The sequence below is a fragment of the Spinacia oleracea genome, chromosome 6 (assembly GCF_020520425.1).
Source record: "Spinacia oleracea cultivar Varoflay chromosome 6, BTI_SOV_V1, whole genome shotgun sequence".
NCBI lineage: Eukaryota > Viridiplantae > Streptophyta > Magnoliopsida > Caryophyllales > Amaranthaceae > Spinacia > Spinacia oleracea.
In genome coordinates this window covers 114,702,530-114,774,618 of record NC_079492.1, presented here as the reverse complement: position 1 = coordinate 114,774,618, position 72,089 = coordinate 114,702,530, and the positions used below count along the sequence as shown (strand labels likewise).

General features: G+C 37.5%; 1 protein-coding gene and 1 long non-coding RNA gene across 2 annotated transcripts; one reads left to right on the top strand and one right to left on the bottom strand.

Annotated features, from left to right (window-relative positions):
* The first annotated feature begins 19,704 nt into the window (after window positions 1–19,704).
* LOC110791069 (protein LIGHT-DEPENDENT SHORT HYPOCOTYLS 5-like) lies at window positions 19,705–21,083 on the top strand. The gene has a single exon (XM_021995830.2). The coding sequence runs from the start codon at window positions 20,036–20,038 to the stop codon at window positions 20,849–20,851; it is 816 nt and encodes a 271-aa protein (XP_021851522.1). The 5' UTR covers window positions 19,705–20,035; the 3' UTR covers window positions 20,852–21,083.
* A 3,894-nt stretch (window positions 21,084–24,977) lies between these two features.
* On the bottom strand, window positions 24,978–29,412 carry LOC130463031 (uncharacterized). Its single transcript, XR_008923741.1, has 2 exons — window positions 26,666–29,412; window positions 24,978–26,176 (listed from the first exon to the last, which is right to left on the bottom strand). It is a non-coding gene; the product is annotated as an uncharacterized lncRNA (long non-coding RNA).
* Between the last annotated feature and the right edge of the window lie 42,677 nt (window positions 29,413–72,089).

The following is a 72,089-nucleotide window of genomic DNA, read 5'->3' as shown; positions in this document are numbered from 1 at the left end:
TACGAATTATGTGATTGTGTGTGAAGAATAATACTAGAAAACCAACGACCCTAAAAATTGTCCAAACATTCATAAACACCAATTGGCCAAAGAGTTATACCAAAATACGTGTTCCGTAGCCCCAGGCGATCGCCACAAAAATAAGCGACGCCCAGGACAGCCTGTAACGGATCCCACAACACTGCACAACGCGTAAAGGACGTTATTAGGCGAGCACGCAAAATTAAGTCGTACATACGAAAAAAGGATACGCGAACAGAATACGAGTACCAGTCAGGGACGCATTTTCAGCGCCCCTGGCTGGGCGCCAATCATTTTCCACGCCCCTGATGGGCGCTGAAGTTGCTGCCTGGCCTTTTGGTCAGGCACAGCAGCCTCGGTACCCGCGCATAAAGTATACGTAGCAATAAAAAAAAATTCGTAACAAATTTGCTACGAGGACGTATGAAAAAAGGCACTCGATTCTAAGAACGACTTATAAAATAAACAACTCCTCGTGTCTTCATTAGGCCTCCTATGACGACAATGTTTGGCACCAAAACCGAGAACGCTGATTAAATGACCTTGAATGTCACATGGGCAAAATATTCAAAAAATGATGTTCAAATAAAGTTTTCAAGGAAAAAATAATGTTCGAATAAAAAATAAATAAATCCGAGTCTAGACTAGGCTATGCCAAAGTACAATCTAAATCCTAAGTCTTAGTTGTCTTATACATAGAATCGGTCCTAATGCTTGGTGTCGTTCTGCAAGTTAAAAGGTTAAACCATATTGAGTCTCCCTTCCTAACATTTAAATCAATAAGCACCCATATGTAATTGTCATCCCTTGCTAAGAATCTACGGCCTCAATACTCTCTCTCACCAATAAAAAGAATATATTATGTAATTCAAGTATTTGCAAAATGGAAACAGTCACATTCTGAAAATCATTCCTCCATAGTCGCACAACCCCCAAAGTGAGCCTAAGGTGTCAATACCATTGGCAAAAAAAAAAAATTAATGGCCTCAAGGCTTATGATCACATCGGGTCACGACTATCATAGTCCTCTCGAGCCACTCGCTCCTTGAAGTACTCCTAAGTACGGACTAAAAGATTTTCCATGAATGCAACATGACGAACCATGAAAATACCCAAATCGGCATGCCATAAGGCTACCATTGGGGTAAAGCAATACACACTAAGAGGGAAGCCGCACTAGTGATTCTAGTCTTGCAAAAATGAAAATTCGATCTCCCCAACTAACTACCTTGCCAACATTAAGCAAAATGGCGCATGACAAATGAACACCCAAGGGTTAAAATCTAAAGTGTCAACCAACGAAAGTTATGGTCCAATTAGCCTAAGTCTGAAAGTCGCTTGGTCAAGTATTATAGCCTTACGCCACGTCATTATTTTGAGTCTAGGCCACCTCCTTGTATTCATACACGGGTTATAATCAGAAAAATTAATGAAAGTTCGAGTCTAAATCACAACTTCCAATTAAATCCCGGAAACTGGAATCTGAAAAGAAGCAAAAAATTATTTTCGATGTAATTCTTTCGTTAAATTTCAATAAAGTAAAAACAACATTTTGAATCTACGCTATTTGCACATTTTAAGAAACGACTAAATACGCTTGCTAAGTAAATTTAAAGGTCCACCCTAGGCCTACTAAAATTAAAGGTCCACTATAGGCCTACCAAACGAGGCTCACTCAGTCTCGCCTCGTGACTCAAAGACCACAACCATCTACCTTTTAGCCCAAATAAAAAGCGGGAGAAATCCCAAGCAAAAAAGAAAAAAGAGAAAGAGAAAAGAGAGAGCGAAAAGAGCGAGCCATGAAATACTTAGCTCGTACCTCCCAAAGTGCGAAATTTACCCAAGTAAACGAAGGAAAAGAATTGAGTCAACCAATCCAAATCATACCACAAAAACTACATAAAGTTCTACGATCTTCTACCCTTTCCAATACTCATGCTTGACTAATACCTATACAAATTATCCTATCTCATTCAACCCATCTTTCAAGCCGTCTTGAGTCACGAATAAAAAAAAAAGAAAAGTGAAAAGTACATTCTACGCTTAACGTAAAAAAAATAATAAAAAAAAAGAAACTTTGCAAAGCGCCTTTAAAGTTCGTCTAAAAAAACAAAAAAGAAGCATTTAGCGCACAAAAAAAGATTCGCAAATATTTGGCACAAAACGAAAAGGAGCAGCGCAAAAAGGCAGCCCAGAACATGTTTTCAACGCCCAGACCTGGGCGCCAAAAATAATAACGCCCAGCCCTGGGCGCCGTTCTTGCTTATCACTTTTCAACTCCCAATTCCTAAAAGTGTTCGTATATTTTCCTATATACATGGGGAAGAATAACGAACACTTGGGGGTAGAAGATCATATAAAATACGCAAAATACGCGCTCTCCAAAATTTTCGTACACTTATTTCACCCTATTTCAAACATTACGATTCCACTCGAACGTACTTGTTTAAAATCGGCATTCTAAGAAACCATTTTCTGGCTAAGAACTACGCAAGACCTGATTCCAAATTAAATCTATTTAAGGAGGATACGTAGGCAATCCATGATTCGGTCCAACCAATTTGTAAAAATGTTAAAGCCTATAGAATAACAAGAATAAAAAATAGAGTCCCTTATTGAAATTTAATTACAAGAATAAAAAATGGAGTCCCTTATTGAAATTTAATTACTTGCAATCCAAATCGAAAGAAAAATTTAAGTCAAAGGAAGAATCCAAGTCATCAAGATGCCAAAATGAGCACACATCGAAAAATAATAAGGGCACGTACCCTTGCCAGAAGGAGCACTGACACTCCTAGGCACTTAGCCGATACTCAAAAGATCGCTTTGCCTCAATTGAATGGGGGCTAGCGCAAGCGTCCATGACCTCTAAAGTACTCGACTTGACCCTCCCTAAAGCAAAGTAACTCGCTTAAAGACCTTCTTTCACCACTAGACACAGTCATAATCGCCAACAAGTAGTAAAGACAGTAAGCTTGCAATAAAGAGGATTGTTCTACGGCATCGCCCCATCGTTCCTTCAAACTCAGGGCACCCGTTCATGGTAATTCAAATGCTTGCGAATCCCCTTTGAAAAAATCAGACATTGTCAATAGGACTTGGCACTTAACCAAGGCTCACCCTACTCAGACATATGACACGGGCATCTATAATCGAAATCTGAAAGCATCATTAATGAGAAGACATAATAGCAACTGGGGGCTAAAAATTGAAATGAAAGAGCTAGGGAAAGAACTAAGTATACCTTGACCTTTTGTGCAGACATACACCAAGTAAATCTAAGTCAATTTTAAAGCGGTTTATATTCCCCCAATTCCGGAAAAGATGGCCCTAAAAGCCTAAAGCATGTGCCACACGGGCACAAGTAATATCTTGACGCCTCCACCCTGGCTTCCAGCAAATCCTTAGACAGCATTCCAAAAATCGTAACAGTATTTTGATTCACTCATGTAATCCTGTACGAACCCTTCTATAAGTCAACTTACTTAGGACACCTCGGATTGTACACAGTGGGACTCGGATTTCAAATAATTTTCAAAGACTTCTTCGAACATAATAAAGTGTCGTTGGTTTAAGCTAAGTATGCGTTTATCTCGATGTTGCAAGTGAGTCAAAAATATTTCTAAATATGATTATGGGTAAAGAAAGGCACATAGCTTTTGGTCAAGGCACACTTCAACATGTGACTACCTTGACCATGGCAATGTCGCACAATATGACATTTACAAGAGAAGTAGCAAATCACTACTCGAACGTACCTCGCACTAAACGAGTCTGGTTCAAACTATTCATGATCCATGTCACCATGAATGCATAAAAACGTATGCCAAGCATTATAGCACCAAGCCAATCCCGTAGCTACAATTGGGGCTTGAGAAAAACACTCTAAAAATGCTCGAAATGACGATTTTATCGCAAATTCTCGACGCTAATGCTATACACACGTCATAGGGGCACAATCCTAAGGTTTGATCGTGTAAAACGAACCTTAGAATGGCTACAACCCCTCCCAAATTCTAAGCGCTACTTAGAATATATAAAGTCACCCCACTAACAAGGGTAACTGAAAATCGCGAGTCACCAAAACTCCGATCAAACTACTGCACATAACGCTCGCCCTACAAGCGCCCGTTACACAGTCTACGTCGTTCCAAAGCAAAAGCGAAAGAAAAATCAAGGATAAAAACAAGAAAGAAACATCTATGAATCCTCGCATCGAACGAAGTAATAAGCCGTGCACACCCACGCAGAAGGTGCTACACTTGTTCGAGCACCTGAACGAGGCGTGATGAAGTACTCCAATGCAAAAAATAATAATGATTCCCAACACCTGGAGGAATGTTCTAAGACACGCTATTAGGCCACACAAGCCTACGTCGCACCATAAGTTCAACCATCCCATGGTACAAGTCTAAAAAAAAGAGTAAGGCATATTGCACTAATACGGGCACGACCAAGAGTACGAGGCAAAGACTACTTATCGCCCAAATTCAAAATGCAAGCTACATGACTTCTACATTAAGGATTAAAGGTAGCAAAATATTACCTACCACGGAAGGGATAGCTCGCACCTACACGAGCGGGACCCCAAGGCATCTTTCTTGAAAGAACCTACAAAAATCGTACGCCAAAAGGAAGCATCCCAACATGCATACTTGGGGGCTCCAAGCTACGAAACGACCGTAGCAAAATAAAAAAAAATATACGCGATCAAAGTCTTACGCCTCAAGGTATGTTCCTCGGGCCATATAGACTCGCCCAACTATTGCAATAACTATACGCCTTAAGAGCGACGGTTCCTTTAAATAATCGCCCCAAAGCGACAAACACCATAGTCCACCAATCGGCTACGACTTCTCGAGAAATCATCACGATCACTCAACTCATTGTGATCTCTAATAAAATTCTACGTTCCAAAAATAAAGAAAAACAAAAGAGAAGAGAATACGTAGAATTTCCAAGTGAAATAAACGAATGAACAAGAGGCCAACTATGTCATCAAAAGACCAGCCCAAACAATATTTTCAACGCCCCACTTGGGCGTGAATTATTTCTAACGCCCAAGCCTGGGCGCCGAAAATGAGCCCAGTCCCAAAAGAACACCTGACTTCTATAGGGCCCTGCCGTATCCATTCGACTCGAAAATTGCCGATTTCTTTACTGAAAGTCGCACCTCACGGCTTTGTTAAGAGTAGCACACCACTACAAAGATCTCTCGCACTTACGAGCACGATCCCAAACACGATCAAGGACATTACAAAATGCGTATCCCCAAGGAACCTCTTTGACAAGAAATGACCGTCAAGCACGAGTGCTTGAGGGCTCGAAAGAAAATATATATTTCAAAAGAGAGTATGCAAAGTTAAAATAATATTCCCAGATTACATTGTACGAAGTCCCATGTTTGGATAATCTCAAAAGATAAAACCGGATTACGAACTCAAGACAAAGGTCGTCGTTGATACTTATACATAGTCTCCTAATCAAGGACCCAGGTAGTGGCAAAATTGAGCCGTAAAGACTAGCTCAAAACCATGAAAGATGATGACCGCGAGACAATGGTCCGTCTAAGCACGTTGTCAACCCACATTCAGGTTGCAACTAAATCCGAGCATCCCTCGAAAGAATTCGCTCATACAAGAATGAATAAAAAGAAATTCTCAAAAGAAATCACAAGAAAAAATGAAATAGGGACTCGCCCACCTCAATCGGGCAAGATCGCGGCACGTACCGCGCGAGTCCCAAATCGAAAAGACGAATTCAGGTTCGCTCACCTCCAGCGGGCGGGGCGTCCACCCTTAGCGGACAGGGCTCGCCCACCTTCAGCGGGCGGGGTATGCGTCACTAACCGCGCAGGTCCTCGGTTTTGGAAAATGAAAAGAAAATAAAATCTTCAAAACAAAAACAGGCTCGCCCACCTTCAGCGAGCGGGGTCTACGTCACAAACCGCGTAGGTCCTTATTTTCAAAATATCAAAATAGATTCGTCCACTTCTATCGGACGAGGTGTCCACCCTCAGCAGACAGGCTCACCCACCTTCAGTGGGCGGGGTCTGCGCCACTAACCGCGCAGGTCCTTAGTCGCTGCAGCGATAACTTTTTCCTAGTTTCCCTTTTCCAAAAATCAAAGGATTTGTTTTCCGTTTTTCCAAAAAAGAGCGATGTGCTCGATTTTCCTTCGTTTTACGTCCTATAAAAACAAGGGGGTTTTCTCGTTTAGCTAACCCTGAAAATGAGAATCTTTTAAAACGTTTTACCTCGTGATTGGGCTTGGCCAGGCCTAGTTACACTTTATAGCTTTGATTTCGAAAACATCTTTAGATACTTCCAATGACAAAGTGAGGGAGTTTCTATACTATCAGTTAACAAATTCTAATGATGCGTGAGGAATGTGTTAACACTTCAAGTGATGACCCTTAATTCAAATGTTATCACTCGGGGGCTCGTGAGACCCTCGCAAAACCGGTCACATACACCATGGCTTGTATGACGCACTCCGTCTAGTACTTTGACCATCGTCTCATCTCGAGACTCAGTCAAAGTGGGGGCTAACTGTAGACACCTACTTTTGTCCCCATTCCCGAAAAGGAAGGTTCGATGATGAGAACATAAATCTCCACTTGGCAACGCATCTCCTATAAGATAACGAATCTCAATCACCCTTTCATTTCAGCCAAAGCTACTATTTATAGAAACCTGCTAAGAATAGTAACTGCCGTAAAAGGTAGTTGTTAAAAGTGGCAAAGTCATAAAAGATAGAAACCTGTCAGAATTAGGTGTTGCACTCCAACATAAATCCTAAAAGAGATAGAATTTGCATTCCTGGTATAATTCGAAAATAAAAGTTACGTATTAATTAAATTCCTAACGAACCTAGAGTTCGTAATGGGCCCAGACGCATTCCGTCATAAGTTAATACGCACTAAAAGACTCGGATAAATCTCAAAAGCTCCGTATTCTAAGAGTCCAAATTTGACAAAGAACTCGGCCCAGATCCCATTTTCAACGCCTGGATCTGGGCGCCGAAATCTTCGGCGCCCAGCCCTGGGCGCTGAAAATGCCTGGGGCCGTTTTATTTCCGGATTCTTTTTGGATTCGTATCTTAAAATCTATCTTTCCACACACCCTTTTCCTATATATACAGCCTAAAACCGACGTGAAAACAACACACGATTCCATAACCTGAGTATTGACTCTAGCCTTAAGCCTAAGCCTCACGCTGCGAAATTGATCCGGCGTTCTGTCGCAATCGACCCAAAAGTCGAACAGAACGCGTCCTGCCCCTTGTAGCTTGATGAATTAAGCCTAAATACTGGAACATTGCTTAGAAATCCGATATTCGTTAAATAAAAGGAGAAATAGCAAAGCCAAGTGGTTAGTTTTCTGAGAACCACAACGCACCTCTCAAGGGTGCGTTGTAATGTGTCCCTCATATGATTTAATCGCTTTCATCACCCTTTTATAAAATTGTCAAACTATTAATTTGATTGATCTATCACGCCTAATAAGATAATACCTTGGACAATTGAATTATCATGCTAGGTACCTTAAATCAATCTAAATAAGATAATCATGATCGATTTAGTATTATGTGTTGCATATTGCTAAAATCAATTCAGAATAGTTTAATAGTTTAACGCATGTCCCTTCAATTATTTATGCTGAGATAGTAAGGATAACCTGCCTCTGGAGTATTATCGATGAGCACTCCTCTCGGTAGCTACGGTCCCCCGAACTCTCAATCTCTGCCATGCGGGTGTACGTTGAGCGATCCTCACACCAGGGATCAAAAGGGAACCTATGGCCGTCGTGGTCGAACATAATTGCACTCCCTTTATGTCACGATAACCGGGTTTTGTCAGTTTTTCTCATTGTGGTTAAAAACTGAATGGTGACTCCTATATTACTAGTCTATTGGGTGTAAACTCACAGGAAATTCAATTACACTTGATCTGACAACGTCACGCCCACGAGGGACGAGGTCACGCATTAGCCTCGTGCTTTTTCGACCCCCTCACAGATGGGTGGTCTACTTTTGGAATTAGGCAGATGGTGGTGTCATTAGTAGAGTTAGGAAAGGATCTAGTAAGGAACACAATATTGACAAACTTGAAAATGTCTCCCCAAACAGTACCCCAATGGGTTTGGTAGAAGTAAGCATGGATTCCATCAATACCAGGAGCTTTGAAAGGACCCTGGTCAAACACTGCCTTATTCACTTCAGCTAGGGATGGGGAATGGTGGATAGAAAGACCATTAATGTAGCTGTTGTGAAGGTATATTGGGCCAAGGAGTTCTGAAGTGAACAAGTCAGAGAAGTATTTGACAATGTGGGGCACTAGGTCTTGGCTATCTATGGTCTGGCCTACATCTGGCTCTAGAGAACTAATTTTGTTCCTTCTTCTCCTAATGACTACTGATCTTTGGAAGAAATTGGTGTTTTGATCCCCGTATTTAATCCAATTCACTCTAGACCTAGCCATCCAGAAAGCCTCTTCCTATTCATAAATGATGCTCATCTCAGAAGAGAGAGTTTCATTTAGATCGAGAAGATGCTTACACATATGCCTTGTTTCCAGGGCTCTTTGGATACCATTAAGTCTAGCAGACATAATCTTCTTCTTAACAAAAATATTACATATATTGTCTTTAGCCTAAGAAGACATTAATTTGGAAATATCATTCAGTTTAAACAAAAAATCCAGATCATACATATTCCAATTTTCATCAATCAATTTCTGAAACTCAGGTTGTTGATACCACAATGGCTCCATTTTGAATACTTTTTGAAGAGAGTTGTTAAGAGAGGAATTGGGTGGTTTGGAAACAAGTTTAATTGGTCTGAAGTATCTATAGGCAGGGTACTCACAGAGGAGTTAGGGAATATGTTCATCCAATGCATATTGACCCAAGCTCTATCTAGCCTTTGGAATATAGTTTTAGTCTTTCTGTTATTAGTCCAAGTAAATTTATTACCAACACAACCAACATCCAATAGACTACACTGATTCATAGTGTGCAGATATCTATCAACCCTTTTCTTCTTAACTAGCCTCCCTCCCAAATTTTCAGATTGATAAGTTACCTCATTAAAATCTCCCATTACTACCCAAGGAAGAGAAATATGACTCGACATATCTATAAGATCACTCCAAGTTTCTATTCCACTTTTAAATTTAGTACTAGCATAAATAGTAGATAAAACAAACTGAAATTTAATAGGGGAAGTTACCTCAATGATGCCATGAATAGCGTGTCGATCCAACCCTATTGTGAAGAAATTCAAAAACAGGGGGTTTAACATGACTACTATCCCGCCAAAAAGCCCATGTGGTTCATGTAAAGTTATGAACAATATAATTCATGTGGAAAAACCATAAAAGCCAGGAATCCAAATTAATTGCCACATAGTCAATTAACATACTTTAGTATACATACTATGTGATGCGTGTCTTCTCTAGCTGCTCCCGAACCGAACAAGAACAAGTAAAGGACTCTAAGTGTCGCCCCTCCATATAAACTCCACAGTACGCCCAGATCTGCCTTAGATTCAACCAACTAGAATATTCTCTAAGGTTTTATGAACCCGGGAAACTCAGAAAGGTGATAGGCAAATATTAAACTCTCACTTGAATTTAATGTATTGTATGTCTTATTAATTGTGATCATGAACCACATATTTATAGGGTGGAAATAGAGAAGTATAATCCTACTAGGAATCAAATAACTAAACCCATTAGGATTCTAGTTAATTATATTTATTAGAACTCTAGGAATAATCAAACACCTAGAAGTCTAATTATTGTAGGATTAGGAAAACGAACAACTTATAGCCCAAGAAACTTGCCGCCTAAGTTATGAGATGCGTGTGGGCTTGGGCCTTGGCGCGCAAGGCTTGCTTTCCACCCACGCTACCTCGCAGGCCCACGGTTGTGGTTGTGTGCATGTGCTCGCCGCCCATGCTGCCTTGCAGGCCACGTTGTGGCTGTTGGCCCATGGCTGCTGCTCCGCGCGCGCAGGCCTGCTAGGCTTGGGCCTGACGCTTACGCTAGGCCTTGTGTCTCGCAGGCTTGCTTGTCGAGCAGTCGCTCATCATGCTTCCGATTCGTTTTCCGATTCCGGAATTTATTTCCAATTCGAACAATATTTACGTTTCCGATAATATATCCGATTCCGACAATATTTCTGATTCCGACAATATTTCTATTTCCGGTAATATTTTCCGATGCGAACCATATTTCCGTTTTCGGCAATATCTTCGCCTTGGATAATATTTATATTTCCGTTATGAACCATATTTCCATTTCCGGTAATATCTTCATTTCCGGCAAATATTCTTTCTTTGCCTAATGATGATTTTAGCTCCCACTGAAATCAAGATCCATCATTTACGAATGACCATAAATAGAGTACGTAATGAATATTATATTCACTTTTACTTGATCCGTTTACGCACTATTTGTGTGACCCTACGGGTTAAGTCAAGAGTAAGCTGTGGATTAATATTATAAATTCCACTTGAACTGAAGCGGCCTCTAGCCAGGCATTCAGATCACTTGATCTCACTGAATTATTAACTTGTTAATTAATACTGAACTGTAATTATTAGACTTAGCATTAAATGCAAATTTGGACCAATGGAATAATTTCCTTCAGTCTCCCACTTTTCCTTAGGGACAAGTGTGCATTTCCTGATTCCTTTGTCGCTTGATGCCTGCTCATGAACATAAGGTAAGAGTAGTCATCCTAATTATGTCCAGAGGTATTTCTCGATGTCAGAGTTCAACTGATCAAATAAACAGATAATCATAGCCTATGATTCATCTGAGCACGACTATGCATTTTACAGTTTCTAGCTCACCGAGTGGCCTTGTACAACTTTCGGCATCTCATCCCAATTTATGGGAGGAAAATCCCAATCTTGTGATCTTGAGGTTATATTTTGTTCGATAGGTGATTACCTGAGCGTTGCTGTTATAGTCTCCTTTTACGGTGCGACGCTTGACAACGTCAAAGTAACCAGTACTCAGACAAGTAATCTCAAATCACTCAGGTATTGAGGATTAGTGTCTAATAATATAATAAAATGTACTTATGACAGATTTTCATCTCCTACGGTAAAGTTTCATAGGTATGTCCGATACTAATCTTATCAAGTAAGAATATATGCAAATGATTGCGACATTTCCATGTCCACGTAGTTCAAGAAACAGAACTACTAGTCATCTTGCATTCTAGTCGTACCGTTTTCTATGCGTCCACCTTTACAGAAAACTTCCGACCAGGGACCATTTTCCACTTTTGACTTCAAGTTCACTTGATAGACATTTCTTAGTCACAAGACTGGTCCTAACAGTCTATCTTAAATATTTGTCAAATTGAAAGGACTCATCATTTAATAAACCACAAAATTAAATGGAAAAATGAATTTATTCATTTCTATGAATGGTTAACCAAAATGTTTTACAAAGTATTAAACTCTAAAACTTTAAAACATTAAATAAGGACATCAAAGCCATTCTCCAACATGCTTGATTCCCATAGCTACAGTGTGCAAGTTGTGCTTTGCTTGCGGCAGAGGTTTAGTTAATGGATCTGAGATGTTGTCATCAGTTCCAATCTTGCTTATCTCCACTTCTTTTCTCTCCATGAATTCTCGTAGAAGGTGAAATCTACGAAGTTAATGTTTGACTCTCTAGTGGTGTCTAGGCTACTTTGCCTGTGCAATAGCTCCGTTATTGTCACTGTATAGATCTATTGGTCCTTTAATGGAGGGGACTACACCAAGTTCACCAATGAACTTCCTTAGCCAAATAGCTTCCTTTGCTACTTCATGTGCAGCAATGTACTCCGCTTCATATGTAGAATCCGCAATAGTGCTTTCCTTAGCACTTTTCCAGCTTACTGCACCTCCGTTGAGGGAAAAGACAAACCCAGACTGTGATCTGAAATTATCTTTTTCGATTTGGAAACTTGCGTCCGTATAACCTTTAACAATTAAATCATCATTTCCACCATAGAACAGGAAATCATCTTTGTGCCTTTCAGGTACTTCATAATGTTCTTGGCAGCATTCCAATGTGCATCTCCTGGGTCTGACTCGTATCTACTCGTAGCACTGAGTGCGTACGCAACATCCGGGCGTGTACATATCATAGCATACATTATTGAACCAATCAATATTGCATATGGAATCCCACTCATTCGTCTTCGCTCATCTAGCATTTTTTGACACTAAGTCATGCTTAGAGTCATTCCATGAGACATGGGTAGGTAGCCTCGCTTGGAGTCATCCATCTTGAAACTATCAAGCACCTTATTGATATAAGTGCTTTGACTAAGTCCAATCATCTTCTTAGATCTATCTTTGTAGATCTTGATGCCCAATATGTATTGTGCTTCTCCTAGATCCTTCATCAAAAAACATTTCCCAAGCCGAATCTTGACAGAGTTCAACATAGGAATGTTATTTCCGATAAGTAATATGTCATCGACATACAATACTAGGAAAATATTTTTTCTCAATCCCACTGACTTTCTTGTATACACAAGATTCGTCTGCGTTCTTGACGAAGGAAAAGTCATTGACTGCTTCATCAAAACGTATATTCTAGCTCCTTGATGCTTGCCTCAATCCATAAATGTATTTCTTAAGCTTTCATACCTTTTTAGCATACTTTGGATCCTCAAAACCCTCAGGTTGTGTCATAAACACAGTTTATTTTAAAACGCCGTTTAAGAAAGAGATTTTGATATCCATCTGCCATATTTCGTAATCGTAATATGCATCGATTGTTAATTACATTATCCGAATAGAGTTTAGCATTGCAACTGGTGAAAAGGTTACATCGTAATCCACACCGTGGACTTGCATGTATCCTTTCGCAACCAATCTAGCTTAGAAAACTTCTAGTTTCTCGTCCTTGTCCTTTTTCAACTTGAAAACCCATTTTCTTCCTATGGCTTGGTAGCCATCTGGAAAATCGACCAAATCCCAAACTTGGTTCTCAGACATGGAGGCTAGTTAAGATTGCATGGCTTCTTGACATTGCTTGGAGCTAGAGCTCGTCATAGCTTGTTTGTAAGTCGCAGGCTCATCGCTTTCCAGCAATAGAAATTTATGGCTCTCATTCATCAAAATACCTGCGATCTTTCTAGTTAAGACCTACTCCCTCCGTCCCGGAATACTTGACCTGTTTTCCTTATCGGGCCGTCCCGTAATACTTGACCTGTTTCTAAAAATGGAAATATTCTAACAATATTATATTATTTCTCACTCCACCCCTATTAACCCACCTACCCCCTACTCCATACAAAAGTTAATTAAAAATTCAACCCCTACTCTCCCCCAACCCCACCCATTTACACATTTCCCACTAACTACATTAAAATAATACCCCACTATCAACTCCTACCTATTAAATTAAATAAGTCAATTCAAGTCCCTTAAACTCTGTGCCGGTCAAACCGGGTTGAGTATTCCGGGATGGAGGGAGTATATCTCTGCGATCTACACGGGGTTACATTTCTAGTTGGTTCTTGATTCTCACCAGATACTTCTAAAGATCTTTGAGTTTCAACCTGAATGTCATCTTGATCATTCTCTAGAGTTTGTTGTTCGATTCGAATTTCTTTGAGGTCTACTTTTCTCCCACTTGTCATTTTAGAAATGTGATTTCTTTCCAAAAAGATACCATCTTGAGCAACAAACACGTTGTTTTCAGATGTATTGTAGAAGTAATGCCCCTTTGTTTCCTTTGGGTAGCCCACAAGGATACATTTGTCAGATTTTGGTTTAAGTTTGTCTGAAATTAATCATTTGACGTATACTTCACAACCTCAAATCTTAAGAAAAGACACTTTTGGAGGCTTTCAAAACCATAACTCATATGGAGTCTTTTCGACAGCTTTAGACGAAGCTCTGTTTAGTGTGAGTGCATCTGTGTTTAGTGCATGTCCCCAAAATTCTATTGGAAGTTCGTCATGACCCATCATTGATCGAACCATGTCTAGCAAGGTCCTATCTCTCCGTTCCGACACACCATTCAATTGAGGTGTTCCAGGAGGAGTCAATTCTGACAAGATTCCACAATCTTTCATATGGTCATCAAATTCGTAGCTCAGATATTCACCGCCTTATCAGACCGAAGTGCTTTAATCTTCTTGCCTAGTTGATTCTCTACTTCACTCTGAGATTCCTTGAATTTGTCAAAGGACTCAGACTTATGCTTCATTAGGCAGACATAACCATATCTACTGAAGTCATCGGTGAAAGTGATAAAGTAGATGAAACCACCTCTAGCATTTGAACTCATTGGTCCACATATATCTGTATGGATTAATCCCAATAGATCATTTTCTCTTTCTCCAACTTTAGAGAAAGGTTGCTTTGTCATTTTTCCAAGTAAGCATGATTCACATTTGCCAAAATCCTCTAAGTCAAATGGTTCTAGAATTCCTTCTTTCTGGAGCTTTTCCATGCGTTTCATGTTAATATGGCATGATCAACAATGCTACGGATAGGTGAGATCTAATTCATTTATTTTGGCCTTTTTAGTATTTATGTTATAAACTTGTTTGTCGTGATCTAGCACATAAAGTCCATTGACTAATTTAGTAGATCCATAAAACATCTCTTTACTTATATCCTCTAGTCCTTTGACCTGATCAAATGAACCCCAAACGAGAAACTATTGTCTTTTATTTCAAAGTTAAATTCCTTAGCATCTAAGCAAGAAACAGAAATGATAGTTTTAGTAATACTTGGAACATGAAAACATTCTTCCAGTTCCAAAACTATCCCAGAGGGCAACGCCAAATAATAAGTCCCTACAGCTAATGCAACAATCCTTTCTCCATTTCCCACTCGTAGGTCGACTTCACCCTTGCTTAATCTTCTACTTCTTCTTAGTCCCTGTGGAGTGGAACATAAGCGTGAGCCATAGCCTGTATCTAATACCCAAGAAGTTGAAATAGCAAGTTTACAGTTGTAGACGCCTACATTTGTCCCTAGGCCCGATGCGGCGTGTTCAATGATGAGACCAAACACTGCTTGAATAAGCTTTCCTAAGTATACAACGAACGACTTGTGACTGACTGACAATCCCGTAAACCATATTTCCATTTTTAGAAACTGCTATTTATAATAACTGTTATGCTTAACCGCTGCCCAGAGTAGTAACCGTATAAGATAAATATTCAAGTGATTAAGTTGTATTAAAGATGATCCTCGGATAAAGAATAAGAGTTTCATCCCAACCAGTATTCTTAAGATATAAAAACGTGAGTGAGATTCGGATAAAATCGGATAAATCTGGAAAAGTGAAGTAAAACACCAGCGCTAAAAAATTCTAGCGCTAGACATACATGCGCCACAATATTTTCTACGCACCAAATAGAGCACCATAATTTTTTGACGCTGCTATTTGGTTCTCACCCAATTACGCAAAGATAAAGTTTTAATTCAGCTGTCAAAAAACAGATCTGGCGCGGACCTGCTAAGCGCTAGAAAATAACAGCGCTCCTGATCAGAGCGCATGAATATTCTAGCGCTGCAAGTTGCTTTGCAGAAAACTCTCCTTTTCTCGAACTTATCTTATTTTGGCCTATTTCACTATAAATAGGGCCTCTGAAATCCGAAAAATAACACACAATCCTAATCCAAAACCCTAAGCTTGAGTATTGACCGAAGCTTTTCACTGTCCCGCATTCTCGCATGTCTTGCGTATTAACACACTATTAAGAAGACGCTGCTCTCACGATCACCCGGTTCAGTCCAAACGTTGCCGAAGTTCTAACATAACCTCTAGCCTAAATACACAAAACTCTGGAAAAATCCCTCCCCGCAGTCAGTCAGTTACCGAAAAGTTTGAAGATTAAAAGGATAGCTATCAAAGTCAAGTGGTAGGTGTTCCTGAGAACCGCAGTATAGCCTACGCTATATTGTAACCAGAAATCTATATTTTTATTTCTTTCATCACCCTATATAAATCTGCTCACTTGATCTATTATATTATTGACTCCTAAATCAGATAATCTTTGGACAAACCGGTTTATTGCTAGGCACCTTGAATTAATCTAAGTCACCGTTTTGACGTCTGTTTAATAAATATCTGTGCAATAAAACCAACTCAGATTAGTAATGTAGTATAACGCATGTCCCGTTCGTCGTCGCATTGAACTAGTAAGGACCTCCGCATGGGCTAATGCTGGGCACTCCCCGTATTAGTAAACGTCCCCGGAACTCTCAATCTCTACTCCTTGGATGTACATTGAGGGATCTCCACATCAGGGATCATAAGGGAACCTATGGCCGTTGTGAGTCAAATATGTTTGCATTCCAGGCATATCACGATAACCGGGTTTTGTCAGTTTTCTTAAACTGAAAGACGACTCCTACAGACTAGTAAAAAAGAGGCTAACGCCCACAGTTAGTTCCTATTTACTTAATATGCTTGCCACATCCAAAGGGGAAAAGTCGTGTGGGCCGTATACTCTTTTTAGAGGCACCCCGTCTTCGACCCCCTCACAACAGTCTTTAACGAAAATACCTAAAGATGAAACGACAGTTTCGTTCTTCTAATCTTCCTTATATTTGGGGCATTCTCTTTTGTAATGGCCAATTCCATCACAATAGAGACAGCTTGATGTGGATTTGTCCTGCTTTGTCTTATTTTTGGGAACTGACTCAACATTGCCCTTAGAATTTCCACTTTTCTAGAAAGGTCTCCCTTTAGCCTTGAGTAAATCTTTGGCTTCACAGTCGAGTACTATTTCAGCATTTTTGACAAGCCAAATAAACTCACCATTCTTCTCTTGGTTCACTCATATAGAATAGCTTGAAGCGTTTAAATCCATCATGAAGTGAGTTGAGCAAGATGGAGGCATCCATCCTTTTGCTTATTGGAAAACCTAGCAGACTCAAGTGTTCAAACAATGATAACATGTAGTTCACATGTTCTCTAAGTGGTTTACCAACTCTTTGCCTAGAGCGAAGGATTTGAGCATGTATTTCTTGGACTTCCAGCCTGAAACATCTGTTATGAAGATCAACCTTTATCCCTTTCATTGATTGAATCAATTCATGGACATTTAGTTCTCTCTCTTCCGTGTATGAACGATAGATATCCCTTAGATGCCCGAGAAGCATATATTGTTTGTAAGCTACAAACCTTCTATGCCAATCGTCAGGGATGTTGCTCAGCATGAGACTCATGACCTTTTTGAGATCCGCTTCCCAGGCGGCGTGTCTTTCAGGAGTCATGTCTCTTGCATAATATCTTGGCATGGGGTAGAACAGTGCATACTCAATGCCGTCCATTAAGTTTTATCACTTCAACCAGTTTCCCTTCCCATTCAAAAAAATTCGTTAAGTTCAACTTGATCATAAGTTCATAACCCTTGATGATGTTTTGGTTGTTGTTTTCCATAATTAAAAATACAATTGAAATGAATAAACAAATAAATAACCATTCATACATGCTCTTTATAAATTTAAATTCTAGCAAACATGCATAATTCAAAACTTATTAAGCATTTTATTCCGGTTTTTATGTTCCGTCAGGTATGAATAAAATGAATCCAAGATCCTCAAAATCATTGAAGAATTAAGCACATTATTTATTTGACTTAATTCTAAAATATTTTAGGTGAGCAAATACTTTGCTAATAGTCTAGAAACTACTCTTGGTTGATAGGTACATCTAAGAACTTATTAGGTAAACCTATCCCTTTTGCCACGACATAAAAGGACTCCTTACTAATATCGTTGAGTTCAACCAAAATTAACATGTACTCACAACTAATGTGTACCTTACCCCTTTAAAATCAATAAGTAACACCTCGCTATGGCGGAAAACTATTACTAGATTGATGTAAAGGTGAGAAGTAAGTGTTATCTTGGAATGACACCTTTTAACTCAATTTTAAAGTTTGGAACTTATGGCTCTTACTATGTTGGTTAGATTTTAAGTGAACTAAAATCCTTAATCATACAACATAATCAAGCCATAATCTCATGCATAATATCAAAACATATTTAAAGCAATAAATATCTTAAAACATGCATAAGATTTAAATTTGATCTAGTATGGCCCGACTTCATATTGAAGCTTCAAATTCAAACTCCGTCTTGAAAATGAATTTGGAAACTCCGTCTTGAATTTCACCATAGGAGGCGCCATTTTCTTCAAATAGGACTTATCAATAATTAAGCTAATTACAACTAATTGATGGTACGCAGACCATATTTAAATAAAACTATGGTGCATTAGACCGTATGTACATTCAAACGCAGACCATATTTACTATCCTATTTGGGTCATATTAGTCACTTTCCGCAACCTGTAAAACAATATACTTGCAATATATATACCATTCATCCATTCATTTATCAATGAATGACCCACTTCGCAAGTTAGCGGAAAAATATGCATCACATAAACATTTGCATCAACTAATAAAAGCTCAAGAATCTACAAATTATTTGACCTTATTAGTTCTAATCAAGTTGTTAACCTTAAAGGAATAAGGACCTAATCAAGAGTTTAGATATTATGAATAAAAGCTCCCACTTCAACCAAGAATTTACATGCTTTACTAATTTTAAACATATCCTAATCCAACCGAAAACTACAAATTTAATTAAAATTTTAAGCTCATATAAAATAATTTTGAATTCCTTAATAATTTTTCAATTGGTTAAAATTAATTAATTATAATTTTATAAAGGTTTTAATTTTATTAAATAATTAGTATCAAATTAATTACAATAATTAAACTAACAAAATTAAATTCCAAGAAAAATTAATTATAATTAGTACACGTCGTCAGGGGCGGATTTAGGGGGTACATTGGGGTACAATGTACCCCCATTCTCAAAAAAAAAAAAAAAAAACTGCAAAGTTAAGAGACCTGTTTTGGCTAACTACCGATCTCTTAGGTACTAGAAAAAACCTAACACAAACGCATTGTACAACTGTGAAATTCCTAAGAATACTAACGGACCAGTAATTTGGGACAACTTATCTCTTATATTCATGGGAGGCCTAGAATTTAAACAGAACCCGTTTGTGAGACACCTAGTCTCTTAACAAACTTATTAATTTATTCCCCTACTACTTGAAATAAATATCAATTATAATTTTTATAAAATTGCGTCTCCAACGGAGTATAAGATTAAAAGGTCGATATATTATTAAAATGAATTAATAACTCAAGTTTCAGTTACCCTTAAATTACAACCAAAGACAAGTATTATGGACTTAAAAACCGAGGGAATAAAACGAAATACTTTGTATATATTTGTACATATTTCCAAATTCCAACCACCTTCCTTCTCCTTATCTCATGAATGAACAATGAAAAGCAAAGACACAAATAATTATATATTCCTATTGGCACACCCTTATTTCCAAAAGACAAACACCATAACCATTACCCTTATTAGCCAATAGACCCTTACCTAATCAAACAAAAAACATTCCTTAAAATAGCAAAAAGTAAAAAAAATTGACAAACTAGAAAAAATTGACGCAAAAAAATAAAAAATGACACTAATTAAAATGAAGCTAGGTAAAAAATAAAATGGAGGAGGTGCATACATACTGCATAGCATAGGTATGTTCCTTGTAGAGGGGGCCATTTCCACGTGATGATTTATAACCCCACGGACCCCTTCTTCTTCCCCACTCCCCTTCCCCCCTCTCTTTCTCTCAAATTCCCCTCTTTTATTTTTCTTCTCCATTTTCATTTCTCCCCCTTTTTTTATTTTTATTATTATTATTATTATTATTATTATTATTATTATCTATTTATATTTTCCTCTATTTCCTCTTCACAAGACTCTTGATAGTGGCCTCCATCTCCTCCTACTACTTATTAGCTTCGTCTTATTCATTCACCCTTTTTTTTCCCCTTTTCACGTCCCATCACCCCCAAAAAAATAAAAACAGATTGAGATTAATACAAAAAATATTGAAATTGTTAATTTGTAAGTTTGGAGAAAAGATATAAATATGGATATTGGAGGAGTTGGAGCATCTGAAGGCGGCGGTGGAGGGGGAGGAGGTCCAGGAGGAGAAGGATCATCATCTCATTCTCAACCTAGTGGGCAAAGAGGAGAACACACCCATGGCTCATCAAGTGGTGGTGGTGGTGGTGGTGGTGGTAGTGGTGGTGATGGGTCGTCTCAACTAGCAGTGGCGGCGACAGCGACAGGGGCAGCACCACTAAGCAGGTACGAGTCACAAAAGAGACGAGACTGGAACACTTTCTTACAATACTTGAGGAACCACAAACCCCCACTATCTTTATCTAGATGCAGCGGAGCCCATGTCATAGAATTCCTCAAGTATTTGGACCAGTTTGGTAAAACTAAGGTACACATCACTGGCTGCCCGTACTTTGGCCACCCTAACCCACCTGCCCCTTGCGCCTGCCCGCTCAAGCAAGCTTGGGGTAGCCTCGACGCTCTCATCGGCCGTCTTCGTGCTGCGTATGAGGAAAATGGAGGTAGACCTGAATCCAACCCCTTTGGCGCACGCGCCGTCAGGATTTACCTTCGTGAGGTTAGGGAAAGCCAGGCCAAAGCCCGAGGTATCCCTTATGAAAAGAAGAAGCGAAAACGCACTACTACTTCCTCCACTTCCGCTGCCACCGCCGCTCCTCTAACCACCCCAACAACAACAACGGATGCACCACCACTCGCAGGCAGTAGTGGACTCCACGGTACTAGTGCGGCCGCGGATGGTGGCAGCGGAAGTGGAGATGTCAGCGGCGGCGGTGCTGATGCTAGTACTGCTGGTGTAGGTCCTCCTACAACTACTACCTAATTTTTTTTATTTTAATTATTAATTTATAATTTGACTTATTATTATTATTATCATCAAGGATCAATTATTGTCCCACGCTGGAAGATTAAATTGCGAGTATATATTATGTGGAAGCAAGCATAATATTATTATTTTTCTAATATTGTATATACTCTGATGATCAAGATCAACCATCGTTGTAGAAGATGAAGTTCAATTATCAATTCAAACCATTTGATGATCGTCATTATGATTTGATCTCCAGGTAACATCTCACATTTAACTTGTAAAAAAAAAAAAAAAAAATTACTATTTATGGGGGTTTGTTCAAGCTTTTTAACTACTCCAGAATCTAGACATTTAATTTCCAAATTGAATTCTTACTAATTTGTATTACAACTAGTTTCACAATTACTATAATTTAAGCAGTGATTTAAGGCAAGTAATGGTACTATAAAGGATTATTAGGTGGCGTAAAGAAATCTAAGTCATTCCATTAATTCACCAAATTACTAAAATTAGTATGTAATTAACTGGTAAAACTGAGTCACTAAAATCCTTTTTACGATTAGACAAAGAAATTCTCACATTTGTATTTTTTGTCGTTAGTGCTTGGTAAGTCTTATCAATTTAACATAAATAAATCTTAATAATTACGGAGTATACATTTGTTTCCTAACTTGTTTATTTTTTTACCTTGTTATGTCAATCAATGGGAAATGTACACTCATTACTCATACAGAGTACTCCATTTTATTTTATTTACCTCTTTGTTGCATGATTATCAAAATCGTACTCCGTACTTAATTAAATTCATTTTTCGTGCGTTGCTAAATTCGTATAAATACATTCAAAATATTACCTTTTTTATGATAATCGGCTATAATCATAATTTAGCCTCAAAAAAGATGGAAGCATAACTTATGTAGTTATGTAGAAGATGGAAACGTGTACTTCATATCTATCACCACAAATCATGTCGTTGTACTCGTACAAACAACTTTGTTTAGAAACAGACGGATTATTCATAAGAGTAAAATACGTTATACTTTAGGTTACATACGCGATGATGAGCCTAAAGTATTCCTTTTATAGCAAATGTCAATTTCAGCAGGTGAATTTGTTGCTTCTTAGTGTGCAGTCAGATTAATGCATGAGATCAAATAATGAAGAGAGAGAAGATTATTATTTTTATTATGATTAAGAAATAATTAAAATTAGCTGAACAGTAAATAAGTAGGGAAAGGGGGAGTGTGTACAAAAATGTTGTCTTGCTTCCTTAGATTGCAACTTAAGATGTCCCCTTTTCAGAAGCTTAATTAATCTCACAAAAAATGGTCCCCTATATATCTGGCTTAGAGAATCCAGACGATCGAGTGAGTGAAGTAAGTGAAGTGAGTGAAGTGAGTGAGAACAATTCCTATGATAAATCAAATAACACGTGTGGGTTGTGCTTCATTTTTCTCTGTGTTTTTTTCTTTAGTCTTTACTACTACTACTACTACAGTTTCAGGTGCCCCTTTCTTTTCCTAAAATCAATATGATCATCCCTTTCCTTTTCTTGTTACTACTTTGATAAAAGGTTTATATTGCATACATTATACATACTCATTGTCCATGCAAGTTTTTGATCTCGTGGCGATCGATCTCGATCAATCGGTACTTTTGAACCAGGTAATCGAGGATTGATTAATCACTTTTCAGGATTGAACTAGTACACTATTTGTCCGGTTTAACGAGTACTTGTTACATTACAAATGGTGTTTTTTTTTATTATTTTCCGAAAGAGGTTTAAGAATTGAGTGTAGAGATAACAGTAGATATCAGATCTTAAATTAATAATTTAAAATTTGAGATGTGCTATTTGTTTAAGGGTGTTCTCTTTTAAAAATTTGAATCGAGTTATCGAGACCTTTAAGTTTACTAATCAAATTTTTTTTATTAACACAGCCCGAGGAATCGAGGGTGGCTTGTTCATCATTCAATTCCCTATCATGTCTTTTGCATTATTGTTTGGTCTAATAAATAAAATAAAAGAAAAGCAAATGATATTTATGTTTTCTCATGTTTGGGGTAATGGATGATGGTTTCTTTTATGCTCTTTTTTGGCTCTTTTAATTAATTTTGTGCAAGAGGGTCTAATTTGCTTTCTCGTCCCTACCCCATCTTTTCAATGACAACACTACCACAAAAGGAAGAGAAACTCTGAAAGGTAACCAAAGAAGAGCGGGAGCTTACAAATAGGAAATTATACATGAAATTTTTTATTTAATTTAGTTTATTACAATTTTTTGTAAAATACCATTAGTTAACGGTCATACCACATAATATGTCATCCACCTTCTATTTATCTAAAATATTATTAAATATGATACGGAGTATGGGATTTAATTAAGAATCAGATGGTATGATAGGAGACTAATTATTACTCCGTATACATAATTTATTATTATAATACTTTTTATTATTTATTTGCCCCCACTTTTAATTTATTCTAGTGGGAAAATGGGGGGAAATGAAAACCATCAACTCATTGAAAAGGACCAATAGCCAACCGCTGGTTTGCTTCCAAATAGTATATGCTTAATTAATTTTATGAATGTTGTTTGATTTTTAAATATCATTTGGATTTCATTTTCTGATTATTTTATTCTACAATGATTAGTGGCAAGACCCACAAAAGATCCCCTATGTTTATTACTATTAATTAATTAAATAATCAATTTTTTCCTCATATCTCATCTCCAATGAAATCATGCATGCATCATTCGTGTTTATATTTTGGCTATTCGTAGTACTATCATCATCCTCTCTATGTAAATTACAATAATGTGTAGCAAGTAGCCCTAGCTAGCTAGTAGCTAGTAGAGAAATAATAATCTTGCTAAAATTATTAAAGAGAGTGGAGTAGCATAATACTATAGATAAGGAATAATACATGTCATTGTCTTCCTCTCTCATTTTTCTCCCCTTAAATTGTGTGAAACAAAAATGACTCGCATACATTATTACCAGTAGTATGAGATGTGACGACACGCATCAAGCAACCTTACAACAAATACAACAATTAATTTTCAATGACATATGTACCTTCAACTATATAAGTCGACCTAAAAATAAAATAAAATAACAATATGAATTGAACTAACTCAAAAGAGAAAGTAATATTATAAGTACATTTTTTGGGTATATCGTCTTAGTTTCATTTTAGGTTGGAGTTCTTATGTCCCAAAACATGACTTAGAAAATTTTATTAATCTAATGAATTACGTAATTTAGATAAAAAAAACTATACATAAGGTGAAAGTAGTTTCACTCAACGGACCTATAAAGTACGTACACGCTTACCCGAACACCGTACCATACGAGTAACCGATGGAGATATTAATAAGCAATGCAATTGTTAGTTGCACGTATGTACTTGATTTTGGACATGAAAAGGAAAGGGAGGACGATGTGCATGGGATGGTCAAGATCTAGAATCTAAAGGTAAGCAAAGGACAAAGGTAATGTCAAAAACACAGAGTAAATACGGATCGAATAGTAGTATTGATTATTGAATGAATGAATGAATGCGGTTTCTTTTATGTGACCACTCTTCTCTTTCTCTTTCTCTTTCTCTTTCTCTTTCCCCCATGTTTGTTGAATGGTAGCTGCCACATGTGATCAAAAGTTGATTCAGGTGGCTCTTAATTTAATGATCGGACTATTAATTATTCAGGGTCTCTATTCCACCGAACACTACAAGATATTGTACTATTAACGACGGGAAATTCCGTCGCGAAAGGCCAATAATCGTTGATTAACGACGGGATTTCCTGTCGCGAACCCGTCATAAAAGGGGGCCGTCGTTAATAGAAATTCCGTCGTAAATCCGTTGTAAACCCGTCGTAAAAGACATTTGCGACGGTTATTCCCGTCATTGTTTGGTTGATTGCCCCGTCGCAAAAGGCTTTTGCGACGGGATTTTTGGCCCGTCGTAATTAGGTTGTCGTTAAAGATACAAATTCTTGTAGTGGAAATTGGAACTTATTTACTCCTTCTGTTCCTAAATACGTGTTCACTATTTTATTTCTGGTGTTTTCTAATAAGTGTCTTGTTTCTATTTTTGAACATACAGTTTTTTTTTTTTTTTTGACAAGCAAGCTAGAAAGGAAATATATTAATCACTTTGAACCATTACACACTAAAAGAACACCCTTAGAGCCAAAACAACAACCAAGGGAGCCCAAATAACAAAAAGGCTATCAACAAGTAGCCTAACCACCAATTGAGGTTGGCATGAGTGGTTAAGGGTCTCTTGCTCCTTAACCAAGGTCTTGGGTTCGAGCCTTATGAATGGAAAAAATCTCAACTAGGAGGGATGCTGTCTATCGAGGTAGCCATGCAAACTCCCGCGGGGATATATTAGTCCACTCGCCGAAGGCGGTGGGAACTCCTCGTAGTAGAACCCCCCCAAAAAAAAAAAAAACAATTAGCCTTACCAACCCTAGAGAAGGCCACTACAAAGTGTGGATCCAATCCCTATCCCTATTACAAAGTTTTAACACTCATTAGCTGTTGAACCCTATGTTTAACCTCATACTGAATCTGCTGGGTAGTAGCTTTGACAGTTGGCACTTTCATGGACCAAACAGCTGCATACCTTGATTTCCAAATATCGTAAACAAGACTAGCAATGGCAGTGTAACTTAAAGTCTTTTTGAATCTTCCTTTAGTGTACCTCTGAACCCAATTTAGTAGGGGAGAAACTGACTTTTTGTTGGAGTGAAACCCCAGCCAAGTCATGATTATCTTCCTGCATTTAGTACTAAAAGTACATTCAAAAAACAAATGTGGAATAGTTTCAGGATAGGTGCCACATACTGCACGAAGGGTGTCATCATCAATGCCAAGTTAATGCAGTCTAACTTTTGTTTTTAACTTGTTCATCGTTGTGAGCCATATTCTGTATTTAGGAACAAAGAACCTGTTCCAAACATACTGTTGCCATGGGACTTTTTCCTTGTTCTCTGAGAAGATTATACATCTCCTTGATAGCATACTTTGGTGCAGTGAGCCAATGAACTAGCTGAACCTTATCAAACTTATCAATACAGATAGTTTTAACTTTACACACAAACATCACCACCTAACTAGCAGCTTTAGGAGCAGTGAACTGGACTGAATCTTTGTCTTTCACATACACCGAGTGAACCCATTTGACCCATAAGTTGTCATGTTTCTTGGCTATACCTCAATGCTTGTTGAGCCACTGTAGCTTGGTTCCAAAATAAGAGATTCCTAAAACCAAGACCACCTTGAGACTTAGGAAGGCAAAGCTTCTCCCAAGCCACTGCACCATGTCTGCAATCATCATAGGTGCCAAACCATAGGAAAGATCTACAAATGGAATTAATCTTCCTCTGAACAAAACTAGGGAAAATGAAAAATTGAGACTAGTAGACATTGATACTCATGAGAACTAAGTTAATCAACTTAGCTCTCCCAACAAAAGAGAGATGTCTAAAACTCCAGGTTTAAATTCTGGCAGTTAGTTTGTCAATCACGACATCACAGTCACTAGCTTTTACAAGAACTAACATGAACCCCCATATACTTGAAATGGAGAGAGATCCAAGAGTAAAGTCATAGTAGTGCATAATCTCTTGAACCATAGCATCATAGATACCACAACCATATAGAGAGGACTAGGAGGGCTTAACAACAAGGCCAATATAGTTGTGTTAGAAAAGATCTGAAATCCTTTTAGGATGAGATGGATAGGAGTATTGTCTCCTTACAGAACATCAATGAGTAGATCATCAACAAAGAAAAGGTGATTAAGATTCATACCTCTACACCTAGAGTGAAACATGAACTTCGGATGTTCACCAACAGTGATCATGGCTCTGGAGAAGTACTCCATACACAGAGTGAACATCAGTAGGGACAAAGGATCTCCTTGCTTAATTGAGTCTTCTTTTTGAGTGAATAATCTGAGTGTGGACACCATTGAGAAGGAGAGAGTATTGAGTTGTGGAGAGACAAGTCATGATTATCTTAATAAGATGCACAGGAAAACCAAGATCAGTCATTATTTCAGCAGTGAACTCCAATTCCACAGTGTCATAAGCTTTTTAAGGTCCAACTTCATAAAACAATTGGCATGTTTTTGGCTTTTCCTATACATTTTGATGATGTCTTGTCACACATCACATTGTGGAGGATTGATCTACCAAAGACAAGCTCCTTGGTTGTGGGAAATCACATCAGAGAGCACGGACCCTAACTTCTCACACATGAGCTTAGAGATGAAATTATAGAGCACATTACAACAAGAAATAGCTCTGAAGTCACTAACATAAGTTGTAACACTTACTTTGGGAATGAGGGTGATGGAAGTAACATTAGTTTCTTTCAAGATTTTTCCAGTATTGAAAAAATCCATGATGGTTGCGTGCATATCATCTTTCAAAACATCTAAGGAAGCTTTGAAGAAGTGATTGTTGAAGCCATCTATCCCCGGGGCCTTGTTGTTAGGGATAGAGTTCAGGATTCTTTTAACATCATCAACACTGAAATAGCACACCAGTTACCTTTTGTGTTCCTCAGAAAGCCTTGGCCCTCTATCCATTATTGTTGTGTTGACTAGAGACATGTCAGACGTCTTAGTACCAAACATGTTCCATAGAAGTCAATAAATTCATATTGAACATTCGTGGGAGAGTAAACCGTTCACCAGTGTGAGTTTGGATTGAATGGATTTGATTGTGCTTCCTCCTTTGTTTGATGCTTTGATGAAAATCCTTTGATTTCTCATCACCATGCTCTAACTAGTGAAGCTTAACAATATGCTAAAGAAAGGAAATATATTTATGGTAGCTGATATGTAGGTTGCAGCAACCTCTTTCTAATCTGAAGCAAGCTGGGTGTCAAGAGGGTTAGCATGCATTCTCTCCTGCACCTCAGCAAGCTTCTTCTGGAGTATAAGCTGGTCAGATTCAACATAACTATACCCCACTCTATTCAATTGTTTCAAATCATATTTGATCCATCTGAGTTTTGTGATGATCCTGAACATATGACAGTCATATACATATTGATCCCAATTCTTTTCAACTATAGGGAGAAACTCATGCGAGGTGGTCCACATATTGTAGAACCTAAAAGTTTTCTTCTGTATGTTAGACTCATATATGTTAAAGATCATGGGACAGTGATCAAAAGTCCCTCGAGAAGAAAAGTTGCTTCTGCACTACTGTACAAATCATCCCATGCCTCATTGGCTAATACTCTGTTAATTCTGGTAAACACTCATCAGGCCCATCTTGTTTGTTGGTCCAGGTAAAGTGTCTACCTACTGTCTTTATTTCAGTAAGTTTACAGCTTACCGTACATTGTATCATAGATTGAATGTCTAAAAGTCTAACAGTTGGCCCTATCCTCTCTTCCATGTCCACTATTGCATTGAAATCACCCATAATAACCCAAGAAACATTATTAGCTAGAGAAGTAAGAGTAGACCATAAATATACTCTTTTTGAAGGGGTCTTCAAGCCATAAACAAAGGAAGCATAGAACCTTTCACCAGTGTTCCAAAGAGTGACCATACAGTGAATAATCTGACGCCCCACATGGATAATATTTACAGTAAACACATCAGAGTCCCAAGCTAGCTAGAACTATTCTTCCATTCTTGTGGACTTGTGATAACTCAAGTTGGCAGTAAAGCACCAGTTAGGACAAAGATTGAGGTAAAGATTGCCCATCTCTGGTGCCTTCACCCTTGTTTGAAGGAGACATAACAGTTTAATGTGATGAGATTGAATAAAGAATCTCACCTTGTAATACCCCGAATTTTTAAAACTCGATTAATTATGCTTAATTATTTTTATTTAGCTTAAAATTGTTTTAAATCCTAAATTCGAATTTTATTTTTAATTAACGAAGTTTTATTTCGCTTGAATTTTTAAATTGCTACACGATTTTTTTTTCCGTTTATAATTCAAATTCATATTTACGAGCTTAACGCCCTTTTTAAATTTTAATTATTTTCGGATTTCTAATAATTTCGAAACGTTCTTATTTTATTCGAAAATTTAATTTATTTTTCGTTAACAATGTTTCTTATAAAGAATTATTTCAAAACTTGATTTTTAATTAAACATTTCTATTCCAATTAATTTTCTAAGGTAGCACCAATTTTCTGAATTTTTGCCTAAGTAAGTGAAATTACGAAAATGCCCTTACAAAGCCAAAATTCCATTTTTGTTCTCCTCTTTACTCCCCACGTACACAGCAAAGAAGGAAACCATTTCTTCCTTCTTCTCTTCCCTCAATTCAGTCCACATTCAACCCTTAAGCCCCAAGCAATTTTCCTTCTCATACACTCTACTTGACTCTACAAATTAGCCACAACTTCAATTGAATTCCAACAAAAGACAAAAATAAAAAAACATAAAATCAATTTTCAACTTTCATTTCTCTTTGTTTTCTGTGATTCGAACTACTGAAACCACCACCACCATAACCATCCAACACCACCTCAACCCCTCGACCACCACCCGACCACCACCGCACCCACCGTAGCTCCCTGCTCCCCTCTCCTTCCCCGTCGCAACACCCCTGCCCTCCCCTGTTTCACTCGGTCTCTTCCCCTATCGCAGCCACCACCATCCCACCACCACAACGCAATCGCCTCACCACCTCTCAAATCCAACCTCCGCCCAAAAATACCCCGGCAAGCCGCCCTGCTTCAGCCCAGAACCGCCTCTCAAACTCCCCTGTTTTCCCCTCCTTGGTTCGACCATCCTTTTCCCCTTCCCTCGTGTTCTGACGCCGTGAACCACCACCATCGTCGTCTTCCGGCGCGGTTTCGGTGCTGGCACGCCGCCAAGGACCCGACCCCAGCGCCACCTTCTTCCTCCCTCATCTCCTTTCTCTGCTTCGTGCCCCCGCCCTCCTTTTCTTCGTTTCCCTGTTTCCTAATAAAATGAGTTCCAGTAATTGGAACTTTGTTCTTTTATTCCCCAAAAGCCCAAACCTTTGTTTTGGCCCAATATATATATATATATATATCAAAGTAAGTTCTATTCTTTTATTTAAACACTCATGCTAATGTTTCATCAAAATCAATTGATATTTATTTTAATTATGATTATATAAATTTAAATGGTAAATTCAAATTTATATTTTGGCTGGAAATTTAATTTAGATAATATTACCGTTAATTATGGGATTTAAATAAAGTTTCAAGTAAATCGATTTATGAAATATATATATTTCGATTGAAATCTCGTTTAATAATAATATTTTCTATAATTTATAAAAATGTATATTTTTATTAAATTCATTATTTCAAAATTCACTATCTATGGATTCATTATTTATAAAATATTGGTTTTAAAGTATTTATCGTTTTAATACTAATTTCATAATTTAATACTTTGAAAGAAATCAAACCCGGAGCTCAGGAAGAACAAACCAAGGAAAAGGCTTAGCAAATCGCGAAAGTGAGGTAACGGTTATTGCTAGTACCCGCAATCCCTTCGAAATGTATTTATGAACGATGTTATGAATGATTGATGTTTTATAATGATGTTTTATGAATTGCGGGATTACAAGTATGATTTGATTGAATTGTTTTACGATAATGCAGCTTTATGCAAAGTATTGATTTAATGAATTATTATTCCTGAAAGAAATGATTTTATGAAATAACGAGATTTAATGGTTTATTGAACCACCCTGAATGGTTGAGATTTTCCTGATTAATGTTCAACTAAAAGAAATGTAAACATGATAAATAAAAGTGTAAGAACTGGTCAAGTTCCCCTGATATTTATGTTTTTATAAACTTCGAATAAAAGTGTAAACATATTTATGTAAACATTAAAGGGATTTATTCTCATGTTATTTATGTTTTTCTGATTGAATATGTTATGTGAAATATCGATTATCGAGGTTACTAATGATGCCACGAACGAAGCTCACAACAAGCGCAATATTCACGATGACGTCGTCCACAATGATGTTTTCCATGATGATTCCTGTGACGAACAATTTATAGAAGACCACGAGGAGATGATGAAACGATTAGGAACTGCAAGTACAATGTCAACTTAATCGGTCAAATATTCTCGAAAAACGAAATCGAACAAAAATGCATCACTATTTGAGAAAATTTCACCCTGGAATCCACCAATCTATGACGGCAAGCCGATTCGATGAAATTTGAAGAATGGACCAACAAGATGGATCAACTATGGGAGACTTTGCAATGCCCTGACGAATAAGAAACTAATGTCGTGTAGGAACGAATACATGGAAGGAAAGAGAATTTTGTCAACCTCGACCAATCATGAACGAAACAACAACAATTCTAGGGTTAATCATAATCCAACACGATCACGACATATGCAAGAGCTTACATGATAAAGGACAAAGATGACGCCAACGCTGATATTATTTTGATTTAGCTCTCTCTCTCTTTAGAATCGAACTTCCCTTGATTTTATGTTTATCGTCACATATGTTATGAGTTTTCTAGCCTAGATAGACTAAGCAAAGTTTAAGCAGTATATTTTAGAAGAAGTTAAGTTAAGCACGGTGCGAACTCAAAGATTTTGTGGATATGAATGGTTTTGAGGAATTTTGATGGTTGTGAAATCTTCAAGGATACTATAAACGTTAGGAGTACCAAACGAGCATAAGGTTGTGGTTGATCACTAATTAAGTTAAGATTATTCGAAGTTTAAAGTGCTAAAGTTATGAATAAAAGTGATTCTTGGGTTACCTTTCCGATGAATGTTTTGGTGTTTATAAGTACACAAGTCTAGTATTTGAAAAATGATTGATATGCCTTTATTAAGGAAGCTAAGAAGTTATACATGAATGTTATGAACCCCATGAGTTATGGTAAAAACCCCGTTTGAGTTGAAGCATGAATAAGATCTTGAGGATTTTACCAAAAGAAGTTATCAAGAATTAGTTATCAAAAGATTGAATAATAGAGTATCGAAAGAGCATGAGTTTGTATTTCCTAAGTGGCGAATCAACAATTAAATTGTGGTTTAAAGTATTAAAGTTATGATTGAAATCGATTCTTAGATTACCTTTCCGCATAACTTATAAGGATTGTTTTTATGTATTTATCTGAAATGATGCTTGATAATCTCCATAAAGAAAGCTAAGCGAAAGAATTTAAAGTTTTGTAAAATGTTATGTGGAAAACATGATTTATGGTGAAAATATGGAATTGAGTTTGCATATAAAGCTTTAAGGATCTTACCAAAATAAGTTATTGAGAATTAGTCTTTCTATGAGGTTGATGATATCAACGAATGCTATGAAGTTCGAAAAGAATTATGAATGATTGAGGAATGCAACGGAGTTAAGAAAAGAAATCGACGAAATGACGTGTCTGTAAAACCAGGTAGTCTGAACTAAGTTTCTGGAACCTAGATTGTTTCTGATAAAGGCACGTGTGATGGCTTAGAATTATCCTCCAAAACCCAAGGTCTATCGACTTAAAATACTAAGGAACGAAGTCGCATGTCTAATGATGTAGTTCCTGTCACGTGATTGGACTCAAACCCCCGCAACGAACGTAGTCAACGAAGTTGTTTGACGCATAAGAAAAGATCGGAGATCGAAATCAAAACGAATCGAATAATGAAATTCAACGACAAGATTCCTGCAACAAAGAAGCCAATAGAAAATGAAAGCGAAATATCTCTAATTATTCTCCCACGAACAATATGATGTATGAATTACTATGTTTTCTATGAATGATTATGTTATGGTCAACCATGCTCGTGTGTTAGATCAAATGATTATGAATGTTATGCTTATGTTGAATTTGAAATTTTCACATGAATTATGTCTCTATGATATGGATTATGTTTATGCTGACATGACATGATTGTACTGGTGATCTAATTGTTATACATGGATGCCGTCTCCGATGGAAGTTCTCCTGAGCTCAGAGTACGAGATTGATATAACAAATGACTTTTACAAATTATTTGAGTGTGAAATTTGTAGATAAATATTTATTTTCATTACATATACCTATATCTTCAGAATTATAATTTTTCATTAAAAGTTACTATTTTCGGTATAATATATATATATATATATATATATATATATATATATATATATATATATATATATTCGAACAAGATATCACACAGCAATATGGAAGCCTAGTCTAAGCTAACAAGTTTGCCCCTTTTATGTTCTTTGCTCCTCGATCCTATTATATGAAGTCAAGTGGAGGTACGAAAGACGATGGCGAAATGTAATTGACCTTAATGACGATTAAGAATCAATATATAATTTTGCCCCTTTTGTATTCTTTACTCTTCGATTCTAGGTCTCGAGTTGAAGCGGAGTCCTAAAAGATGATGGCGGAATGAAAGCTAGACATTGTCGGAATTGGAATGAAATTGTGAGATCTTGGTTTTAAAATAAATATCATAATTTTAATCGAATGTTTTTGATTTTCAACAATCATTTTATACGTCTAATTTTCAAGTTTCGAGGACGAAACTTTTTCTAAGGGGGTAAGAATGTAATACCCCGAATTTTTAAAACTCGATTAACTATGCTTAATTATTTTTATTTAGCTTAAAATTGTTTTAAATCCTAAATTCGAATTTTATTTTTAATTAACGAAGTTTTATTTCGCTTGAATTTTTAAATTGCAACACGATTTATTTTTCAGTTTATAATTCAAATTCATATTTACGAGCTTAACGCCCTTTTTAAATTTTAATTATTTTCGGATTTCTAATAATTTCGAAACGTTCTTATTTTATTCGAAAATTTAATTTATTTTTCGTTAACAATGTTTCTTATAAAGAATTATTTCAAAACTTGATTTTTAATTAAACATTTCTATTCCAATTAATTTTCTAAGGTAGCACCAATTTTCTGAATTTTTGCCTAAGTAAGTGAAATTACGAAAATGCCCTTACAAAGCCAAAATTCCATTTTTGTTCTCCTCTTTACTCCCCACGTACACAACAAAGAAGGAAACCATTTCTTCCTTCTTCTCTTCCCTCAATTCAGTCCACATTCAACCCTTAAGCCCCAAGCAATTTTCCTTCTCATACACTCTACTTGACTCTACAAATTAGCCACAACTTCAATTGAATTCCAACAAAAGACAAAAATAAAAAAACATAAAATCAATTTTCAACTTTCATTTCTCTTTGTTTTCTGTGATTCGAACTACTGAAACCACCACCACCATAACCATCCAACACCACCTCAACCCCTCGACCACCACCCGACCACCACCGCACCCACCGTAGCTCCCTGCTCCCCTCTCCTTCCCCGTCGCAACACCCCTGCCCTCCCCTGTTTCACTCGGTCTCTTCCCCTATCGCAGCCACCACCATCCCACCACCACAACGCAATCGCCTCACCACCCCTCAAATCCAACCTCCGCCCAAAAATACCCCGGCAAGCCGCCCTGCTTCAGCCCAGAACCGCCTCTCAAACTCCCCTGTTTTCCCCTCCTTGGTTCGACCATCCTTTTCCCCTTCCCTCGTGTTTTGACGCCGTGAACCACCACCACCGTCGTCTTCCGGCGCGGTTTCGGTGCTGGCACGCCGCCAAGGACCCGACCCCAGCGCCACCTTCTTCCTCCCTCATCTCCTTTCTCTGCTTCGTGCCCCCGCCCTCCTTTTCTTCGTTTCCCTGTTTCCTAATAAAATGAGTTCCAGTAATTGGAACTTTGTTCTTATATTCCCCAAAAGCCCAAACCTTTGTTTTGGCCCAATATATATATATATATATATATATATATATATATATATATATATATATATCAAAGTAAGTTCTATTCTTTTATTTAAACACTCATGCTAATGTTTCATGAAAATCAATTGATATTTATTTTAATTATGATTATATAAATTTAAATGGTAAATTCAAATTTATATTTTGGCTGGAAATTTAATTTAGATAATATTACCGTTAATTATGGGATTTAAATAAAGTTTCAAGTAAATCGATTTATGAAATATATATATTTCGATTGAAATCTCGTTTAATAATAATATTTTCTATAATTTATAAAAATGTATATTTTTATTAAATTCATTATTTCAAAATTCACTATATATGGATTCATTATTTATAAAATATTGGTTTTAAAGTATTTATCGTTTTAATACTAATTTAATAATTTAATACTTTGAAAGAAATCAAACCCGGAGCTCAGGAAGAACGAACCAAGGAAAAGGCTTAGCAAATCGCGAAAGTGAGGTAACGGTTATTGCTAGTACCCGCAATCCCTTCGAAATGCATTTATGAACGATGTTATGAATGATTGATGTTTTATAATGATGTTTTATGAATTGCGGGATTACAAGTATGATTTGATTGAATTGTTTTACGATAATGCAGCTTTATGCAAAGTATTGATTTAATGAATTATTATTCCCGAAAGAAATGATTTTATGAAATAACGAGATTTAATGGTTTATTGAACCACCCTGAATGGTTGAGATTTTCCTGATTAATGTTCAACTAAAAGAAATGTAAACATGATAAATGAAAGTGTAAGAACTGGTCAAGTTCCCCTGATATGGAGCCTAGGCTCCCCCTGATAAGAAGCACTGGCTTCCCCTGATATGGAACCAAGGTTCCCCCTAATAAGAAGCATTGGCTTCCCCTGATATGGAACCAAGGTTCCCCCTGAAATGAAGCACTGGCTTCCCCTGTTATAGAGCATTGACTCCCCCTGAAATGAAGCACTGGCTTCCCCTGTTCGTAGGAGACGTCCTTCCATGTTTTCCTGTAAAGTCCTGACGACCAGAATAATATTGTTAAAAGGAAAAACGTTAATGAAATGATGTTCCTAAAATGATATTCCTGAAATAATGTTCCTGAAATTCCTGAAATGATATTATTGAAAATGATGTTTCGAGATGATGCTTCTGAAATGATGATTTATTAAATGTTTTACTATATTATATTCTCCCTGTTTATTAAATAAAATGAATTTAAATGATGTTACGATGCTAGGGTAACTCGTTACTGAGTCTTCGACTCACCATTTTGTTTTCCGTTTTAGGTACTGCTGGGGACCAAAGAAACGAGTAGTGGCGAGGATTTCACTACTACAAAGTTCACCTAAGTTAAATGTTAAGTTGTAACAAGTTTAAGTAAAGATGCTTGATTAAGTTACGTACTTTTATTAAGGAATTAAAAAGGATATTTTGTTAATTTTGGAGGATTTAATAGTTATGATTGATGGTTGCCTTGTAATTCCCAAGAGGGAGTTACGGCAGGTAATGTCCCGACCGAATTAGGTTAATTCCGCTGCTAAGTATGCCTTAATAAGTGATTTAGAGGTCGGGGTGTTACACACCTCCTTCTGTTTTTCAATTTTGTTCAATCCCCTTACATTCCAACACATCATCTTATCCATTGGGGTTAGGGGATTCCCCCACCCCCCTGCCCAATGAATCCCCATGATCCTCTACACTAGGAGAGAGGTTCTCCTCCTCCCTCACATCATCCTCATCATTACAGCTTAAAGCTTGGAAAAATTTGATAGTGATGATTGGCCTTAACTGTTGTCCTTTTCTCTTACTGAACTTTGCAGCCTGCACAAACCGCTCTGAATTGTGTGAAACAGTATCATTTTTCTTAGGGGAATGAGCAATCATGCATCCTTGGCTGGATGGGCTTTCTGTACTGGTTTTTTGACCCATGTCCTCTTTCCCACAATGTTGTTCCTTCTGGTGCACTGGTGTGATCATGTCCCATTCTTTTGCAAACAGTGCAAGTGATGGGAAGCCAATCATAGTTGACTTTTTGGTCAAATTTGGCACCATTCTCATTTATGAAATGAATCGCGGAAATAAATCACAAAGGGGAATTGCTAGTCAATATTGTCTTTCACCAGAACCTTGGCAAACATGAGTTTATCCCTATTCTGGTTTGCCTGATCCACCTTGAGAACCTTCCTAATCTGTCCAGGAATCTTATTCAAACTCCTCCCCCCCCCAATATTTCACATCCAACCAGGTAATTAGATCCATATGGGGAGTTTCTTCACTAGTTCCTTGTTAATGTTCATGTCAGGGGTACATGGTTGGATTATCAAAGGTTTTGCATCAAAAAACTGAAACCTTCAATTGATTACCTTATGACAGTTATTTTGTGAAATGGACCAAGTAGAAACCTCTCCCTGCCATGGACACCTTATCCACCCCCAATTTCCCCCAAATCCTCCTAACCAATCCTTCCATTACGTTCTGGCGGGGACTTTCTTCCAAAACATAACAAATAACAGCTGACTCACAATACTCGATTTCATCCTTGATGTCATCAAAATCATACATTAATTGGGGTTGTTCAATGTCATTTGTCATATTATCATTAAGAATCGTAGTATGAGGAATGGAATTATGATTAAAATTAAGCATTCCAAGTATTCATCAATCCAGACCCATTCCTGCCAGTTTTAGAGTTTGATTGAAAATGGGTTCGAGCATCCTTACCACTGTGAAGTCCATTCAACCAGGCATTTAGGTCATTTTTGACTTGATATTTCTATTGAAGTTGTCGCAACGATTATTTAGGAGTCAAAAATTCATTCAAATCCTCAAGTTGATCATTTGGGTTTGAAATCCAATGATATGCGGTGCTATCATATCGCAGGTCACCACTGCATTTCTATCTTCGTGGCTAGACTCAGTTACGTTCTTTTTGGCTTGTTGTGGTGTCTTTTTCGAGTTCTCACCATTGTTGGGGCGCTTGGATTGCTTCCGAGTTTGTTCCATGGCGTCGAAGGAGAGAGAGAACCCTCTTCGAATCTCCAAGCAATCCTTAGCAAATGGTTTTTGTTTCACTTTTTCCACTTTTCAATAAATTATACTCCCTCCGTTCTTGAATGTTAATCCCTTTCCTAATGGAGTTTTTCTTTTTTATTATTCCCTTTTGGAATCTTTCCTTATTTGTCTAATGTTTATCCCTTTTATACTCTTATAAATATCTAAAAGTCCACTTGTTTACTCTCAAGAAACTTTTATCCTCACTAAATCCCAAATTATTTCTCTCTCCTACCAACATGTGTTATATACTATTGAAATTTATGTGACAATTATACTTTGTCGGATTGTCTTAGATTCCAAAAGGGACTAATAATATTCAAGAACGGAGGGATTAATTATTATTTTCTTACACATTCTACACTTTTCCATCTCGACATTCAATTTAAGAATTCTGGTTCATGATTAAGTCATGATTATTCGTATCTCTTCAAACATTTTCCTTCTTATTCTTTTGCGCATAAGTTTATGTGGCTCTATCTCATCACCCAAAAGTGTCTTTGTGTGTTGAGAGTTGTGTAAACCTTAGGGAACGAATCAGTGAATACAATTGTGCACCCCGGTTGCACCGAATCTCGTTTTCAAGGTAGTGGTTTAGTTACCACGGCGCAACGATTTCCTAAACCCGTTCTTATTCTAATTCTAGTATTTGCCTTGAAAACTCAATTATTACAACAAAAATCGCCCCAATATTTTACCTACATACCCTCCTTTATTTACCCCCTCATTCAACATTTACCATCCTCATTTACCCTCTTACCTTCCCACCTCCGTCTACAACTGAAGGCTAGCACCACTGCCACCACGTGACCGGCGAAAAAATGTGTAGTAATGTTTACATGGCCAAGTCTACCGGTGAAACGGCAATTTTTTTTCCCCCCGAAAAAATTTCAGAAACTTATGCTTTTTTAGCTTGTACCATGGTACAAGCTTATGAGTTTTAAGCTTGTACCATGGTACAAGCTTATGAATTTTAAGCTTGTACCACGGTACAGACTTATGAGTTTTTAGCTTTGACCATGGTATAGACTTATTCAGTTTAAGCTCGTACCATGGACGGAGCTTAAAATTCATAATTCTACGATATGGTGTGAGCTATTATGCATAAGTCTATTATTTAAGGTTTTGATTTGCTGTTGAATTTGATTTAATTACTTGGAAAAAAAAATTTAGAATTTTGAATTTTTAGCTTCGACCATGGTATAGACTTATGCAGTTTAAGCTCGCACCATGGTGTAGACTTATGAATTTTAAGTTCGTACGACCATGGTCAAAGCTACAAACTGATAAGTCTGTACCATGGTACAAGCTTAAAATTCATAAGCATGTACCATGGTACAAGCTAAAAATGCATAAGTTTTTGAAATTTTTTCCAGACAAAATAAAATAACTATTGTGAATTCGACGTTCCACCGGTAGACTCGGCCATGTAAACTTTACTACACATTTTGTCGTCAGCGACGTGGTGGCAGCGGCGGTGGCTGTTGAAGGAAATAATGCCCTTGGTCCAATTATGCATTCAATGTTAAGTCTAATAAATGCGGTTCAGTATTAATTAACAAGTTAATAATTCAGTGAGATCAAGTGAGCTGAATGCCTAGCTAGAGGCCGCTTCAGTTCAAGTGGAATTAATTATATTAATCCACAGCTTACTCTTGACTGAACCCGTAGGGTCACACAAATAGTACGTAAACGGATCAAGTATTTAATGGCATTAAATACTCCATCTATGGATATTCGGAATCGACGGATCTTGGTTTCAGTGGGAGCTGAGATCGTCACAGGCAAGAAATGAATACTCCGGAAACGATGATATTGCCGGAAACGGAAATATGGATCGTATCGGAAATATAAATATTATCCAAGTCGTAGATGTTGCCGGAAACGGAAACATGGTACGTATCGGAAAATATCATCAGAAATGGAAATATTGCCGGAATCGGAAATATTGTCAGAATCGGAAATATTATCGGAATCGGAAAATAATTCCGGAAACGGAAATATTAAATATTTGTTCGAAACGGAAATTGATTCCGGAATCAGAAATATTGAATATTGTTCGTATCGAAAATGAATTCCGGAATCGGGAAATTAATCGGAAGCGTATCGTACGAATTAGCATCGGACGAGGCCTGCCAGACGAAGGCCCAGCACGAAGCCGGGCCATCGCCCAGCAAGCCAGCGTGCCACAAACGCACCAGCCAAGGCTGCGCCAGGCCCACCGCAAGGCAGGCCCAGCGCGCGCCAAGGCTACGGCAGCGTGTGGGCTTGCGGCAGTGGGCTGCGAGCTCGCGGGCTGCCTGCGCGCGCATGGCGCCCCTCGTGGGCTGCTGTGCGTGCGTGTGTGTTTGTGTGCTACTCGAATCCTAAAGCTACCGGGATTTGTCATATGATTAAATCTAATCCTAAAAGATTTAGTTTATTTAATTAGAGTCCTAGTAGGATTATTATTAAATAAATTAGTATCCTAATAGGATTCCAAATCCTTTTCCATAACTCTATAAATAGGTGCCTAGGGTCACATATTTACATCGAGCATTCAAGTATTCAAAGTGAGTTTTTGAGAGCAAAATTCAGTCATACAATTGCCTATAAAGTGCCGAAAATTCTAAGTACCTTAAGGGCGATTCTAGTTGGTCAATCTTAAGGCGGATCCGGACGTGCTGTGGACTATCTACGGAGGGACGACACTTGGAGTCCTAAAGACTTGTTCTTGTTCGGTTCGGGCGCAGCTAGGGAGGGCACGCAACAAAGAGTATGCATCTAAACTATGCTAAATGATTATGTGTAAATAATATGTTTTCCTGGCTTTATGGTTTTTCCGCATGATTTATGAATTGTCATATGTATCATAACCTAACAGTGGTATCACGAGCCTCTTATTATTTTCATAATCTAAAATTGCATGAACATGGTTAAATATTACAAATTTGCAAGAATTAAAAGGGGTGATTAATTTTCGTAATTGTTAATTAATTGCAAATTGCGTTTATTTAATTATACGTACGCAATTTTTCGGCAGTTTCTTCGTTACTCATCCAAATCGAGTGATTTTTGTGTCAATTCCGCATGTAAAAGGCATTCTAAAATTTTGACAAAAAGAATATTTTTCTGCCGAACCCAGAATTCTCAAATTCGAAGCCTAACTATGACTTTTCGGAGGTTTTAGTTTTTCGAATGCAAAATTTCGTAAATTTAAGATGTTAAATTAAATATTTGCGATTCTTGTTGATAAATCTTGAATTTTTGATTGACCTACTGTATATGTTTAACAAGTTTGAATGCCTAGCCTTGTTAATTATGCAATCTAATTTGTAATTATGATTAATTTGTTGAAAATTAGAATAATTTAGAATTAATTTGATTTTCATAATTAATTATAATTTAATTAGATACCTATGATTAAAAACCACCATAAAAATTGTAAATTATGTTAAATTTTAAATTTTTATGACCTAGACTTGAATCCATGTTAATCGGAAATCAATTGAATAATAAATTTTCGATTTTTCGCCCTAAAATTATGAAATTAATATTATTTATTAATTTGTCATTAATTTTAAATATAAATTTTTTAAAATTTTATGCGATTCGCTCATATAACTTGCACGCACAAAGCAATGGACGCTACGTGTTACCCTTAAGGGGTGTTGTATAATGCGGGCATGTGACGACGAGCAAGGTAGCTCGTCGCCCATGCGGCACGAATGCAATGAGCAAGGCCATGGTGCACGAGCACAAGGCAGCAGCCCTGCCTTGTGACGTGGGCTGTGAGCAATGGAAGAATGGGCGAGGGCGAAAGCAAGGCACAGCAGTCGCGTGTGGGCAGCAAGCGAGCTGCGCCACAGCGCGCACTGCCTCGCGCAAGCGTGCGGAGCCTCGCGCGCAGCGAGCGCAAGCTCGCATGCCACGAGTGCTACGCCCAGCGTCGATGCCTTGCGCAGCAAGCGAGGCTCGCAGGATCGAGCGCTGGCAAGCGCGCGCAGCGAGCAATGGCCCGCATAAAGCGAGCGCTGGCGAGCACGCGCAGCGAGCGCTGGCTCGCATGAAGCGAGCGCTGGCGAGCGAGCGCAGCGAGCGATGGCTCGCGTGCATCGAGTGCTGGCGCGCGCAGCGAGCACCAGCTCGCGTGATGCCTTGCGAAGGAGAGCAGCAGCAGCGATGCGACGCAGCGCATGGGCTGCGCGCACATGGCCAGCGATGGCTGTGTGCGTGTGGCCCATGGGCGTGCGTTGCGTGGGGTTGTTGCGTTGCGATTGGATCGTTTTGAAATTTTAATTTGAAATTTTCAGTTTACGTAATTTTAATTAATTTTAAAATTTATAATTTAAATTATTTTCTTGGATTTTAATTTTGAATATTGTAATTATAATAAATTTTATTTATTCTAATTATTTTACTAAAATTAAAATCATGAATTAATTTAAATACGACTGAAATTAAATTAAACTTTTTGGATTCAATTATAAATTTATATGAGCTTTAAATTTTAATTAAATTTGTATGTTTCCGGTTAGACTAGAAATACATTTTTATGTTTAAAATTAGTAAAGCATATGAATTTATTGGTTTAAGTGGGAGCCCTTTTAGTCATAAACTCTTGATTAGGTCTACAAATCCTTAAGGTTAAAACAACTTGATTAGAATTAATAAGGACTGAATAATTGGTAGATTATTGGTGGCCTTGATTAATTGCTGCAAATGTTTACGTGATGCATAATGTGTTTTACTAACCAGCTATGTGGGCCATTCATGATAATGAATGGGTGAATGGTATATATTGTATATGTACTGTTTTGCAGGTTATGAAGTGACTAGTATGGCCCAAATAGGATAGAAAATATGGTCTGCGTACCATTAATTTGAATGTAATTGGTCTAAAGTACCAAAGTTGTTTTTCAATTCAAATATGGTCTGCGTACCATCAAATAGTTGTAATTAGTTTTAATTATAGCTTATCCTATTTGAAGAAAATGGTGCCTCCCACGGAGATTTTCAAGACGGACTTTGAAGTTAAAGCTTCAAGATGAAGTCGGGCCATACTAGATCACATTTATCTTATGCATGTTTTAAGTTATTTATTGCTTTTAAATATGTCTTAAAATGCATGAGATCAAAAGCTTGATTATGTTGCATGATTAAGGATTTTAGTTCACTTAAAATCTAATCAACATAGTAAGAGCCTTAAGTTCCAAACTTAAAAATTGAGTTAAAAGGTGCCATGCCAAAATATACACTTGCTTGGATATCCTTTACATCAATCTAGTAATAGTTTTCACTCAGCGAGGTGTTACTTATTGGTCCTAAAGGGGCAAGGTACACAAATAATTGTGAGTACATGTTAGTTTTGGTGAAACTCAACGATATAAGTAAGGAGTCCTTTTATGTCGTGGCAAAATCGATAGGTTTACCTAATAAGTTCTTAGACGTACCTATCAACCAAGAATAGTTTCTAGACTATTAGCAAAAGGCTTTTGCTTACCTAAGATGTTTTAGGATTAAGTCGACAAACTGTGCATAGTTCTTTAATGATTTTAGGATCTTGGAATCATTTTATTCACACCTGCCGGAACACATAACTTGAATAAAATGCTTAATAAACATTGAATTATGCATGTATGCTAGAATTTAAGTTTATTAAGAGAAACTGTGAATGGTTATCTATTTGTTTATTCTTTTCAATTGTAGTTTTTAATATGGCAAACAACAATTCATTCAACATTCGATCAATTCTCGAAAAGGAGAAGTTGAACGGGAAGAACTTCCTTGACTGGCAAAGGAACTTGCAAATAGTTCTTATGTAGGAAGAAAAGGAGTATGTCCTAGAAGAGGCGATGCCCGGAGCCGCAGGCGACGGGGTCACTCAGGCAGCCCTCAATCGTTGGATTGATGCCAACAAGGATGTGAAATGTCTAATGCTCGCCACCATGAGTGCGGATCTGCAGAAAACGTTCATCAACTCAGATGCTTTCACAATCATCAGTGAGTTGAAGAACATGTTCCAAGATCTGGCTCGAGTCGAAAGATTCGAGACTCATAGGCAAATTCTTGAGACCAAGCTTAAGAAAGGCGAGCCCGTAAGTCTACATGTTCTCAAAATGATTGGACTCATTGAGAATATGAGTCGGCTGGATCAGCAATTTTCTCAGGAAATGGCTATAGACACCATCCTCCATTCTCTTCATAGCGGGTATGATCAGTTCAAACTGAACTACAGTATGAATAGTCTGGACAAAACGCTCACTGAGCTTCACGGTATGCTGAAGACCGCTGAAAAGACGCTCAAAAGTGATAAGCAGGATGTGCTTATGGTGCGTGGGGGCAAGTTCAAGAAATCTGGAAAGAAGAGGAATGCTAAGAAAGGTGGCAACAAGGCCAGCCCAACTAAGCAAACTGGCGCCAAATCTGTAAAGAGGAAGGTCAGTCAACCCACTTCTGAATCCGAATGCTTCTACTGCAAGAAGAAGGGGCATTGGAAGAGAGATTGCTTGAAGCTAAAGGAAGATCAGAAGAACGGAACAGTCGTTCCATCTTCAGGTATTTTCGTTATAGACTGTATACTTGCTAATTCAACTTCTTGGGTATTAGATACAGGTTGTGGCTCACACTTATGTTCCAATCCACAGGGACTAAGAAGAAGTAGAAAGTTAAGCAAGGGTGAAGTCGACCTACGAGTGGGAAATGGAGCACGGATTGCTGCATTAGCTGTAGGAACTTACTATTTATCGTTGCCCTCCGGGCTAGTTTTGGAACTGGAAGAATGTTTCCATGTTCCAAGTCTTACTAAAAACATCATTTCAGTTTCTTGCTTAGATGCTAAGGGATTTTCCTTTTTAATAAAAGACAATAGTTGTTCGTTTTATTTTAAAGAGATGTTTTATGGATCTGCTAGATTAGTCAATGGACTTTATTTATTAGATCACGACAAACAAGTATATAACATAAATACCAAAAGGGCCAAAAAGGATGATTCAGATCTCACCTATCTGTGGCATTGTCGATTAGGCCATATAAACTTGAAACGCTTAGAAAGACTTCAAAAGGAAGGAATTCTAGAACCATTTGACTTAGAGGATATGGTAAATGCGAATCATGTTTACTTGGAAAAATGACAAAGCAACCTTTCTCTAAAGTTGGAGAAAGAGCAAATGAACTATTGGGTTTAATCCATACAGATGTATGTGGACCAATGAGTACAAATGCTAGAGGTGGTTTCAGCTACTTTATCACTTTCACTGATGACTTCAGTAGATATGGTTATGTCTACCTAATGAAGCATAAGTCTGAATCCTTTGACAAATTCAAGGAATTTCAGAGTGAAGTAGAGAATCAATTAGGCAAGAAGATTAAGGCACTGCGGTCTGATAGAGGTGGTGAAAATCTGAGCTATGAATTTGATGACCATCTGAAAGAATGTGGAATTCTATCAGAATTGACTCCTCCTGGAACACCACAATGGAACGGTGTGTCGGAACGGAGGAACAGAACCTTGCTAGACATGGTCAGGTCAATGATGGGTCAGGGCAAACTTCCATTAGAATTTTGGGGACATGCACTAAATACAGCTGCACTCACTATAAATAGAGCTCCGTCTAAAGCTGTCGAAAAGACTCCATATGAATTATGGTTTGGAAAGCCTCCAAATGTGTCTTTTCTGAAGATTTGGGGATGTGAAGTATACGTCAAACGATTGATTTCAGACAAACTTCATCCAAAATCTGACAAATGTATCCTTATGGGCTATCCAAAGGAAACAAAGGGGTATTACTTCTACAATACATCTGAGAACAAGGTGTTTGTTGCTCGAGATGGTGTCTTTTGGAGAAATATCACATTTCCAAAATGACAAGTGGGAGAAAAGTAGACCTCGAAGAAATTCGAGTCGAACAACAAACTCTAATGAATGCTCAAGATAACATTCAGGATGAAACTCAGAGATCTTTAGAAGAATCTGGTGAGAATCATGGTCAAACTAGAAATGTTACCCCGCGTAGATCGCAAAGATATAGATCTCAACCGGAAAGGTACTTAGGTATTTTGACGAACGAGAGCTATGACGTTCTATTACTTTAAAGTGATGAACCTGCGACTTACAAAAAAGCTATGACGAGCCCTAGCTCCAAGCAATGGCAAGAAGCCATGCAATCTGAATTAGACTCCATGTATGAAAACCAAGTATGGGATTTGGTCGATTTTCCAGATGGCTACCAAGCCATTGGAAGCAAATGGGTTTTCAAACTGAAAAAGGACAAAGATGGGAAACTTGAAGTTTTCAAAGCTAGATTGGTTGCAAAAGGTTACAGGCAAGTCCACGGTGTGGATTACGATGAAACCTTTTCACCAGTTGCAATGCTAAAGTCTATTCGGATAATGTTAGCAATCGCTGCATATTACGATTACGAAATATGGCAGATGGATGTCAAAACTGCTTTCTTAAACAGCGTTTTAACAGAAACTGTGTTTATGACACAGCCTGAAGGTTTTGAGGATCCAAAGAATGCTAAAAAGGTATGCAAGCTAAAGAAGTCAATCTACGGATTGAAGCAGGCATCCAGGAGCTGGAATATACGTTTTGATGAAGCAGTCAGTGACTTTGGTTTCATCAAGAACGCAGACGAATCTTGTGTATACAAGAAGGTCAGTGGGAGCAAAATTTCTTTCCTAGTATTATATGTCGACGACATATTACTTATCGGAAATGACATTCCTATGTTGAACTCTGTCAAGATTTGGCTTGGGAAATGTTTTTCGATGAAAGATCTAGGAGAAGCACAGTACATATTGGGCATCAAGATTTACAGAGATAGATCTAAAAGGATGATTGGACTTAGTCAAAGCACTTATATCAATAAGGTGCTTGATAGGTTCAAGATGGCGGACTCCAAGCGAGGCTACCTACCCATGTCTCATGGAATGACTCTAAGCAAGAATCAGTGCCCAAAAACACTTGATGAGCGTAGATGAATGAATGGGATTCCATATGCATCATTGATTGGTTCAATAATGTATGCTATGATATGTACACGCCCGGATGTTGCGTACGCACTCAGTGCTACGAGCAGATACCAGTCAGACCCAGGAGAGGCGCATTGGACTGCTGCCAAGAATATTCTGAAGTACCTGAAAAGGCACAAAGATGACTTCCTGGTCTATGGTGGAGATGATGAATTAATTGTTAAAGGCTATACGGACGCAAGTTTCCAAACCGACAAAGATGATTTCAGATCACAGTCTGGGTTTGTCTTCTACCTCAACGGAGGAGCAGTAAGCTGGAAAAGTGCTAAGCAAAGCACCATTGCGGATTCTACAACTGAAGCGGAGTACATTGCTGCACATGAAGCAGCTAAGGAAGCTATATGGCTAAGGAAGTTCATAGGTGAACTTGGTGTAGTCCCCTCCATTAAAGGACCAATAGCCCTGTATTGTGATAATAACGGAGCTATTGCACAGGCAAAGGAGCCTAGACACCACCAGAGAGTCAAGCATGTACTTCGTAGATTTCACCTTCTACGAGAGTTCGTTGAAAGAAAAGAAGTCGAGATAAACAAGATTGGAACTGATGACAACATATCAGATCCATTGACTAAACCTCTGCCGCAGGCGAAGCACAACTCGCACACTGCAGCTATGGGAATCAAGCATATTGGAGAATGGCTTTGATGACCCTGTTTAATGTTTTAAAGTTTTAGAGTTTAAATCTTTGTAAAACATTATTGGTTAATCATTCACAATAAATGAAAAGAATTCATTTTTCCATTTAATTTGTGGTTTATTAAATGATGAGTCCCTTCAATTTGACGATATATTCAAGATAGACTGTCAGGACCTGTCCTGTGACTAAGAAATGTCTATCAAGTGAACTTGAATGTCAAAGGTTGAAAATGGTCCCTAGTCGGAGTTTTCTATAAAATTGGACGCATAGAAAACGTTAGACGACTAGAATGTAAGATGACTAATAGTACTGTTTCTTGAACTATGTGGACATGGCAATGTCATAATCATTTGCATAGATACTTACTTTGGGAAGACTAGTATCAGACAAGACCTATGAAACTTTACTGTAAGAGATGAAAATCTGTCATAAGTAAATTTCATTAAAATTATTAGACACTAAATCCTCAATACCTGAGTGATTTGAGATTACTTGTTTGAGAACTGGTTGCTTTGACGTTGACCAACCGTCGCACCGTAAAAGGAGGCTATAAAGGCAACGCTCAGGTAATCACCTATCAAACGAAGTCTAATCTCAAGATCGCAAGATTGGGATTGTCCTCCCATAAATCGGGATGAGATGCTTAAAAGTTGTACAAGGCCACTCGGAGAGCTAGAAACTGTGAAATGCATGGCCGTGCTCGGATGAATCATAGGCTATGATTATCTGTTTATTTGATCAGTTGAACTCTGAAACCGAGAAACACCTCTGGACATAATAAGGATGACAACTCTTACCTTATGTTCAAGAGCAAGCATCGAGCGACAAAGGAATTAGGAAATGCACACTTGTCCCTAAGGACAAGTGGGAGACTGAAGGAAATAATGCCCTTGGTCCAAGTATGCATTCAATGTTAAGTCTAATAAATGCGGTTCAGTATTAATTAACAAGTTAATAATTCAGTGAGATCAAGTGAGCTGAATGCCTAGCTAGAGGCCGCTTCAGTTCAAGTGGAATTAATGATATTAATCCACAGCTTACTCTTGACTGAACCCGTAGGGTCACACAAATAGTACGTAAACGGATCAAGTATTTAATGGCATTAAATACTCCATCTATGGATATTCGGAATCGACGGATCTTGGTTTCAGTGGGAGCTGAGATCGTCACAGGCAAGAAATGAATACTCCGGAAACGATGATATTTCCGGAAACGGAAATATGGATCGTATCGGAAATATAAATATTATCCAAGTCGTAGATGTTGCCGGAAACGGAAACATGGTACGTATCGGAAAATATTATCGAAAATGGAAATATTGCCGGAATCGGAAATATTGCCGGAAACGGAAATATTGTCAGAATCGGAAATATTATCGGAATCGAAAAATAATTCCGGAAACGGAAATATTAAATATTTGTTCGAAGCGGAAATTGATTCCGGAATCGGAAATATTGAATATTGTTCGTATCGGAAATGAATTCCGGAATCGGGAAATTAATCGGAAGCGTATCGTACGAATTAGCATCGGACGAGGCCTGCCAGACGAAGGCCCAGCACGAAGCCGGGCCATCGCCCAGCAAGCCAGCGTGCCACAAACGCACCAGCCAAGGCTGCGCCAGGCCCACCGCAAGGCAGGCCCAGCGCGCGCCAAGGCTACGGCAGCGTGTGGGCTTGCGGCAGTGGGCTGCGAGCTCGCGGGCTGCCTGCACGCGCATGGCGCCCCTCGTGGGCTGCTGTGCGTGCGTGTGTGTTTGTGTGCTACTCGAATCCTAAAGCTACCGGGATTTGTCATATGATTAAATCTAATCCTAAAAGATTTAGTTTATTTAATTAGAGTCCTAGTAGGATTATAATTAAATAAATTAGTATCCTAATAGGATTCCAAATCCTTTTCCATAACTCTATAAATAGGTGCCTAGGGTCACATATTTACATCGAGCATTCAAGTATTCAAAGTGAGTTTTTGAGAGCAAAATTCAGTCATACAATTGCCTATAAAGTGCCGAAAATTCTAAGTACCTTAAGGGCGATTCTAGTTGGTCAATCTTAAGGCGGATCCGGACGTGCTGTGGACTATCTACGGAGGGACGACACTTGGAGTCCTAAAGACTTGTTCTTGTTCGGTTCGGGCGCAGCTAGGGAGGGCACGCAACAAAGAGTATGCATCTAAACTATGCTAAATGATTATGCGTAAATAATATGTTTTCCTGGCTTTATGGTTTTTCCGCATGATTTATGAATTGTCATATGTATCATAACCTAACAGCTGTGGTGGTGGAAGGGGGTGTTGGCCAGTGGTTGTCCGGACGGAGATGGGAAGGTAAGAGGGTAAATGAGGATGGTAAATGTTGAATGTGGGAATAAATAAAGGAGGGTATATGGGTAAAATAGTGGGCGGCTTTTAGCGCTACACTTAATATATAAGTAAACGTTTAAGACTACAATTTGTAATTTGATTTATAAAAGATGGTGATTTTCAAAGTGACTAGTAATTAATTAAATGGTTGCATTTGAAATTTTTTCCTTAGAAATAGTCAAATAGATAAACATTACCGTATCTATTATTACATTTTATTAAAAAAGACACTAGAAATGACATGTGCCACTTTCTGGTGCAAAATTTTCCCACCAAAAAAATACTCTTAAAAATCTTTACTTTATAGTTTTAATTTAATTTTTAACCTTATTTGTTTACGGTTTATGTATGGGAGTATATTGCCGAAATAATATATGCCACATAATTATAATTTGCTAAAAATAATCTTTGGTAATATTTTATCCAAATCGATTATATTAAAGAATTTTGAAAATGTATTTACTCAATGTTTTTTAAATAAACATATTAGTATATCAAATATTTTGGTCAAATTAGCATATCAAACATGTAAAATATGTAATAAGTAGTATGAAGGAAATTGCGTCCCCTAGATTAGATTTTTAATTAGATTTATTAATCATGCAGTAACTTTAGGGAGCGAATAGTTCAGTCAAATATATTTATAAAAAATTAGTCAAATAAGTTTACACTATTCGTGCATGCTCGGGACCTAATCTAGTTTTACTTGCTAAATTACACTTATACTACCTCCGTTTCATTAAGTTCTTTACGCTTTGAAAATGTGCCCAACAGTCAAAACTTTGACCATAAATTCTCATTATTATATCTATCAAAAAATTATCATGAGATATGTTGTTAGATTCGTCTTGAAATGTATTTTATAAATATCAACTTTTTATATATTTTTCCATACAAAAATTGGATATATTAACGGTCAAATATTGCACTGGAGTCCGTGCAAATAGTAAGTGTAATGAACTTATTGAAAAGGAGGTAGTATTGATTATTTTTGACGCAATTCTAATTAGGGGTGAGCACATTGGGTACCCTATCAACATTTCAGGAACCGGAACCGAAACTTGTTGCAACAGGTTCCTGAAAATGAGAACCATGATCTCCTCCAACAGGTTCCTGTTCAAAGTACGCCGTCATTTTAAAAATTTAAATAAACTTTGCTAATTTATCGTAAAAAATCTACTTTATGGTTTGGCTTTGATTGTTTTATAGTTTGGATTTAAATTGTAATTCTATTATTTATATTTTCCAAAAATTAGCTTGAATTGTTGTATATTATGGGCATATGAAGAATTTTTATATGGCTCAATCCCTTATTTTTGGGTACTTCGTTAGAATTGGTGTGTACAAGATACCCAACAAGCTAGGTACCCGTTCCGAAAAATTGAGAACTGGAACCGGAACTTGTTGTAATAGGTTCCTAATTTTGTTACCTGAAACCAGAACCTGCACAACAGGTTCCGATTCCGGAACCACATGTTCCTAACAGGTTCTGATTCTGGAATCCAAGGTTCCTAACAGGTTCCGTTTCCGATTCAGGGTACCCTAACTTTTTGCTCACCCCTAATTCTAATTGTGTATTTGTATTAATAAGGGTTTTCAATAAATGAAATACTCGTACAAGTAGATTATCGCCTGACAAAAACTTTAGTGTCAGGCCGCCTTGTAGGTGTGCGCGCTGACGTCATCTTTAATTAAAGAAAATTATAAAAATAAAATTGTAACTTTTATTTTTGGGTACTAACTAAACTAGTGTAAAATATAACTAAAAGTAATAAAATTATAACTAATTGAATAACAAAATAGTTAAGGTATAAAGAAAAATAGTTAAACTTATGAATCGAATAGTTATGAAATTTAAACAAACTTATTACTAACTAAAACTCATAAAATCAACTAATTAGTTTTAATACTTAAGTAATCGGTTCCATTGCTTAACTAATTTAATTTCAGGCTTAAGTAATTGAATTGCAGACTTAACAAATACTTTCTTAATTAATATCTGTAAAATTATTGGTTACATTTCTTAAAATAATTAGTTTCATTTCTTAACTAATTGGTTACATTGCTTAACTAATTGATTTCATTGCTTAACTAGTTAATTTCAGTGTTTAACTAATTGGTTCCAGTGCCTGACTAATTGGTTTTTGTGCTTAACTAATTGATACCATTGCTTAACTAATTGGTTTCATTGCTTAACTAATTGATTACATTTCTTAACTAATTGGTTTCATTGCTTAACTAATTGGTTTCATTGCTTAACTAATTGGTTTCCGTGTTTAACTAATTGATTATATTGCTTGACTAATTGGTTTAAGTGCTTAACTAATTGGATTAACTAATTGGTTTAATTGCTTAACTAAATGGTTCCAGTGCTTAACTAATTGGTTTCAGTGTTTAACTAATTGGTTCCAATGCTTAACTAATTGGTTATATTATTTAACTAATTAGTTTCATTGCTTGACTAATTGGTTTCACTTCTTAACTAATTTGTTCCAGTCGTGCTTAGCTAATTGAATTTCAAACTTAACAAATACTTTCTTTATATATGTTATTAGTTTCAATGCTTAACTAATTAGTTTCATTACTTAACTAATTGATTCAATTGCTTAACTAATTAGTTACACTGCTTAACTAATTAGTTCCATTGCTTAACTAATTAGTTTCATTGTTTAAGATTGTGTATCTTAACTAAAGCCCTGAAATTCGTTGTCTGAAACTCAGAAATACGTAACTAAACTCAAATTTTTTTTAAATAAAACCAATAAAATCATAACTAAAACTAAAAAAAAATCTTAACTAAAACTCCGAAAACCTAGAAAATGATTCTTAATTAAAACAAAATTATTCTCAACTAAAACATATTTAACCTTAACTAAAATGAAAATATTTATAACTAAAACATAATTATTCTTAACTAAAATATGTTTACTTAACTAAACTAAAAATGACTTAATTTAATGCAAAAAAATGTAACTAAAACCACTTTAGTTATAACTAAAAAGAGAATTTACTTGAATGGAGAAAAATCAACTAAACCATTTTTATTTCTTAACTAAATACAACAAAAGTGTAACTAAAAATATTCAAAAGAGCAACTCTATAGAAACCAGCCAAGCACCACCGCGCTTCACCTCCTCTACCCGCCTTCTCACTACATCACCAACAAGACAACAACACCACACAACCATCCGCCACAACTGCAAGTCCAACTACACCAAAATGAGCCAAAAACAGAGCACACAACTAAGATCTGGTTGCACATATCAGAAGTTGATGGCGACGCCGACCTTATTGCGATGTTGGCGGCAAGGGCCTGTTTTTTTCCTTTGCGTCATGTTTGTTCGCTAAAAATCAAAACCTAAATCAAAATCCAAAAGCATATAATCAAAATCATAATCCTTCACTTTCAACCTCATTATTTCTACAACTTATTAAAACTCTAAGACAAAATTGACTAATTTGTAGCGAATTGCAACTCAAAATTAAAAAAAACTCCAACAATAACCTAAAAAAGTATTTCAGAAAAATCAAAACCTGCTTTTATTACCTTGTCCTTCATCTTATATCAATCAAAATGCGAGATAATCATATCAAAATTGGATTGAAAATCCAAACCAACAAGGACGCGGTCGACCATAGTTAGGGGTTTGAGATAGAAATCAATACCTCGGATTCGACGAATTCGAGCGAGATCGAAGGGAGAGATGCCGGTGATTTTTACATTAAGTGTAAGGAGATTAAATATTCGACCACCGCGGAAGGCGACGATAGAAAGGACGCATACTTCTCCTTCATGTCTTTCCTTTATCGCGTTGCTCAATGCTTCTCTATCCCGTCGGCCACCAGATTCTTTCGCTGCCGAAACACCCACTTATGGCAAGAGAGCCACCCAAACTCGCCTCCTCTAATTCCCACGGCTCTCCTCCTTCCTTTGCATCCTTCGCCGTTATTCTCCTTCATCTTGCGCTACTCATCGGCCACCACAATATCTCCGGTTGAAAGGGGAGGAGCTCCGCCGCCTAGGGATGTCAATAGGGCGGGGCAGGACGGATGTAGGTGTTAGGTTATGATACATATGACAATTCATAAATCATGCAGAAAAACCATAAAGCCAGGAAAGCATATTATTTACACATAATCATTTAGCATAGTTTAGATGCATACTCTTTGTTGCGTGCCTTCCCTAGCTGCGCCCGAACCGAACAAGAACAAGTCTTTAGGACTCCAAGTGTCGTCCCTCCGTAGATAGTCCACAGCACGTCCAGATCCGCCTTAAGCTTGACCAACTAGGATCGCCCTTAAGGTACTTAGAATTTTCGGCACATATAGGCAAGTGTATGACTGAATTTTTGCTCTCAAAAATCACTTTGAATACTTGAATACTCGATATAAATTGTGAGCATTGATCACCTATTTATAGGGCATGGGTATCGGATATTAGAATCCTACTAGGAAACGATTTAGTGAATCTGAATTAATCTAAAATTCAATCACTTAATTTATCTAGTAGACTTAGGAAATCAATCTTATACGAATCCTAACCGATCAAGGTTTCGTACGCAAGCAGAAACACACGCAGGCGCTGCAGCCCACGAGGGGCGCTATGCGCGCGCGCGCGCGGAGCCCAGGCCCAGCAAGTGCTCGCAGCCCACGAGGGGCGCGCGCCTGCTGGCCTTGCTCTCGCGTTTGGGCTTTGCTTGCTTTGGTCGCGCGCGGGCTTTGCTAGGCGTTGGGCCTAGCTTTGTGCTAGGCCTTGCGTCTAGCAAGCTCGTCCGATGTTTATTCGTACGATACGCTTCCGATTAATTTCCCGGTTCCGGAATTCATTTCCGATACGAACAATATTTAATATTTCCGATTCCGGAATCAATTTCCGTTTCGAACAAATATTTAATATTTCCGTTTCCGGAATTATTTTCCGATTCCGATCATATTTCCGATTCTGACAATATTTCCGTTTCCGGCAATATTTCCGATTCCGGCAATATTTCCATTTCCGATAATATTTTCCGATACGTACCATGTTTCCGTTTCCGGCAACATCTACGACTTGGATAATATTTATATTTCCGATACGATCCATATTTCCGTTTCTGGCAATATCATCGTTTCCGGAGTATTCATTTCTTGCCTGTGACGATCTCAGCTCCCACTGAAACCAAGATCCGTCGATTTCGAATATCCATAGATGGAGTATTTAATGCCATTAAATACTTGATCCGTTTACGTACTATTTGTGTGACCCTACGGGTTCAGTCAAGAGTAAGCTGTGGATTAATATCATTAATTCCACTTGAACTGAAGCGGCCTCTAACTAGGCATTCAGCTCGCTTGATCTCACTGAATTATTAACTTGTTAATTAATACTGAACCGCATTTATTAGACTTAACATTGAATGCATACTTGGACCAAGGGAATTATTTCCTTCAGTCTCCCACTTGTCCTTAGGGACAAGTGTGCATTTCCCAATTCCTTTGTCGCTCGATGCTTGCTCTTGAACATAAGGTAAGAATTGTCATCCTTATTATGTCCAGAGGTGTTCCTCGGTTTCAGAGTTCAACTGATCAAATAAACAGATAATCATAGCCTATGATTCATCCGAGCACGGCCATGCATTTCACAGTTTCTAGCTCTCCGAGTGGCCTTGTACAACTTTTAAGCATCTCATCCCGATTTATGGGAGGACAATCCCAATCTTGCGATCTTGAGATAAGACTTCGTTTGATAGGTGATTACCTGAGCGTTGCCTTTATAGCCTCCTTTTACGGTGCGACGGTTGGTCAACGTCAAAGCAACCAGTTCTCAAACAAGTAATCTCAAATCACTCAGGTATTGAGGATTTAGTGTCTAATAATTTTAATGAAATTTACTTATGACAGATTTTCATCTCTTACAGTAAAGTTTCATAGGTCTTGTCCGATACTAGTCTTCCCAAAGTAAGTATCTATGCAAATGATTATGACATTGCCATGTCCACATAGTTCAAGAAACAGAACTACTAGTCATCTTACATTCTAGTCGTCTAACGTTTTCTATGCGTCCAATTTTATAGAAAACTCCGACTAGGGACCATTTTCAACCTTTGACATCCAAGTTCACTTGATATACATTTCTTAGTCACAGGACTGGTCCTGACAGTCTATCTTGAATATATCGTCAAATTGAAGGGACTCATCATTTAATAAACCACAAATTAAATGGAAAAATGAATTCTTTTCATTTGTTGTGAATGATTAACCAATAATGTTTTACAAAGATTTAAACTCTAAAACTTTAAAACATTAAACAGGGATATCAAAGCCATTCTCCAATATGCTTGATTCCCATAGCTGCAGTGTGCGAGTTGTGCTTCGCCTGCGGCAGAGGTTTAGTCAATGGATCTGATATGTTGTCATCAGTTCCAATCTTGTTTATCTCGACTTCCTTTCTTTCAACGAACTCTCGTAGAAGGTGAAATCTACGAAGTACATGCTTGACTCTCTGGTGGTGTCTAGGCTCCTTTGCCTGTGCAATAGCTCCGTTATTATCACAATACAGGGCTATTGTTCCTTTAATGGAGGGGACTACACCAAGTTCACCTATGAACTTCCTTAGCCATATAGCTTCCTTTGCTGCTTCATGTGCAGCAATGTACTCTGCTTCAGTTGTAGAATCCGCAATGGTGCTTTGCTTAGCACTTTTCCAGCTTACTGCACCCCCGTTGAGGCAGAAGACAAACCCAGATTGTGATCTAAAATCATCTTTGTCGGTTTGGAAACTTGCGTCCGTATAGCCTTTAACAATTAATTCATCATCTCCACCATAGACCAGGAAGTCATCTTTGTGCCTTTTCAGGTACTTCAGAATATTCTTGGCAGCAGTCCAATGCGCCTCTCCTGGGTCTAACTGGTATCTGCTCGTAGCACTGAGTGCGTACGCAACATCCGGGCGTGTACATACCATAGCATACATTATTGAACCAATCAATGATGCATATGGAATCCCATTCATTCGTCTACGCTCATCAAGTATTTTTGGGCACTGAGTCTTGCTTAGAGTTATTCCATGAGACATGGGTAGGTAGCCTCTCTTGGAGTCCGCCATCTTGAACCTATCAAGCACCTTATTGATATAAGTGCTTTGACTAAGTCCAATCATCTTTTTAGATCTATCTCTGTAAATCTTGATGCCCAATATGTACTGTGCTTCTCCTAGATCTTTCATCGAAAAACATTTCCCAAGCCAAATCTTGACAGAGTTCAACATAGGAATGTCATTTCCGATAAGTAATATGTCGTCGACATATAATACTAGGAAAGCATTTTTGCTCCCACTGACCTTCTTGTATACACAAGATTCGTCTGCGTTCTTGATGAAACAAAAGTCACTTACTGCTTCACCAAAACGTATATTCCAGCTCCTGGATGCCTGCTTCAATCCGTAGATTGACTTCTTTAGCTTGCATAACTTTTTAGCATTCTTTGGATCCTCAAAACCTTCAGGCTGTGTCATAAACACAGTTTCTGTTAAAACGCCGTTTAAGAAAGCAGTTTTGACATCCATCTGCCATATTTCGTAATCGTAATATGCAGCGATTGCTAACATTATCCGAATAGACTTTAGCATTGCAACTGGTGAAAAGGTTTCATCGTAATCCACACCATGGACTTGCCTGTAACCTTTTGCAACCAATCTAGCTTTGAAAACTTCAAGTTTCCCATCCTTGTCTTTTTTCAGTTTGAAAACCCATTTGCTTCCAATGGCTTGGTAGCCATCTGGAAAATCGACCAAATCCCATACTTAGTTTTCAGACATGGAGTCTAATTCAGATTGCATGGCTTCTTGCCATTGCTTGGAGCTAGGGCTCGTCATAGCTTGTTTGTAAGTCGCAGGTTCATCAATTTCAAGTAATAAAATGTCATAGCTCTCGTTCGTCAAAATACCTAAGTACCTTTCCGGTTGAGATCTATATCTTTGCGATCTACGCGGGGTTACATTTCTAGATTGACCATGATTCTCACCAGATTCTTCTAAAGATCTCTGAGTTTCATCCAGAATGTCATCTTGAGCATTCTCTAGAGTTTGTTGTTCGACTCGAATTTCTTCGAGGTCTACTTTTCTCCCACTTGTCATTTTGGAAATGTGATCTTTCTCCAAAAAGACACCATCTCGAGCAACAAACACCTTGTTCTCAGATGTATTGTAGAAGTAATACCCCTTTGTTTCCTTTGGATAGCCCACAAGGATACATTTGTCAGATTTTGGATGAAGTTTGTCTGAAATTAATCGTTTGACGTATACTTCACATCCCCAAATCTGAAGAAAAGACACATTTGGAGGCTTTCCAAACCATAATTCATATGGAGTCTTTTCGACAGCTTTAGACGGAGCTCTATTTATAGTGAGTGCAGCTGTATTTAGTGCATGTCCCCAAAATTCTAATGGAAGTTTGCCCTGACCCATCATTGACCTGACCATGTCTAGCAAGGTTCTGTTCCTCCGTTTTTACACACCGTTCCATTGTGGTGTTCCAGGAGGAGTCAATTCTGATAGAATTCCACATTCTTTCAGATGGTCATCAAATTCATAGCTCAGATATTCACCGCCTCTATCAGACCGCAGTGCCTTAATCTTCTTGCCTAATTGATTCTCTACTTCACTCTGAAATTCCTTGAATTTGTCAAAGGATTCACACTTATGCTTCATTAGGTAGACATAACCATATCTACTGAAGTCATCAGTGAAAGTGATAAAGTAGCTGAAACCACCTCTAGCATTTGTACTCATTGGTCCACATACATCTGTATGGATTAAACCCAATAGTTCATTTGCTCTTTCTCCAACTTTAGAGAAAGGTTGCTTTGTCATTTTGCCAAGTAAACATGATTCGCATTTACCATAATCCTCTAAGTCAAATGGTTCTAGAATTCTTTCCTTTTGAAGTCTTTCTAAGCGTTTCAAGTTTATATGGCCTAATCGACAATGCCACAGATAGGTGAGATCTGAATCATCCTTTTTGGCCTTTTTGGTATTTATGTTATATACTTGTTTGTCGTGATCTAATAAATAAAGTCCATTCACTAATCTAGCAGATCCATAAAACATCTCTTTAAAATAAAACGAACAACTATTGTCTTTTATTAAAAAGGAAAATCCCTTAGAATCTAAGCAAGAAACTGAAATGATGTTTTTAGTAAGACTTGGAACATGGAAAAATTCTTCCAGTTCCAAAACTAGCCCGGAGGGCAACGACAAATAATAAGTTCCTGCAGCAATCCGTGCTCCATTTCCCACTCGTAGGTCGACTTCACCCTTGCTTAACTTTCTACTTCTTCTTAGTCCCTATGGATTGGAACATAAGTGTGAGCCACAACCTGTATCTAATACCCAAGAAGTTGAATTAGCAAGTATACAGTCTATAACGAAAATACCTGAAGATGGAACGACTGTTCCGTTCTTCTGATCTTCCTTTAGCTTCAAGCAATCTCTCTTCCAATGCCCCTTCTTTTTGCAGTAGAAGCACTCGGATTCAGAAGTGGGTTGACTGACCTTCCTCTTTACAGATTTGGCGCCAGTTTGCTTAGTTGGGCTGGCCTTGTTGCCACCTTTCTTAGCATTCCTCTTCTTTCCAGATTTCTTGAACTTGCCCCCACGCACCATAAGCACATCCTGCTTATCACTTTTGAGCGTCTTTTCAGCGGTCTTCAGCATACCGTGAAGCTCAGTGAGCGTTTTGTCCAGACTATTCATACTGTAGTTCAGTTTGAACTGATCATACCCGCTATGAAGAGAATGGAGGATGGTGTCTATAGCCATTTCCTGAGAAAATTGCTGATCCAGCCGACTCATATTCTCAATGAGTCCAATCATTTTGAGAACATGTGGACTTACGGGCTCGCCTTTCTTAAGCTTGGTCTCAAGAATTTGCCTATGAGTCTCGAATCTTTCGACTCGAGCCAGATCTTGGAACATGTTCTTTAACTCACTGATGATTGTGAAAGCATCTGAGTTGATGAACGTTTTCTGCAGATCTGCACTCATGGTGGCGAGCATTAGACATTTCACATCCTTGTTGGCATCAATCCAACGATTGAGGGCTGCCTGAGTGACCCCGTCGCCTGCGACTTCGGGCATCGCCTCTTCTAGGACATACTCCTTTTCTTCCTGCATAAGAACTATTTGCAAGTACCTTTGCCAGTCAAGGAAGTTTTTCCCGTTTAACTTCTCCTTTTCGAGAATTGATCGAATGTTGAATGAATTGTTGTTTGCCATATTTAAAACTACAATTGAAAAGAATAAACAAATAAATAACCATTCACAGTTTCTCTTAATAAACTTAAATTCTAGCATACATGCATAATTCAATGTTCATTAAGTATTTTATTCAAGTTATGTGTTCCGGCAGGTGTGAATAAAATGATTCCAAGATCCTAAAATCATTGAAGAACTAAGCACAGTTTGTCGACTTAATCCTAAAACATCTTAGGTAAGCAAAAGCCTTTTCCTAATAGTCTAGAACCTATTCTTGGTTGATAGGTACGTCTAAGAACTTATTAGGTAAACCTATCGATTTTGCCACGACATAAAAGGACTCCTTACTTATATCGTTGAGTTTCACCAAAACTAACATGTACTCACAATTATTTGTGTACCTTGCCCCTTTAGGACCAATAAGTAACACCTCGCTGAGCGAAAACTATTACTAGATTGATGTAAAGGATATCCAAGCAAGTGTATATTTTGGCATGGCACCTTTTAACTCAATTTTTAAGTTTGGAACTTAAGGCTCTTACTATGTTGGTTAGATTTTAAGTGAACTAAAATCCTTAATCATGCAACATAATCAAGCTTTTGATCTCATGCATTTTAAGACATATTTAAAAGCAATAAATAACTTAAAACATGCATAAGATAAATGTGATCTAGTATGGCCCGACTTCATCTTGAATCTTTAACTTCAAAGTCCGTCTTGAAAATCTCCGTGGGAGGCACCATTTTCTTCAAATAGGATAAGCTATAATTAAAACTAATTACAACTATTTGATGGTACGCAGACCATATTTGAATTGAAAAACAACTTTGGTACTTTAGACCAATTACATTCAAATTAATGGTACGCAGACCATATTTTCTATCCTATTTGGGCCATACTAGTCACTTCATAACCTGCAAAACAGTACATATACAATATATACCATTCACCCATTCATTATCATGAATGGCACACATAGCTGGTTAGTAAAACACATTATGCATCACGTAAACATTTGCAGCAATTAATCAAGGGCACCAATAATCTACAAATTATTCAGTCCTTATTAATTCTAATCAAGTTGTTTTAACCTTAAGGATTTGTAGACCTAATCAAGAGTTTATGACTAAAATGCTCCCACTTAAACCAATAAATTCATATGCTTTACTAATTTTAAACATAAAAATGTATTTCTAGTCTAACCGGAAACATACAAATTTAATTAAAATTTAAAGCTCATATAAATTTATAATTGAATCCAAAAAGTTTAATTTAATTTCAGTCGTATTTAAATTAATTCATGATTTTAATTTTAGTAAAATAATTAGAATAAATAAAATTTATTATAATTACAATATTCAAAATTAAAATCCAAGAAAATAATTTAAATCATTAATTTTAAAATTAATTAAAATTACGTGAACTGAAAATTTCAAATTAAAATTTCAAAACGATCTAATCGCAACGCAACAATCCCACGCAACGCACGCCCATGGGCCACACGCACACAGCCATCGCTGGCCATGTGCGCGCAGCCCATGCGCTGCGTCGCATCGCTGCTACTCACCATCACAAGGCATCACGCGAGCTGGTGCTCGCTGCGCGCGCCAGCGCTCGACGCAACGAGCATGCTGCCGCAGCCCATCGCTGGGCGCAGCACTCGTCGCACGTCGCAACAAGCAATCGCACGCCATCGCTGGTCTCAGCGCTCGTCGCACGTCGCAACAAGCACTCGCACGCCATCGCTGGGCGCAGCACTCGTCGCACGTCGCAACAAGCACTCGCACGCCATCGCTGGGCGCAGCGCTCGTCGCACGTCGCAACAAGCACTCGCACGCCATCGCTGGGCGCAGCGCTCGTCGCACGTCGCAACAAGCACTCGCACGCCATCGCTTGGCACACTGCTCATCGCACGCACAATAGCGCTCGCTGCGCGCGAGCGATCGATGCTTGGCGCAGCACTCGTGGCACGCGAGCTTGCGCTCGCTACGCGCGAGGCTCCGCACGCTTGCGCGAGGCAGTGCGCGCTGTGGCGCAGCTCGCTTGCTGCCCACACGCGACTGCTCGTGCCTTGCTCTCGCCCTCGCCCATTCGCCCATCGCATACAGCCCACGACACAAGGCAGGGCTGCTGCCTTGTGCTCGTGCACCATGGCCTTGCTCATTGCATTCGTACCGCATGGGCGACGAGCTCCCTTGCTCGTCGTCACATGCTCGCACTATACAACACCCCTTAAGGGTAACACGTAGCGTCCATTGCTTTGTGCGTGCATGTTATATGAGCGAATCGCATAAAAATTTAAAATTTATATTCAAAATTAATGACAAATTAATAAATAATATTAATTTCATAATTTTAGGGCGAAAAATCGAAAATTTATTATTCAATTGATTTCCGATTAACATGGATTCAAGTCTAGGTCATAAAAATTTAAAATTTAACATAAATTTACAATTTTTATGGTGGTTTTTAATCATAGGTATCTAATTAAATTATAACTAATTATGAAAATCAAATTAATTCTAAATTATTCCAATTTTCAACAAATTAATCATAATTATAAATTAGATTGCATAATTAACAAGGCTAGGGATTCAAACTTGTTAAACATATACAGTAGGTCAATCAAAAATTCAAGATTTATCAACAAGAATCGCAAATATTTAATTTAACATCTTAAATTTACGAAATTTTTGCATTCGAAAAACTAAAACCTTCGAAAAGTAATAGTTAGGCTTCGAATTTGAGAATTCTGGGTTCGGCCGAAAAATACTACTTTTGTAAAAATTTTAGAATGCCTTTTACATGCGGAATTGACACAAAAATCACTCGATTTGGATGAGTAACGAAGACACTGCCGAAAAACTGCGTACGTATAATTAAATAAACGCAATTTGCAATTAATTAACAATTACAAAAATTAATCACCCCTTTTAATTCTTGCAAATTTGTAATATTTAACCATGTTCATGCAATTTAGATTATGAAAATAATAAGAGGCTCGTGATACCACTGTTAGGTTATGATACATATGACAATTCATAAATCATGCGGAAAAACCATAAAGCCAGGAAAGCATATTATTTACACATAATCATTTAGCATAGTTTAGATGCATACTCTTTGTTGCGTGCCTTCCCTAGCTGCGCCCGAACCGAACAAGAACAAGTCTTTAGGACTCCAAGTGTCATCCCTCCGTAGATAGTCCACAGCACGTCCGGATCCGCCTTAAGCTTGACCAACTAGGATCGCCCTTAAGGTACTTAGAATTTTCGGCACATATAGGCAAGTGTATGACTGAATTTTTGCTCTCAAAAATCACTTTGAATACTTGAATACTCGATATAAATTGTGAGCATTGATCACCTATTTATAGGGCATGGGTATCGGATATTAGAATCCTACTAGGAAACGATTTAGTGAATCTGAATTAATCTAAAATTCAATCACTTAATTTATCTAGTAGACTTAGGAAATCAATCTTATACGAATCCTAACCGATCAAGGTTTCGTACGCAAGCACAAACACACGCAGGCGCAGCAGCCCACGAGGGGCGCTATGCGCGCGCGCGCGCGCTGAGCCCAGGCCCAGCAAGTGCTCGCAGCCCACGAGGGGCGCGCGCCTGCTGGCCTTGCTCTCGCGTTTGGGCTTTGCTTGCTTTGGTCGCGCGCGGGCTTTGCTAGGCGTTGGGCCTAGCTTCGTGTTAGGCCTTGCGTCTAGCAAGCTCGTCCGATGTTTATTCGTACGATACGCTTCCGATTAATTTCCCGGTTCCGGAATTCATTTCCGATACGAACAATATTTAATATTTCCTATTCCGGAATCAATTTCCGTTTCGAACAAATATTTAATATTTCCGTTTCCGGAATTATTTTCCGATTCCGATAATATTTCCGATTCTGACAATATTTCCGTTTCCGGCAATATTTCCGATTCCGGCAATATTTCCATTTCCGATAATATTTTCCGATACGTACCATGTTTCCGTTTCCGGCAACATCTACGACTTGGATAATATTTATATTTCCGATACGATCCATATTTCCGTTTCCGGCAATATCATCGTTTCCGGAGTATTCATTTCTTGCCTGTGACGATCTCAGCTCCCACTGAAACCAAGATCCGTCGATTCCGAATATCCATAGATGGAGTATTTAATGCTATTAAATACTTGATCCGTTTACGTACTATTTGTGTGACCCTACGGGTTTAGTCAAGAGTAAGCTGTGGATTAATATCATTAATTCCACTTGAACTGAAGCGGCCTCTAGCTAGGCATTCAGCTCACTTGATCTCACTGAATTATTAACTTGTTAATTAATACTGAACCGCATTTATTAGACTTAACATTGAATGCATACTTGGACCAAGGGCATTATTTCCTTCAGTCTCCTACTTGTCCTTAGGGACAAGTGTGCATTTCCTAATTCCTTTGTCGCTCGATGCTTGCTCTTGAACATAAGGTAAGAGTTGTCACCCTTATTATTTCCAGAGGTGTTCCTCGGTTTCAGAGTTCAACTGATCAAATAAACAGATAATCATAGCCTATGATTCATCCGAGCACGGCCATGCATTTCACAGTTTCTAGCTCTCCGAGTGGCCTTGTACAACTTTTAAGCATCTCATCCCGATTTATGGGAGGACAATCCCAATCTTGCGATTTTGAGATTAGACTTCGTTTGATAGGTGATTACCTGAGCGTTGCCTTTATAGCCTCCTTTTACGGTGCGACGGTTGGTCAACGTCAAAGAAACCAGTTCTCAAACAAGTAATCTCAAATCACTCAGGTATTGAGGATTTAGTGTCTAATAATTTTAATGAAATTTACTTATGACAGATTTTCATCTCTTACAGTAAAGTTTCATAGGTCTTGTCCGATACTAGTCTTCCCAAAGTAAGTATCTATGCAAATGATTATGACATTGCCATGTCCACATAGTTCAAGAAACAGAACTACTAGTCATCTTGCATTCTAGTCGTCTAACGTTTTCTATGCGTCCAATTTTATAGAAAACTCCGACTAGGGACCATTTTCAACCTTTGACCTTCAAGTTCACTTGATAGACATTTCTTAGTCACAGGACTGGTCCTGACAGTCTATCTTGAATATTTTGTCAAATTGAAGGGACTCATCATTTAATACTAAACCAAGATTAAATGGAATATGAAAAATACATTTCATATATGATAAATGTTCAACCCTAATGTTTTACAACCATGGGCCTCAAACCCATCTTTAAAACAGTTCATGGAATTCAAAGCTATGCTTGATTTCCAGTGCTACAATGTAAGTGTTGCTTCTCAGGTTTAGTTATCATGCTTTGCCAATCTTAATATCCTTTTCATCGAATGTTCTTCGAGATATGATGATAAGATCTTTTGAGTATGTTTATTTTGTGATCTAGTCTTTCTTGCTACATTAGTGGTACTACGCATTTTGCAATGAAGAACCATTAAGTCAACAGACATGTGATCTTCCCAAGTTCAATGAAGAACTCATTAATATAAACAACTCTGTTTTATTGCTTCTTAGGCAATAAGTACTTTTACTTCAACTGTTTAGGTTGCTAGTGATGCTTTGTTTGGATTTTCTTATCCAAGCAGTTCACAGATATGTGGAAGACTTTCCAGCTGTATCTTAGAACATAGAAATTAATATTTAATTTCCCACGCAACAACTCATGGTCTCCAATCCATGTTGCCATTTCAAAACACAATGCTCTATAGTTCGTCCTTGTCAATGGTTAACTTCAAAGGAATCTTGCTTGATCCTTTGCCAGTGTTTATGCGTGTAGCATCAATATTTAGCATATCTTTCTTTCCTTGAATCAAGAAGTAATCCTATGTACCTTTTCAAGTACCATAAGTTTTTCTTGATCTCAATCTAATTGGTCTTCACTTAGATCAATAGAGATTGGTATATGTTCGTCATGCCTAAAGTCATACGATACGTTTTTGGCGATCCTCATATTATATCATACATGATAAATTCTTTTGCAGAATAATTCCCAATTGAATTCTATTCATGTAACTTTAGCTCATTCAATTTCAGTAGATACTGAATCCAGCTAAATTCTTTGACATATAATATAGGTGAAGAATCTCATTAGATTCTTTGATGTTAACTTAGTAAATGCTTATACATAGTTCAAACATTCTTTTACTTAGATTTATTCACATGGGTCGAATATCTCCAATGGAGTCTTTCGTGTTTGATTTAGTAAATGCTATTACTTAATCTAAAACAATATTATAAGATCTTTGCAAATAGATCTTAATACCCAGTATGTACTAAGTTTCTCCATGGTCCATCATTGATAAATAATTTTCAAATCTAAGTATTTAGCATTTGAATGTTATTAAACAATAGAGAGATATGTGTGTGATACACATAGGACCAATTAAGTTTTATGTACTCCCACTAAACTTCTTATATATCTATAAGAATCATGTACATTTTATGAAACTAAAATACTTATTAGCTTCACTAAAATACATTTCTAATTCCCAATTGCTTGCTTAAATCTGTACTTAGATTTCATAAACTAGCTTTTCTTTTCAAGCATTTATTTGGATCCACAAATCCTATGACATACCATGTACATAGTTTGTTTTTCAACATTTGACTGAGGAAGATGTTTTGTCATCCAATTGTCATATGTACCAATATGCAATCATTGCTTGAATTATAGACTTAAGCATTACGACTTTGCATGAGGTTTCAACACAATCCACATCGTGAATTTGCTTGTAACCTTTAGCAACTAATCTAGCTTTGTGTGTGAACACAATTTCATGTTTGATGGTTTTTATCCTTAAAACAAACTTTGCAACCAATAGGTGTGAAACTATTCTTGCAAATCAACAAAATTTCAATATTGTCATCAAAACATTGAGTATGTTTTATGGCCTCTAACCATTTAAAACATTTGAGTCTATATATGGCCTCTAACCATTTTAGGGAATCTGGGTTTCGTCATAGCTTTCTTACAAGTCACAAACTCATTAATCTACATGATAATAGTTTGACTGCAAGTTGTAGGTTTCTTCATTATCTAATAGAAGAATTGCATAGTTTCAGTGACCTGAACTCCATGTTTCTTCACTATCTAATAGAAGAATCTCATAGTTTCAGTGACTTGAACTCTATGCCTACAAGGGTATAGAACATTAAACAATAGAATATCAATAGCCACTTGAAAGTCCTTTGAATATTCTGTTCTCCTTGAAGCACTTGTAAAGTCTTCTAAGAGATGTCTATTCTTTAAAGCCACTTCTAAAGTCTTTAAAGAATAAGTTCGGATTTTCTGAAGCACTTCGAAAAGCCTCCGGAATGTCCGTTTATGTTTGTTGTTCGCCTCGAAAACTTTCGAGGTCTATTTTCTCCCACTTGTCATTTTGGAAACGAATCTCCAAAAGGAAATTATTTCGAGCAAACAAACATTATGTTCTCAAAAATTCGTGGTAGAAACAATACCCTTGTGTCTCATTTGAATAAATCACAATGAAACATATATCTATACTTGGGCCTTAGTTTGTTGAATAACAAACACTAAGCTCCCACTGAGTTTAGGAACTCTTTAGATATATTATGAAAAGATATTCTGAAATTACTTTTCAATAGCTTTGACGAATTTGGTTTAGTTTGGTGGTAGTTGAGCATTAGGAAAATTCTTTATGATTCATCATTGATCGAATCAAGTACTAATTGACTTCGATCATTCCAACTTAGATATGCCATATCTTATGGAGCTAGATCGTGAAATTGCAACACATAATCATTGATGATCATATTTGGTCTCAAGTAATCATCAACATGATCTAACCTAGATCTTTATGATTTCTTGCCAAGTGGATTTTATACTTCTGAATCTTTGAACTAGTCAAACAGATTCAAACTTATACACTTTGAGTAAATAAACCTATATTCACTCAAATCCATGTGAAATAATAAAGTCATAAAATCTTTCTTTATCTTTGAACTCTATTGTCTAGGCGTTCTAACAACAGTTCATATCGTTTGTTACTTTCAACAAGTAAGACTAGCTTGTCTTAAATTGATCTAGAAATCAATCAACTTTCAAAAGTCCATCGAAATAGAGCTTATGAATGTTAACTTGTTGATATGGTCTAAGCAACAATGCCAAAGATTAGTGGAACTCAAATCAAGGGGTTGATTTGAACCTAGTAAAGTTTTTATTTAAAGAGTTGTTTGTTTTAATCAAGCATATTGACTCAAACCGTAAATGACCATTTCATTCAAATAAACAAACAAACAAACAAGCATTGTTTTCGTTCTTCTGAATGTGAGTCTTTCTGTGTTTGAAGCAGAAATTTAGGTATGCTGATTATGGAACAAAATAGCCATTAAGTTCCAGCCTTTGAAAGGACTTAAAACAAACTAGATGACCCTACAACTAATGTAGCATTGCCATGCTTAATTTCCCACTTGTAGGTCATTAGTGTAGCCTAGCTTCCATTGTTTGAGTTATTACCGAAGTAAGAACCTCAAGCGGTATATGATATCAAGGAAGTTTGATTGCTAGGTCACTTCTCTTTAAACATAAACTTATAGGTAGAAACGGAATTGTAAATTCCTTTCATCTGTTCCTTTGTTTTCCTATTTCTTGTACCCTTTCTTATAGTCTTAAGAATTGAATTCTTTAGTGTTGACTTTTATACTTTGTTAGACATGTCCAATGTCACCAACAAGGTTCTTTACCATTTAATTTATGTTGAATATTCTGTTTCAACTAGATGATCTTACTAGAAGCTTCTAAAGTTCTCTAAGCATCGATCTACTCGAATGTCTAGGGACTAGACTCATTCGAGAATTAAATGGAAAAAATATTTTAGGTTGTTAACCATTGGTAAAGCTGAGCGTTTAAACTCAATGCTTTATGATCTCAAAACTACACTGTATTTTGAATTCACAAGCACCAATTGGTTTGCCATTCGATTTTGATATTCGAAAACAACCATAAAAGTCGCTAAAAGAAACGTACATTTTAAATTGCTCATTTTCTCTCATTTCCGTGAATCGTTCTTGGATTCACTACCAATCGAGGAAATTTACTGTTACCTTTCTAAAAGGATTTACTGCAGTGCAAGATATTTAATTATAAACAATAATTAAAACATACATTGAAGCATGCAAAGTCTAAACATTTATCATGAGTAATAACTTGAAAAGCAATCATGCAATTTAAACAAGTCATTAGCATTTTATTCGAATTATGTGTTCCGGCAGGTGTGAATAAAATGATTCCAAGACCCTAAAACCATTGAAGAATTAAGCACAGTTTGTCGACTCAATTCTAAAACATTTTAGGTAAGCAAAAGCCTTTTGCTAATAGTCTAGAAACTACTCTTGGTTGATAGGTACGTCTAAGAACTTATTAGGTAAACCTATCGATTTTGCCACGACATAAAAGGACTCCTTACTTATATCGTTGAGTTTCACCAAAACTAACGTGTACTCACAATTATTTGTGTACCTTGCCCCTTTAGGACCAATAAGTAACACCTCGCTGAGCGAAAACTATTACTAGATTGATGTAAAGGATATCCAAGCAAGTGTATATTTTGGCATGGCACCTTTTAACTCAATTTTTAAGTTTGGAACTTAAGGCTCTTACTATGTTGGTTAGATTTTAAGTGAACTAAAATCCTTAATCATGCAACATAATCAAGCCGCAATCTCATGCATTTTAAGACATATTTAAAGCAATAAATAACTTAAAACATGCATAAGATAAATGTGATCTAGTATGGCCCGACTTCATCTTGAAGCTTTAACTTCAAAGTCCGTCTTGAAAATCTCCGTGGGAGGCACCATTTTCTTCAATTAGGATAAGCTATAATTAAAAACTAATTACAACTATTTGATGGTACGCAGACCATATTTGAATTGAAAAACAACTTTGGTACTTTAGACCAATTACATTCAAATTAATGGTACGCAGACCATATTTTCTATCCTATTTGGGCCATACTAGTCACTTCATAACCTGCAAAACAGTACATATACAATATATACCATTCACCCATTCATTATCATGAATGGCCCACATAGCTGGTTAGTAAAACACATTATGCATCACATAAACATTTGCAGCAATTAATCAAGGGCACCAATAATCTACAAATTATTCAGTCCTTATTAATTCTAATCAAGTTGTCTTTAACCTTAAGGATTTGTAGACCTAATCAAGAGTTTATGACTAAAAAGGGCTCCCACTTAAACCAATAAATTCATATGCTTTACTAATTTTAAACATAAAAATGTATTTCTAGTCTAAACGGAAACATACAAATTTAATTAAAATTTAAAGCTCCTATAAATTTATAATTGAATCCAAAAAGTTTAATTTAATTTCAGTCGTATTTAAATTAATTCATGATTTTAATTTTAGTAAAATAATTAGAATAAATAAAATTTATTATAATTACAATATTCAAAATTAAAATCCAAGAAATTAATTTAAATTATTAATTTTAAAATTAATTAAAATTACGTAAACTGAAAATTTCAAATTAAAATTTCAAAACGATCTAATCGCAACGCAACAATCCCACGCAACGCACGCCCATGGGCCACACGCACACAGCCATCGATGGCCATGTGCGCGCAGCCCATGCGCTGCGTCGCATCGCTGCTGCTCACCATCGCAAGGCATCACGCGAGCTGGTGCTCGCTGCGCGCGCCAGCGCTCGACGCAACAAGCATGCTGCCGCAGCCCATCGTTGGGCGCAGCGCTCGTCGCACGTCGCAACAAGCACTCGCACGCCATCGCTGGGCGCAGCGCTCGTCGCACGCACAATAGCGCTTGCTGCGCGCGAGCGATCGATGCTTGGCGCAGCACTCGTGGCACGCGAGCTTGCGCTCGCTGCGCGCGAGGCTCCGCACGCTTGCGCGAGGCAGTGCGCGTTGTGGCGCAGCTCGCTTGCTGCCCACACGCGACTGCTCGTGCCTTGCTCTCGCCCTCGCCCATCGCACACAGCCCACGACACAAGGCAGGGCTGCTGCCTTGTGCTCGTGCACCATGGCCTTGCTTATTGCATTCGTACCGCATGGGCGACGAGCTCCCTTGCTCGTCGTCACATGCCCGCACTATACAACACCCCTTAAGGGTAACACGTAGCGTCCATTGCTTTGTGCGTGCAAGTTATATGAGAGAATCGCATAAAAAATTTAAAATTTATATTCAAAATTAATGACAAATTAATAAATAATATTAATTTCATAATTTTACGGCGAAAATTCGAAAATTTATTGTTTAATTGATTTCCGATTAACATGGATTCAAGTCTAGGTCATAAAAATTTAAAATTTAACATAAATTTACAATTTTTATGGTGGTTTTTAATCATAGGTATCCAATTAAATTATAATTAATTATGAAAATAAAATTAATTCTAAATTATTCCAATTTTCAACAAATTAATCATAATTACAAATTAGATTGCATAATTAACAAGGCTAGGCATTCAAACTTGTTAAACATATACAGTAGGTCAATCAAAAATTCAAGATTTATCAACAAGAATCGCAAATATTTAATTTAACATCTTAAATTTACGAAATTTTGCATTCGAAAAACTAAAACCTCCGAAAAGTCATAGTTAGGCTTCGAATTTTAGAATGCCTTTTACATGCGGAATTGACACAAAAATCACTCGATTTGGATGAGTAACGAAGAAACTGCCGAAAAACTGCGTACGTATAATTAAATAAACGCAATTTGCAATTAATTAACAATTACGAAAATTAATCACCCCTTTTAATTCTTGCAAATTTGTAATATTTAACCATGTTCATGCAATTTAGATTATGAAAATAATAAGAGGCTCGTGATACCACTGTTAGGTTATGATACATATGACAATTCATAAATCATGCGGAAAAACCATAAAGTCAGGAAAGCATATTATTTACACATAATCATTTAGCATAGTTTAGATGCATACTCTTTGTTGTGTGCCTTCCCTAGCTGCGCCCGAACCGAACAAGAACAAGTCTTTAGGACTCCAAGTGTCGTCCCTCCGTAGATAGTCCACAGCACGTCCGGATCCACCTTAAGCTTGACCAACTAGGATCGCCCTTAAGGTACTTAGAATTTTCGGCACATATAGGCAATTGTATGACTGAATTTTTGCTCTCAAAAATCACTTTGA

What these genes read in the sequence shown, in the direction of transcription:
- LOC110791069 (XM_021995830.2), top strand. Translation starts at nt 20,036, where the DNA reads ATGGATATTGGAGGAGTTGGAGCATCTGAAGGCGGCGGTGGAGGGGGA.